Here is a 71,735-nt window from a genome sequence, read left to right as displayed (position 1 = left end):
CACAAATATACTATATCAAACTTTGCTGAAGAAACATTCGGTATGTTGTCTGAGAAAAGTTAGGATTGAAAAATACACAATATTAAATTTGCTTTTTATCTCTGGAGCTAATGAAGTTGGGCAACATCCACTGTGACTACAGCTCCCTCCTGTGGTCACATTGGGGAACTACATGTAAAGAAATGCAGTCAGTGTAATAATACATTTAAATCTGACCTCTGATAGTAAATTACAGAACTTGAAATTCCAATACAACAGTTTGGATCATACATTTTATAAGAGTGTCACATCAGAGAGCTTGAAAAGTCAGCCTTTCAGTTTGATATATTTTTGTCCATTTCTCTTCCTGATGAATCGCTCACCTGCAGCTTGATTGTTACCTTGTGACTTCTCTGACACTGTGCGCCCCTTCATACAGAAACAAACTAAAGACAAGGGTCAGTAAGAAGCAGCTGGGTCACATGACTCCACACGGTCTGACTCCATCATTCAGACTCAGGACTCTGATCGTGTTAACGCTCTGTGTGACCTCCAGGCTGCTGCTGCTCGGCTGTGTTGTATCAGGAAACACTGACGTTTCATTAGCCTCTCTGCTCAGCGTCCCCCCTAATGGACTGTCTGCCTCTGTCTGCCTCTGTCTGCTTCTGTCTGCATGCTGAGGGCTGTCACACTCTGCAGGGGGAATATTTATCAAACCTATCAGACTGTCTGGAGGATCCTCGCTGGTCCTATGAATCATGAGACCCCAAAGTGTGATAGCCATCGCTGCAAAGGGACAGCTAGTTTCAGTGATGGATGGAGACACATGGAAACAGGTCAGAAGTGTGTTTCAAAGCTACAAATCCCCCTCCTCCCTCTCCCTCCCTCTCCCTCTCTCTCTCTCTCTCTCTCTCTCTCTCTATCTCTAGAGACATGCCTCCTCCTTTTCACATCATAAATTCCCCCTCAATGGGCACCTACAACTTCCACATCTTGAGCTGCCTAAAGCTCTTAAAGACGGGAGGTATACATGTCTCCATCACCAGGTGCTGGAGGAGATGTAGCTGATACCGTTAGGAGTGATAGATTCTCTGTTCCTTTCTTTTCTGTTACCTTGGACAGGTTTCTATGTGGGAAATAAGGATTGGGTTCAGACATGTCACTGGTGTGTCCGATACTTTAAACGCACCGTTTCCTGAGGTGCGCCCCAAGAAGGTGCCTTGTCTCCTTTAAATGATGTCACAAGATTGAGGTGATGAGCTGCAGCTGTGATATCATGAGGACACCAACTGGGATAACTATGACGAGACTCAACCACCGATAGACTCGTGAACTTTGGAGAACCAGTCCAAAGATTTGAAATCTATACCAACCAAATAAGAGCAAGAAACATAAACTCATAAACGAAGACCAGCATGCAGGTGGACTGACCCAGTCTGTTATTTTCCATTAAAGTGAACCAGGCCCTTCTCTCCAACCTCTATCCCCTGTATCTGTAGTTCACTCTTTAGACTTAAACTCATACCTCTTCTCAGAGCAGTCTGTAACCAGTGGTGGACAAAGTACACGTCTTCATGACTGAAGTCAAAGTATAGATCCTCCTGGTCAAACATTACTCCAGTACAAGTGAAAGTTGTTCAGTCAGATTCTGACTTGAGTTAAAGTCTAGTTAGTTTTTAACTAACACACGCACACACACACACACACACACATGCACACACACACATGCACACACACACGCACGCACACACACACACACTCACACACGCACACACACACACTACATACAAGGACTCTACCTCAGCTGCTTTTTGCACATTAACCGGTTACTTAATCATTTACTTATTCTGAATACTGTCTGCACCTTAATATCATTTGCACTATTATCTATTCTCATTTTCATTGTACATTTTTAAACTGTCACTGCAATACCTGCACTGTGCACTTAGGCTGTTATTATAGATAGAACTGTATTTATTATATTTTATTGTATTTTTATATTAAAATTCTTAGATATTTAAAGAACTGGAAGAGATAGAAACAGCATCTCGTTTTTCCTGAATGTCTTGTATACTTGACAATAAAAACCTTGAATCTTGAATCTTGAAAAGTCCTGGAGTACTTGCTTTTAAAAATACTGAAGTATTCAAAGTACTTTTTAAAATATCTCTAATTGATTTTCACAAAGCATGAGGTCAGTCAAGAATCATGGGTGTACATTCTGCTCCATTCTGTTTATCTAGAAAACATGATTTCATATCTAAAAAGTCTACCATGAAATCTAAACTAAGTTACTACAAGCACAGACAAGTTTACAATGTTCCTCTGGAATCAAAGCAGTGTGTTAGCTCCAGACCTCCACATGCTTTCTCAGGTTAGATGCTGATGTTTTGTAAGCTGTGATGAAGTTTGTGTGGTAAACAGATCAGAGATTTACAACAATACAAACAATCATTCTTTATTTCAAAAACCTCAAACGTGGGTTTAAAATATGTCCGTGGTGCTCAGGTAGAGAATCATCATCCTCCTCAGTCATAGCTATAATCACCACGACTACATGAAGGGACTGATCTGAAGAACGTTTGATCTACACTCAATTGAGGTACGGCTACACCACTGAGACAAACCAAACACAAGGACACCAACAGTTTACGGTCTTTGGGAATCAACACAGGAAATTAAACTCACCAAAATAAAATACATTTCTAAGATAGTAAAACACTAAAATATTAAACGATTAAAAGAAAATAAGATGCTATACTTAAATAAATAAATAAATAAAAGTGACTAAAATTTGAACTAGATCATAAATAAATGAATAAAAGTGACTAAAATGTGAACTAGATAAAAAAAATTAAAAAAAAGTAAGGTGAAATGAAACTGATTTAAGAATAAAACTCAGTTAAAAGCGAGACTAAAAAGGTGGGTCTTAAGTTTGCTTTTAAAAATGTTGATGTTCTGTGCAGCCCTCAGATCTTCAGGTAGGGTGTTCCACAGACGTGGGCCATGATGAAAAAAGGCTGCCTCACCGTGGGTCTTTGTTCTAGCTGAATAAACACTTCCACATGAATCAGCTGATAAGAGCTACATATAACGACAGAAAACATGCTTTGGAACACTTTATCTGTTGTGTATTTTGATTTCTGAGTTGGACCCATGTTCCATCTGTTCATATGGAGGAGGCGGGTTTATGACTTACACTGCAGCCAGTCAGTAGATGGAGCCCCAAATATTGTGGCTTCACTATAAGGAGGCTGTCATGTCACGTCTGCAATTCTGTTATTGACATTGAGAGCTCAAAGGTTAAACACTTGAAGTTGATATCTTTTCTTTTAAAGATTCTGAGACCTGGACCGGACTCAAAACCTTCATGTCTTCCCTATTTTGTTTCTCTCTGTTCGTCCTCCAAGTGTCTCTGAAATATGATGACAACTTAACAAAGATCTCATGTGAGTTCTGCAGGTGTTGCATCTGGAATCTGAGGGAAAGAGTGAGATTTCTGCCCTGAACTCTTCCGTGTGTTGCGGTGTCATTATCCGAGTGTTTGTGTGTTGTGGTCTGCAGACGGGGGATGAGACATAAAGCAGGTGTGACGCAGTGGGAAAACGGGTATGAGGGCAGAGAGTTGCATTGCTATGGCAACAGGCAACTTTAAACCCACAGCTCATTACAGCTTATTCAGCTTGGAAAGCAGTTTGTCTCTCACCGGAGAGCAAAGACACAGACACAGTTTCTATTTCAGTGACTAAATGAAGTTATTTACAGAGAGAATATGAGCAGCAGATTTCAGACGTAAGGCAGAAATTAACATTTGAAAAACTGCTTCTCCTTTGTGACGGATGAAGATGGCATCATTACTGATTATCATTACTTCTCAGGGTGATGTGATTGAGTCTGTCTCTGTTTATTAATAGCAGAGGTTCTGTCGTGGTTTGATTAGTTTAGTTTTCTCCTTGTGTTTCATGCCTTGGTTCCTCCCCGTGTTTATTCTGTGTTAGTTATCCTTTGTCTCTCTTGTGTGTTTAGTGATCCATCTTTCTTGTTGTGTTTCTTAGTCTTGTGTTGTGTTTCCTGTTTCATTTTGAAGTTCTGAATCCTTGTGTCTCCAGTTTAGTTTTACTTCCTGTCCTGTTGTGTTTCCCTCCTTTAGTGATTCCCCTCATTGGTCTCACCTGTGTCCTGTGTTCACACCTGTGTTAATTACTCTGTGTATTAAGTGCCTCTGTTTCCCCTGTCCCTTTCGCTCGGAGGTCCTGCCGGCACCATGTTCCGCTCGGAGGTCCTGCAGACACTAGTTGCCCCAGGCCGGCACCAGCTCCAGGTTCTCCTGTCGGATCCCAGGCCGAAACCAGCTCCTGGTTTTTCCGTCGGCTCCCAGGACAACACCAGATCATAGTTCCCTTGTTTTGCACTACGGTTCCCTCCTTCCGGACCCCTCCTCCCACCCGGCTTTGTGTTCCCCTAATGACTTTTTTTTGTTTTGGGACGTCTTAGTGATCCATGTCTCTTGTTGTGTTTCTTAGTCTAGTCTTGTGTTTCCTGTTTTATTTTGTACTTCTGAATCCTTGTGTCTCCGGTTTAGTTTCCACAGCGTTTCCTTTTGGATTTAGTTTTTGGACATATAAGTGAGTTTTGTTTGTACCTTTTGTTGATTAAAACCTTTTTATTTTAAAATCCTCACTTGGGTCTTCTAATCTTTCCCTCAAGGTGACAGGTTCTGAGTTTTTGATCCTCTACCTTTCAGCCTCATATTTTCTAACCTCTAAAGAAGTGTAAGCTTTGGCTCGGCCTTCATATTAGAAATGAATCACCCTTTCTTTTGCTGCTGAAAGAAGACATGTTGCTGTGGAGTTCAGGCCGATGATTGACTCGATGCTTTCACTCTCTTGATACTGTTTACCACGGAGCATCAAGGTTCATCACAGATCTTAACGCCCTATTTCATCATTGCTTTCTTTGTAAATCACTGGCATATTAATAAGGCATTAGAAACGTCACCAAAACATCCTTCTTCCACCTCCGCAACATTGCACCCCTCAGATCCTCTCTCTCCTGTAGCAACAGCTTCCTTTACGGCCTTCCCTCCACAACCTCAAAAAACTCCAATACGTTCAGAACTCAGCTGCCTGGTTACTCACCCACTCCCCCTACCATCACAACCATCCTTCAGCACCTCCACTGGCTCCCCTTACAGCACTGAATCCACTTCAATAACCTCGCCCCCTCATACCCGACCCACCTCCTCAAACACCACTCCCCGTCTCGCCGCCTCAGATTATCAGATGTCAATCTCCTGTCCCTTATTAGCAAGCACAGCACGTTGGGGGACAGAGCCTTTGCCATCACTGCCCCGGCTCTCTGGAACTCTCTCCTTCCAAACATCTGCAACTCTGACTCCCTTCAATCATTTAAAAACCACCTCAAGACCTTCCTGTTGAAAAAAGCATACAACACATGACCTCTACCCCCGCCCATTTCTGTCTTTGTTCTGTTCAGTTTTATTAATTTGCTTAATTTTTATTTTTCTGTAAAGCAACTTTGAGTACCATGAAAAAGCGCTATACAAATCAGATCAATTATTATTGTTATTATTATTACTTATTCATAACATGCTCCGGTCTCATTCATGTAACTTAATTCAAGAAATGCTTGAAGCTGCAGCCTTCCCTCTGTTACACATTCACTAGACTTATTTTTTGCTCTCTGTCCCTACACGACGTCTTGAAATGAGGAAACAGGGATGTAAGGTATTTTGCTCCTGCAGCTCTGAGTCTGCTGCAGCAGTATTTTCCTCCTCCCCTCCCGTCTGAAATCCTCCCTCCACATCACAGGCACTGTCGTCTCCTGGCTCAAGTCATATCTCTCACACAAACAAAAACACATCAATATCAGTGACTGCGCCTCTGTGTTACGGCACCCCTCAGGGTTCGATGCTCGGTCCTCTCTTATTCATAAGACGTTTTTCAACCGGAGGAACTTTACCCTGGAACTACGTGTGTGTTGACCTGTGGACCCAAGGGTCTAAATTTAGGTCAGGGGTAGATAATCTCCCCTAAACTTCCTCCATCTGAACCCAAATAAAACTGAAATACTGTTAATTGGACCCTAAACCTTCACCACTGCAGTCTGACAGTCTACTGGCCCATTAAAACTAAATATCAAACCCACTGCAACAAATCTAGGAATCACCAAACTCATCCAATCCTGTTTCCTGCAGCTCAGAAATAAAGCCAAAATCAAACCAATGCTCTCTCTTTCCGACCTTGACTCTTGTTTGGATTATTGCAATTACATCTGCCTAAGTCAATTATCTCTACACTGCTTACACTTAACGCTAGGGTTGGTAGCCACGGAAAACTAGCATGAATTTGAATGTAGCATTTCCTCAGGACTCTGTCTAACCCCTCCCCCCCCTCCCCTCGGAGCTCCTCCAAAACGACGCCCCAGCTCACATGCACGAGCGCCGCTGATTCACGACTATATGATGGTGACTGATCCAAAACCGGTCCTCAGCACATCGTTTGTGTTTTGCACTACATCAACTCATGTCTCACTCAGCGGTAAGAAAACACCAAAACATTCTCATAGTGAAAGTTAAAAACACAAACAAACAGGAAATGTACACGCAAGAGGCGGGCAGAACGGCAGGACGGGATTTGATTGGTTTCATCATTTGGCTCCTGATGGCAGGGATTGGTTGGTGTTTTCCCAGGTTTACTCCGGCTGTAGATAGCAGCTTTTTTTCACTCTTTTTTAAGAGCACATTATGTATTGATTACCATCAGGACATAAAGATCATTTTAACCAGTATAACAAAAAGTGTATCTAAATCTGATTACCAACCCCAGTTTTAATTCAAAATACAGCCGCGAGATTACTAACTCGTACCAGCTGTCAGTCCCATATCACCCCTGTTCTTGCATCACTCCACTGGCTTCCCGTCAAATTCAGAATAATTTCAAGATCCTTCTAACCAGGGCTGTAACTACCATTGAGGACACCGTGGTCATGGGCTCGGTATTTTTTTCAAGTGACAAAAAGAAGGTGATATAACTGACTGCAAATATATTTTGTGTAGGACATCATTTGGGCCTTTAATCACCGTGCGGTAGATCATCCTGTTGTAACTCTACGATCTTTGCTCATCGCAGTGGTTTGTGGGTGGGCTGCCTCAAAAATCTGCTAGATTTGTACAGATTTCTGATGTACAGACTGCAACAACAGCCAAGGTAACGCAATAAAAGTTCCCGGTTACATTTAACGCTATTCCCAACGGGACAAGAAGAGGATGATAGGGGGATAAAAAATAAGAAAAGTGGCGAGTGAGAAGTCAAGTGCTGCCCACAGTTCCCCACCCAGGACAGGATTATCCTTGTACCATATACTGTACACACACACACCGATGTTAAACAAACAATACTGTCCTCATCCAGTTCAAACAATGTAATGACCATAGAGGTTTTCTGTGGCAATCATAATGGAACTTATAGAGCCTAAATTGAACAACATACCAACTGTAAGAGTAATAGGATCATTGCATAACCTACATTTTACTTTTACTCTTGTGCTGTTGTGTCACTATTTAGTATTTGAATGATTTAAATGTGTCTCAATGTTGATATGAAGGAGGTGTATTTTATTTAACTTCATGATCCTCCTTACAATTTAGCAGGAGAGACAAGTGAGGACAGACAGGGACAGACAGTGGATGAAGGAACGGAAAGAGAACAGCGTGGAGGCAGAAGTGTTGATAACACAGATCAACAGCAGAGACACACAGAAAAGGAGGCTGAGGGAAAGAGTGAAGCAGACTCACAGGGACGAGAGAGGAGGAGCAGCACTGAGGGAGACAAAGATGGAAGAGAGATGACAGAGGAGGGGAGAGTCTGTCTACATGAACTGGATCCTGCCAGGTACAAAATAAAAAGCTAAATGATGAAGAGAAGTGCAGCCTTCTGAACAACAAGTGGGTTAATCAAAGCCACAGTTACCCCCAAAGGAAGTTTCAGAGGCTGTTATGATACAGCAATAAATGGAATATGCATGGTTGAGGTATTCAGTGTCAGAAGATAGGGTATACTGTGCCATCTGTACCAAATTTTGACCTCGGTATTTGTCAAATTCTGGTTACGGCCCTGCTTCTAACCACATACAAAGCTCTGCATGGTCTCACTCCAGTTACATTTCCAAACTCCTCGTCCCTTATTCCACCCTTCGTCCACTCAGATCAGCTAATCTTGGCATTCTTTCCATCCCCCGCTCTAACTATAAAACAAAAGGTGATTGTGCTTTTTCCATCTATGCCCCCTCCCTATGGAATTCGCTCCCTTAAGACAAAATACACTCATAGACCAAGTCCTGTCTGTAAGATGGGACTGGATCTGATCCTGTCTTGATGTTGGGTCTTTGTTTATAAAAAACATAGAGAACGGTCGAGACCTGCTCTGTTTTGAAAGAGTACGAGGATGACATTTGTTGTGATTTGACGCTTTATAAATAAAGATTGATTGATTGATTCTCCCCCATGGTGTTTTATTGAGTGCTATCATTTCATTCTCCTCCCTGAGCTGAACTAAAGCTAAAATCTTCTGATTGGTAGGAAATAGGTGTCACAGCGGGGTTGAGGACAATGCCAAGGTTATGGACTACTGGTGAGGGTGTGACTGTGTGGTTATCGATGCTCAGTGAGAAGTTCACGGTGGAGAGGAGTAGGGATTTGAGGCCGATGTGAATGAGGATGTTTTGCTCACCCAGTGTTTTTATGTCAGTGAGGCAGTTTGTGAAGGTGGAAAGAAGGACAGGAGTGATGGTTTTTGTGGAGATGTAGACCCATCCACTCCAAATCACCCACACACACACACACACACACACACACACACACACACACACACACCACCCAAAACTCCTGCCTCACCATCGACCTCTCCACTCTGTTCCCTTCACCACATATTGTCAACCTTGGAGTTGTTTTCAATAACAACCCCTCCTTTGAAGGGACCAATCATATCACCAGAACTGCCATCTTCACTCATCTTCTCTGCTGCAGACTCTGATCTTTCATCACATCCAGAATTGACGACTTCAATTGCCATTTTAGCAGCTATTTGAATTTCATCTCAGTCTTGGGTTGAAAATGGTCCTGGGGTTGACAGGGATTTTGAGATGGATTCAGACACTGAAACCAGTGACGAAGTGGACAAAGAAAATCTACAGCCCAGTAGGGGTGACCCCAAATAGTCGAATATTCGACGATTCGTTCTAACGAGCCTTAGTCGACTGCCAATCTCATAGTCGAATATTTGCATATGAAACGTGGATCATTCCATTCAAACCATGGGGGTGCTCAATGTCTAATTTTACATTATTTTCCTGTTTCCCGTACAAATAGTGTCTCATATAGCCTATTTTGATATAAATATAGACTTATTTAATGTAATTCTGAGAACAGCTCTTGAAGTGTTAAATCTCCTTAAAGTGGTAATTAAATCTCCCCTGGTAATTAAAGGTGGACTCTCCCATTTAGCGGGACCTGTGGAGCAGGCGTACCTCAGCTGGCCTTTAAATCTTTCTACGTTCATGGTAGCTCAAAATGTCAGGAAATAAAACTTCAGTTGATCCGAAAAAATAGTGATGAAGATGAGGAGCAGCTTCATGAAGAGGGCTGTGAGATCAAGGATTACCGGACCACACAAAAACTGTACGGGGCCAAACGAACGAGGAGGGATACCCAAAGCTGTCCGAAGCCTCAAAAAACAATCCACAGCATCCCATCCACCTCCACATCATCAGAGAGGATATTCTCAAAGACAGGATTTACAGTCAACAGAGCAAGGAGCGCACTTCTGCCCGTACACACGATGGTTTTCCTCACGTACAGTTTGAAAAGACTCAAGCGGACAAAGACGCGATGAAAGACTGTTTTAAAAGGTTCTGTTAAGAGATTTAAAAACCCTTTAGCTGGTTCAGGTTTGATTTTGAACATTATACAAATGTTTAGTCTTAAGTTGGACAAACTACCCTCTGCAGTGCTGCTCTCCGCTGTGTGAACACTGTTTAAATATCTCCTGATTCCTTACTCTATAACGGCGCGTTGTTCCATGTTTAACGGATGGTGGCCTTATTTGAGTTTTCTCTCCTTCATCACCTCGTTGTTTTTGCAATACAGATTTAAAAAATCTAAGTTTTATACTTATAATATTCTGTTGTCCCTTTTACTTTAAGCTACGAGTCTCTTAATTGTAAATGGTTATGTGTAATATTGTCATGCGGTCACCATCATGCAGACTTTGGGTCAATAAGGAAAAACAACAAACATTCGACTATTCGTCCACTATGGGCAAAATCTGATGAATCAGATTCGACTAAGCAAATCCTTAGTCGGGCTCACCCCTACAGCCCACTGAATGCCCAGCTGACGATTATATGAACATTTAGCCCCAAACTACCAAACACAAAATGCCCCGTGACCGGTATCATTGGCTGAAAAAGGATTTCATTAGTCCCAATACTGATTTCTCTGGTCCAGATATCACCAATAATGTAATTTCTCTCCACACACCACTAGAGTACTTCAGGAAGTTTGTGTCTGATTATATGGAATAGATATACCAACACTCTATCCAGCAAGTGTGATGTCCGTCTTTACTGCTGCAAATGAACAAAGCTGAACACTGGGACACGAGGAGTTTGAATGCCCAGAAGGGATTTTGCAAATTTTGTTAATTCAGTATTATCTTCGTTTTTTAAATTATTAAATGACTTCATAAAAAAATATGATTGTTTTATGATTATTATCCATGGCATAAGTTGTTATGAGGCCCAACGTTGCAATATTACAACATGTCCCTAAAATCTTACTAAAACATCAAAATTTAAAAAACCCTTTAATTTCTGAGTCTCCCTTCAAAAACATATGAGCGGTGACATTTTTTTTTTCTCACGTATTTCTATATTTGGGTCTTACAGGGTTGAGTGACAAAACTAACTCTGCCCCTCAACTCACTCAGGCTGTCACAGGAAGGCACCACTTGTATTTTGACAGATTAGACACACAGCGGGGGAAATATAGATTTTGAATATCCCATAACCCAACATTTGACTCCTAACAAAAACACAGAAACATTTCATCAGAATTTGTATCACCCAAGATCAATTTGTAGTTTGCTGACATTTTGACGTCGCCGTGGAGGAGGTAATAAATCCTCATGATGGGTAAATGAAGAGTGGCTGTTCATGTTAAGGTGTTTTTCGACCGAAGGAACTTTACCCCAGAACTACGTGCTTTTCGACTGGAGGACCCAGGGTCTAAATTTAGTTAAGGGGTAGATAATCTCCCCACTGAAAAGCCCCTGCTTGGGGGGGGAACTCTTTTCAAAGGTCTTTCGGGGGGCAGGGCCTGCAATGCTGAAAGTGTCTGATTGGTAAATTAACCGCAGTGTTTTTAATCCGCCCGCCGTCCACAATAACATCACACACATCTGTGATTCACTTGATTTCTCTTTCTTTCATTAGTTTTTATCTGTTCTATCTTTTTTGTATGTGTGTGTACTTTTCAAAAGAAGAAGCTGTGATTCTCTTGATTTAGCAGCTTGTAACAGTAGTCTTCTCTCAGCCCACCGTGAACGCGTCCCTCCTGGTGTTATGGTTTTAAAAGTGACCCTGTAAACTGGAGACCTTCAGCTGAATGTGTCACTGTTTGTGGAGTTTACACAGCTGTTGAAACACAGAGGGAGTTCCTGGGAATGCAAACTAGTTTAGTTTTTATTAAGATTTCAAAATATCCTCATCAGATATTTAATGATCGTCTAAAGACATTTATGAGGGATGTATCTAGCTGAAAGTCTGCAGTTAACAGGGTCGCGGTTTACACCAAAACACTGGTCGATCTCTGCCACAGCTTATTGAGTTAAAAGGATTTTAAAGCCGTGTTGAAACGTCTTTACTACTCGCGCTTCTCTCCTCTCACGTGTTGATTCAGTGAATCCATCTGTGATGAAATATAGCACCATCTAAAACAGCGCCAGCTGAGTCTCTTCATGCTAACAGGCTAACAGTTGTGTTGCTCATAATGATACCTGCCTGTCCGTCTGCTTCTATGGTGTCATCTGTGATGAATGGCATTCGTCTTTGTTTTGCTGCCCTCTACTGGTCTGGTCGTGTAGTGCATTTACTTTTTTTTTCTTCGTACGTCACTGGCCTGATTTGCACAATCAGCCCGTGGATGAAACGCAGACTACAATGGGGGCACAGGAACCTTTTACTTACGGGAAAAGTAGTTCTGGGGGCTAAAAGATCCTGGGACTCTTGGTCGTAATGCACCTATGGCTTCTTTGGGCATTGCCTGCATGTGTGTCTTCCGCTTCTGTCTGCTTATTCACCAGCAGCAGGGACGTGGTAAGCATCACCCAAATAAATGAAATGTGTTGCTGGATTCAAATTTAATATGAGCATGTATTTCTCATAAAACAATCAAGTTTTCAGTATCAACATTTGATGCTTTGCACTCTTCTTAACTAAATCTAGACTTAGTGATTTGCAAACCATCAAAGTCAGTTTTATTTACATTTAACATAGGTTGTGAAAGAGAAAGACAGAAGCACAGACTGGAAGAGCTTAATGACTCCCTCTTCCTTTAGTATCTTGACCAACAATTAAAACTCAAAACAACATCTGCAGACTCTGAAGAAGGTTTAATAGAGTTTAAATGATCTTTGAATTTGCTGAAATAGACAGATTTTTCTAAATGGAATAATAAAAACAGCATCTCTACTAAAGTCCTGGGATGTGTACTGTGCCAAACCGTTAAACAGCCAGCAGAACACACACACACACACACACACACGCACACACACACACACAAACACACACACACACACACACACACACACACACACACACACACACACACACACACACACACACACACAGACACACACACACACACACACACACACATTCCTATAGTACCAAAAGTGGACCTTCATTGCACACTGACAAAGCAGGACTGGTCCCTATCTGCTTCAGAGGTTTAATTACAACAATGAAGCATGATTTAAAGCACGGCACACAGAGGACCTCCTCTGCTGGTGAGGTTTAACAACACCGAGGTCCACTGTGGGATAGGTAGTTAAGAGCATTCACACACAACCCTGTATCTACAAGAAGCAAGATTCTCTAACATTATAACAAAGTACATGAAAGCCGTTATAGAGAAAAACAGAACTTTGAAACACAAACAGAAGAAAAACAGAGATTTGTACATGAAGTCTGCAGTTAGCGCCTCTCTTTCCTCTGAGATAGATGCAGTGTAAAGTTTTCCACTCCCCACACTTCTCCAGCAGAGGTTCATTAACACTCAAGTGCTTTGATGACTGCAGGGTAATTTCACTGATGTGAGGAAACTCCATTTGATGAGTCATCTCGGCACTTTAACAGCCCGTCGCTGTTCAGAATTACATCCCACGTTCCTCCCAACACTCAGCTCAGAGCGGTTCCATTCAGAAAGTGAAGGCGTACACGACGCCCACAACTACAATGTTCCCGATGGTGGCAGTGATGGCGATCCAGAGCCAGATGGCATCCCTGGACATGGGCTGGGGCTCTTCTGGCTGGCTGTGAGCGGCCATGGAGGCGGCGTGGACGCTGGCAGACGAGTTGAACAAAGAGTGGTCGGTGCTGTAGTCATCGTGGTGAGATGAGTCCATGAAGGCACCAGTCATCATCGGAATCTGAGGCCACAAGAAACAGAAGACCAGGCAATTACCACCTCTGTTAACTTCTATATTTATACAGCTGAATAGATGCATGATACATGAGCAATAGAGTGGATAAAACATGAGCTGGTGTGATGTCACACTTTTCATTCTGAAGAGGTGCCCTGTGCCAAACAGTAGCGGAAGCCATGTTGGAAATGTTGACTCACCCAAACCCTTGACTAAACTAAAAACAGGCAAGAAGTGCAGCTGATGTGGACCATGAGCCTCCTGACAAACAGCCTGTGTGTCAACCCAGGGCTGGGGGATAATATGATAACAATAATTATCATGATATCATTTTTCTCAACATAAATATAAAAAATGTTTGATAAAAATTTGATATAAACAAACCTGTAATTACACCCCCGAACCACTGGAAAGGGGGCGCTAATGAGCCTTAAATGCTACTTGCCTCCCAACATTAGACAGCCAATCATGTCGCAGGGTGAGAGGTAGGCGGGGCTTAAAGACGAATGTAAACACGGCTGAAACGAGCGACAGCGACACTGAAGAAAACTCAAAACCTAGCAGCTCAAAGCAGAGTCGTTAGTCTGACACTGAGTCGACTCTGAGTTAACTATTAACTTCATACACTTCATTAAATAAACTTTCAGGATGTGGGTAAAGGAAGAGCACAGAGACAACTTCTGAACACATTTAATGTCCACCGAGACCGTAACACAACTGAACACCTAACCACTGTGATGCATTCACTGCACTGTGGGAAACAACATCACTCTGCCTGTAACCTTCAGTAATCTTAAAGGGGAGAGCACAACTCAAAACAATACTCTACTAAACTGATACACAGAACACAATTTGATAAATCTAGACAAAAATAATGAGCAAGAAACAACAAAAACTGGGGCAAGGCAAACTAAACCACTACTGACCTGAAAGCAAACTCTCAGGGAGACCCTGAAAAACTCCTTACAGAAACACAAAGACAGCTCAAGAGGCTTTGAGGGTTAACAGAAATGCTTGGGTGAAAAATAGGCCCATCGAAAACCAACTACTGTACTATAGACACGCTTTGATTGTTCGTACACACAGAGGGAACTTCTCACTACCTCTGGAGGTGAGACAATGGCCAAATCTCAATTTCCTCCCTAAGCCCTGAGCCCTTCTTGACTTAAAGGTGACATATCACGCTTTTTTCATCAACATATATTGGTCTAAGAGGTCCCCAAAACATGTCTTTAAAGTTTATGCTCAAAAAAACACTTTGAAATCAGATTTTGGCATGCCTGAAAAGTCCTCTTCTTCATTCCTCATCAGAACACTCTGTTTTCCCTCTGACCACGCCCCCTCAGGAAGTGGATGTGCCTCGGCTCTCCGGCACGTTGATCTAATGTTTACATGTTGGCTGAATATACACGGCTGCTCACAGACCCGCGCTACTTCAACCCTCTGAATCTGATCCAGAATCTGATCCTGACGGAGAGGCGCCTGTAGCAGGACCTTTCTGAAGGATTGGTCACAGATTTAGTGTTTCTTGTTGTTTTATTTATCAGTATGTCGACGTGTGTCTTGGTACACAGATACGAACATGTAGCTATGTGGCTATGCTAACTAGCGCTAGCACTTATCCATGATAAATAAAAATCATCCACTAGATCTTCAAATCTGCAGGCCTGGGGAGTAAAACCGACCTTTGTGTTTATTAAGACAGCCTACAACTAGCATGCCTCCCTCCTAAGCTCCTTGTTAGCACACATTTGTGCAGGTAATGAACAACGGAGGAGGGATTCAGTATTATTTTATACAGTCTATGGGCTGAACAAGCTCCAAGCTCTGACTCCGTGACAGACCGGATATTGTTGTTACGTAACAAAAACACTGAAGTCTGAAACTGCTCGTTTCAGCACACATTTACAGAAAGGTGGAGAAATCAGAACAGGGGCAGAACGGATTTTTTTCATTCTCGGGGGGTTTATAGACATGCCAGGGAAACATATTTTAGATAGAGAACCATTAAAAAGTCCATTTTGCATGATATGTCACCTTTAATTGAAGTCACCTGTAAAGTGATTGAGGGCAGGAGGCTGTAAGGGCTCAAACTGTAGAACTGGGAATGGGACAGCACTTTGAGACTTCTCATGTAAACTGCATGACGTCATGAAGCTCACCTTACCATGACGTCATGAAGCTCACCTTACCATGATGTCATGTAGCTCATCTTAGCGATATTAGGATTTTTTTTAGGACAGTAAGGCTCCACACAGATCTGAGAACACAACCTGAATTTATAACCTTCTCTCTGTTGTTTTCCTGCTGAGTCCTCCATCCATCACTGCCACAGCCTCCACATGTTCATGCTGCTGCAGACATTCACTCATGCAGCTACAACGACGTCTTTAGAAATGTTATTAATTTGGTGGAAAGCAGCGACAGTTTGTCATCGCCCCCCCCCAAAAAACATTTACAGAAGCAGAACATCCACTTCAACACAAACTAATCAATCAAAATAATTAAATAAAAGTATTATATTTGTCTTCTGTACTCTATAGTTAGAGAATATATTATAATTAGCATCTAAATTTGGTCATAAACTTCCTGGTTGCAGGGCGATGGTCAAATGGGTGTCTATGTGAGTCCTGAAACTGAATCCTTCTCTCATCCAGGACTTTCACCAGATCCGTGTCCGGTCGGTCTCTGATCCGCTTCGGTCCAGCTCCGTGCTCTCTCGTTCCAGGCAGGGTCCTCTAGCTGACATTGGGATTGTTTTTGGCCACAGGTGATTTTTTTAAGCATACATTCAATTGAAGGAGACCTCTGGCATAATGAGAGTGCTCTGCAAGGATTACAGATCCCATCTAGCCAGGGTATGCCTTTGAATCCCACAGGAGGAGCTTGAAAACCCTGCTGTGGAGAGGGATGTCTGGGTCAACTTACCAAGCCTGCTGCCAACATAACCTGACCACGGAAAAGTGAAAGAAAAAGGATGGATGGATGGATGACTGCAAACAAGTTAGTAAAGGATCAAAAAAAGGAGCTCATGTGCTGTGTGTATCCCTTCTCACAGAATCAGAAGCTGTAGAGGCAAAGAGGTTCACAACAAGCATCTATAGTCACAAAGCTTCATACTCTCCCTTACACAGGTGCCTCCTGTGTGCATGGTGTGTCAGGGGTGGATGTCCTGCAGACACACATACCCCTGTACGTCTCTCTGTGGTGTACCTGCCTCAGACTGCAAGGAGCCAGAGTAGTACTTTTGTATTTTTCAGTGAATTGCAGAATTAGTTTTAGTTTAGTTTTGTGTTCTGAATCCACATTCACATCACACACTCTCCACTTCTGTCAGCACATGGCTACGTTCATGCAGCAGTCTGTGCAAACTTCTACGAGAACAAAGAAGCACACAGATGATGGGACTTGTTCCAGGGTTGCAGACTCTGATTCAGCCTTTTACTACTTTGCATAGTTGCAAAAAGTATGTCAGGAGATTTTCATGCTCGTCTGCACCACAGAGAGACTTTCTCATGAGCCGTGACAGAATATCCATGGTGTCAGCAGAACTGGTGTGACAGAAACTTCTGTCACTGTCATTGATTTAGGACTCCACATACCTGCTCTTCCTGACATCAAAGGCTGCTTTTTCAGAGTCAAAAAGCTTACGTTCTTAAAACTTTAAGCTTCTTTAAACTGAAGAATTCTTGAACCTGAACCATCCGTCAGACTAAAGGATCACACATCTCCTCTTTGGAAATGTTTAGAGAAAGACACACATCCTTGATCATGTGACAAAGGACAAGTTTAACCATATGCTGTCTTGAATTCACAGTTCTGATATGAACTGGGGGAATTCACTAAGATTGGATTGTGACCACTAACTGCTCCGTCGTAAGCTCCAATTCACAAGCATACTGCTCTAATGATATTCCAGCATGAACACGCCTCTAAAGTTTCACAGCTGAGTGTAATTTCCCCTTGATGTGCCTCTGCAAGCAGCTGTCCTTGTGACAAAGTATAAATGCTGCTCCTGCATCAAGAATTTACCCGTTTGAACAATGGTAGAAAGAAAAAGCAAAGTTTCAGACCGAGAGCTGGAAGCCCTGACTGATGAGGTACTAACGTTCTTCTCTGAGCTGCTTTAAAGCAATTCTGTAACACTCGGCTTGATTTCTAGTCGGTGTTAAACGCTTAGGGGGTTCTTCTTGGAAATGTGATAAACATACATACCTTTTCATCAAACCAGACTGAAATAAAAAAATTTAAATATTGTTCAACTCTAGTTTTTAACCTTTAGGGGACACTCACTAGAGGCTACCGTGGAAACTTAAACCCACTCAGCTCTACACGGCACATGACAATTTAATTACGGCAAACAAAACCATTTGAATTAAACTTTTATAGATTCTAAATAAACTTTAAATCCAAACCTAAAGAAAATATGATTTCAACAAAATGACCACTCTTAACTGTGTTTTAAAGGTGACATATCACGCTTTTTTCATCAATATATATTGGTCTAAGAGGTCCCCTAAACATGTCTTTAAAGTTTATGCTCAAAAAAACACTTTGAAATCAGATTTTGGAATGCCTGAAAAGCCCTCTTCTTCAGTCCTGTTCAGAATGGTCTGTTTTCTCTCTGACCACGCCCCCTCAGGAAGTGGATATCCCCTCGGCTCTCCAGCACATTGATCTAATGTTTACATGTTGGCTGAATATACACGGCTGCTCAGAGATCACGTTACTTCAACCCTCCGAATCTGATCCAGAATCTGATCCTGATGGAGAGGCGCCTGCAGCAGGACCTTTCTGAACCATTGGTCACAGATTAAGTGTTTCTTGTTGTTTTATTTGTCAGTATGTCGACCTGTGTCTTGGTACACAGCTACAAACGTGTAGCTATGTGGCTATGCTAACTAGCGCTAGCACTTATCCATGATATATAAAAATCATCCACTAGATCTTCAAATCTGCAGACATGGGGAGTAAAACCGACCTTTGTGTTTATTAAGACAGCCTACAACTAGCATGCCTCCCTCCTAAGCTCCTTGTTAGCACACATGTGTGCAGGGAATGAAAAACAGAGGAGGGGTTGAGTTGTATTTTATACAGTCTATGGACTGAACAAGCTCCGAGCTCTGACTCCGTTACAGACCGGATATTGTTGTGATGTGACAAAAACACGGAAATCTGAAGCGGCTCGTTTCACGCACATTTACAGAAAGGTGGAGAAATCAGGGGCAGAATGGATATTTTTCATTTTCGGGGGTTTGTAGACATGCCAGGGACACATATTTCAGGTAGGGCACCATTAAAAAGTCCATTTTGCATGATATGTCACCTTTAAGTCGTTTTACAGTTCCATGAAAGCGTCCAAAATCCCCCGACCCGGCAATCCACCAACAAAAATCACCCCAGTTCTTCAATAAAAAAACAAAGAAGTTCCCCAAAAGATCAATCAATCAATCCTTAATTATATAGCGCCAAATCACAACAAACGTTATCTGAAAGATCTTCACAAACAGAGCAGGTCTAGACCGTACTCGATGGTAAGTTATTAACATAGACCCAACAACAAGACAGGGTAAGACTCGGTCTGATCTCATCTTAATCCACCATGAGCAGAGCACTTTGCAGCATTTAGCAAGTTACAGTGGCAAGGACAAACTTCCTTTAACAGACAGAAACCTCCAGCAGGACCAGACTCATGTTAGACAGCCATCTGCCTCGACCGAGTTGAGGTTGGAAAGAGGGATCTTTGAGGGGAGAAATGTGATGATCGCTTACTGGTATACCAGGAAAACAAAACGGCCTAGATCCCACCAAATCCAAAGATGACGAATAATCGCTTTCAAGACGCCCGTCTTTGCTCCAGCTCCGGTAGCGTGGCATGTGCACACATGAGGTATCCAATCCGCTTTTAATTCAGGCTTTTAGTTCAGGCATCCACAGTTTCATTTAACTTCATGAATACCACACCAGTATTTTCCCATTAAACAGTCTGTGTATGCAGTAGCTGCAGTCTGGCCTGGTGCTACCACCTCTTTTTACCGCAGTGTCCTCTGTACCTCCTCTTCCTCTACCTCACATCCTCCTTATGTCACTTTATTTAAAACACACACAAAACAATAACAATAAACGCCACATATTCACATACCTCTCAATTTCTTTTGAATTGACCGATATTAATGCCCTTTGTTTCCCACTTGGATTAAAGTATTTGACACTTAATTCTGTGGCCCTGTCACAATTCAACTATGACAGAAAGAGCCAGATCTTAGGAGATCATTTCAGTAAGTGCCAGCTCTGTTTGTAATTTTAAGTGCTCTGCTTCACAGTGATAACATCCAGAACAAGTCCTGGACCTGGAGGAAACACAGGAGAATGTCTTTCAATAATAGCATCTTCATTTATAGGCCTATCACTATTTGTTGAGCCTGTTTTTAAGCTAAACACTTTGATCCAATAATACCCCCATCTGTGTGCAGTATGTTTCATGTGTTTGTTCAGGCTTTGTTTTTCTAACAACATATTCAAATGTGGCACAATCTTTTAGACCAGAGGTGCCAGGATCCTCCGCAACTGTGGACATCCATGATGTAGAGGGGACCCCAACATCAACCCCTCCTGTACAGCGCCTGCAGTTTCATATGATGACATCGACCAGCTGTAATGCGCTGAACAGCAAAACCACCACAAACCACAACTCGAGAAAAGTGTGCCTACAAGAAACGACCAAATTCCACCAGATCCATGTCCGGTCCGTCTCCGATCCATCACGTCACCAGATCTGATAGGTTTTTATTCTAGGCAATGTGTTAGCTTCCACTGGATCCGCTCCATTGCGTTCCGGCTGCGTCTCTCATCTGGCAGGTCGGCGTCCTGACAAATCATGCCTCTTTAAAATAACTAAATCATCAAAATACCACTTAATCAGCAATGCCTTCACATCTTTAAAACTAGTGCAATATAAGAGTTCCTGGACATCTCTGTTTGAATCATGTTTTCATCTTTGCATCTTAAAAATGTAACCTGCCGTCGCTTTGTGCTCAGACTCAGCCAGATTGAATGAAAAAACCTGAACACATCCTTTCTTCTATTTCATTTAACACAGTTTGGTGCTAAATTAAATGTTTAGCATTTAAACGTTGACTCAACAAGGAGAGTAATGATTGGATTACTTCACTGTCATAGAGGGAGTATGATATTCCAGTGTTTGCATATCACCGTCTGTCTCCTGGTGGTCTGATATGGACTCACAGAGCATTTCAGAGAACAGATGTCACACAGGCTGAACATCTTGATGTTGCTATGGGCAACAAATAAGCCTTGTGTTGGATTACAGTCACGGGGGGTTTAGTGCTCTGTGTGGTTTATTTGTTCCTCTGTGTATGGCCTGCAGGCCAACACCAAGAGTGATCACTGTGTTCTGTATCAGAGTCAGAGTGTACAGCTGCTGTTTGTTCACTGACACCATGCAGAGCTCACCTGATGAGTTCATGTGCTCTGAAAAACTCTGAGCAGGCTTTGACTGTAATGATGTTTATTTGATTTCTGTTGTTGTGACTCTGAACTGCACGATCCGCTTCATCCAAGAAAGAGATACTTTCTGAAAAAATATATAAAGTTTAGTCCCTTAGGTTTCTTCACACCTCTGGAAACTTATCAAGGTGCCATCCATCCATTCATCCATTAATCTGTCCATCCATCCATCCATTCGTCCATCATCCATTGATTAATCCATCCATCCATCCATCCATCAATTCATCCATTGATTAATCCATCCATCCATCCATCCATCAATTCATCCATTAATCTGTCCATCTGTCTATCCATCCATCCATTCATCCATTAATCTGTCCATCTGTCTATCCATCCATCCATCATCCATTGATTAATCCATCCATCCATCCATCAATTCATCCATCCATCAATCCATTCATCTTTCAATCCATCCATCCATCCATCCATCCATCCATCCATCCATCCATCCATCCATCTATCATCTATCTATCTATCTATCTATCTATCTATCTATCTATCTATCTATCTATCTATCTATCTATCTATCTATCTATTCATAAATCCATCTATCCATCCATCAATCCATTCATCCATCTATCAATCCATTCATCCATCTATCAACCTATCCATCCATCAATAAATCAATTCATCCATCCATCCATCAATCAATCCATTCATCCATCAATCAATCGATCCATCCATCCATCCACAAATCAATTTTTCCATTCATCCCTTTATCCATCCAGCCATCCATACATCCATCTATCCATTCATCATCCATCATCCATCTGTCCATTCAGACATCAATTTATCCATCAATCTATCCATCCATTCCGTTTACCCAATCATCCATCCATCCATCTATTTACCCATTTACCCATCCATCCATCCATCCATCCATCTATCCATTCATCATCCATCTGTCCATTCAGACATCAATTTATCCATCAATCTATCCATCCATCATCTATCCATTCCGTTTACCCAATCATTCATTCATTCATCCATCCATCCATCCATCCATCCATCCATCCATCCATCCCTCCCTCCCTCCCTCCCTCCCTCCCTCCCTCCCTCCATCCATCCATCCATCCATCCATGTTCTTAACGTATCTGGGTCCAGGTTGTGGTGGCAGCAGGCAGACAGACATTCCTCTCCCAGCAACATTTTCAGCTCCTCCTCTGAGACGTTACCAGGCCAGACAGGATGCATATTCTCTCCAGTCAGCTCTTGGTCTGGCCCAGAAAACCTCCAACAGGAGGTCCCCAGTGGAATCCTGATCAGATGTCTGAACCAGCTCAACAGACTCCTTCTGATATGAAGTCGTAGCGGTTCCTCTGAGTTCCCTCTGGATGTCTGGGCTTCCCAGTCTGTCTCTGAGGCTGTGTTCAGACACCCTGCAGAGGAACCTCACTTTTTACCAGTCGTGTCTGATATGTGCGATCTCTTTATTTTGGTCACCACTGAGAGCTCATAACTACAGGTGAGGGGTGGATGAGGAGTGGGGTGTTGATAAATACAGATTTTGGATATACTGTATTTCATTCACATCAAATGTTGAGACTGAAAATGTTATTTTAATGCAATATAGATAGCAACACTTTTCCAAAAAGTTGGGACAGGGACAACACATCACTGAGAGAGTTATATAATGCTAAAAACACCTGGAGGAACATCTCTAAAGTAATGGGGTCAGTCTGCCACAGGTTAGTCACATGACCGGGTATAAAGAGGACACTCGACGGAGGGATGGGAAGAGGTTCAGCATTCTGTGAGAGTCTGTTTCTAAAGCTCTTTCTCTTTTGACCACTCAAAGCACTTTAACATTACATAAGTCATGTTCACCCATTCACACACTGAGGCTGCTACATAAAGAGCCCATCAGTATCCACTGATTCCGTTCACTCACTGATGTCACAGCCTCCGGGGGCAGTTTGGGGTTAAGTGGGGTTAAGGACGCATGCATGTGGACAGCAGGACTTGGGATCGAACCCCTGATCTTCTGAATGAGAAATGGCCGATTTTACCACTAAGCCACAGCCGCCCCTTCAAATTAATGACATTTCAGCAAATCCAGAATAATGTTCCTAAGTGTAACATGGAGCAAGGAATTACAGCATTTCATCAACTACAGTACGTAGTGTCTTCAAAAGATTCAGAGAGTCAGAGAATCTCTGTACAAATAGGACAAGGCCCATTGATTGGCCAAAGGGGGGATTTGTAGAAGTACAGATTCTCTTTTGGACACGACCAGAGAGGCAGACACACAGGAGGATCTTCACAGCTGTTGTGAACTCCTCATAATACTTCCTAACCATGGACTGCATAATAAATGGACTCAGTATCCATGACGTCACCCACCTGTTTCTGATGCGCTGTTTTGAAGCCAATCGTCGGCAGGAGCCATATTGGAAATGCTGAACTCTGCCTCACACTAAGTTATGTTAAGAGGCGGGCTTTGAGCCTCCTAGTCAACAGCTACAGTATTCCCACCTGTCAATCAAGTCAGCTGTGCTCTCTTAATGTAAAACTCGTAATCTCAATATATTCAAAACAGCAGCATTATGAAAATTCCCCCCATACAGTTTTTTTTTTTAGGGAAATGAGCTATCCAGACTACACTCGTTTTTGAACCAGGCTATAAACATGTTCATTTCTGCTGTAAAGATCGGCTTCTTTGAACTGCCTCAAGTGGACGCTTGAGGCACTGCAGTTTTTAACACTTATGCATTGGCTCCAATTCTCATGTCCGGAGGTTACTGTTTGTTGCTAACATGTTAGCCTTCTAAATCAAATACTGCAACTTACATTATAAGACAAATTATCATATCTTCTGTTTGTCATCGATGAATTGTAACATTTCAGTCACCAAACGGTGGTTTGTGCTGACCCATTATTCACACTGTTGTGCATGATATCCTCCATCGAAGACGACAGGATGGTGAACAGATCTCGTATCAACTCATTCTCCCTCATCAACTCTGACCACTTGTATAGCAAAGCTAACACTACAGCATGAGTCACATGGGTATAGAGAGAACTCTTGCCCTCTGAAATGACCGCTGATGTGGAAAACAAAGTTAACACCTGTGATTGCTGTATGCAGAAAAGCTAACCCTGAAAGAGCAGCCTCTTTGGTGAACATTAAAAACATCTCATGGATTTCCTCAGCCTTGAACCTGATACCAGCACGACCAAAGATACTCTAGTGCTAATACACCACTTCACAAAGTTTGCATTTACAATTCCAACTCCAAACCAAAAAGCCAAGACAGTGGCAACATGCCTGTGGGATTATTTAATTGTGTACTCTTGAATCCCTAATCAGGTTTTCATGTTCCCTTTAGTGAAATGTGCTTACGATGAACTGATGACGAGCTACATATGATGAAGCAGCTTCTGGAACTCATTCATCCTATCAGGTAGGAAGAATAAACACATTCCCTACACTGTTCAGCATTCACCTCACTGACGATCTGACTTTGTTGGACATTTAATTCAAAGTTTTCAGACTTTATTTGCTCTTTGTGTTTTATTAAGTGTTGTTATTTAATTCTGCTCCCTGAGATGAACTCATAATAGAATATTCTGCTCTGTAGCACATCCATTAACTTATCAACATGTCAAGAATACAATCATGATAAACTCCTCTCTGCATGCTTGCACAAGTTTGATGTGGAGTTTGTAGAAGCAGATATTAGTGCTGCATGATTGATCAAATTGAAATCACAATCACAATGTAAGACTGTACTATAATGCGACGGCACAAAAGGCTGATATATCATTAAAATACGGAAGCAGGACCACGCCTAAACCACACCCTCAATCACCCGATAAGCCTACTGAAACAAACTCTGTTCGTCTTCTCTCTTCAGCTTTTCTGATTTAGTTAGCTTGTTAAACTAGCACTCTAACATGACAGTGAAGCATGGTGAAAGGGAGTGACCGAAGGTTAATGTTAACCAATCTGAAACCAGCATTGAAAGAGTACCAAGCTGATGTTTGATTGGTTACAAAAGTGTTTAGATTGAACGGGACAGTGGTTGATTAGTAATCAGTGCTAAGAGGCACACAATGCTCTTGACTGAAGTCGTGACACTGCTCCTCTCATGGCCAAATTCAACCAGATCCATGACTGATCCGTCACAGCACCGGATCTGATTGGTTTCTATTCTAGTCAATGTGTTAACTTCCACTGGATCTGCTCCGTTGCGTGTCTCTGATCCGGCAGGTCGGAGCCCTCCGGATCAGATACACAAGGCTTCTATTTTTGCCGGATGCCGGAGCACGACGCATCAATCTCAACAGAGCAGATGGAGCTGGACAGGAAGTCAGGCACCAAAACAAAATGAAAACATCCGGTTAATTTTCAGAATAAAACACTCTGTGTTATCACCAGATCGTATTTCACTTAACTACAACAACAAACCGTCATGATGAGTGGAGCCAGGCCTGGAGTCAACAGGTCAGAGGTTTTCAGAGGACCAGAAAGACAACATGGATGAGGAGAGGATGAGGAGAATCCTTGATTAAAAATGCAACCGGTGAGTGTTGACAGATGAGAGAGCACGGAGCCCGACTGCAGCAGATCAGAGACGAGGACCTGGTGGAAGTCTGATGTTAGCAGGCATTACTAATCAACTATTGGTCATTGAATTGGTGGGCATTTCTTTTCCACAATGATTATTTGAGCTTTTACAAATGCTCTTGAATATAATTTGAGGTTGGACAGATTCAATTTCAGGACTGTATGCGACCAAATTGGTTCCGGTTTTGAGCTCTACAGGACTTCATTCATACCCAGCTCTGTATCCTACATGAAGCAAGTGATTCAGCAAGCCAGAGAGCCAAGAGAAACAGAATGTCAACAAAAGATGTCAGGCTCCTCTTCAGACAGGTGTCAGACAGCAAAGAGAGCAGGAGTGATGATACCTTTCTGAAAAGCTCAGATTTCAACCAGAGACGCTCTGAGCCGCTGCACATTAAAAGAGACACATACAGACTCCAGCCCTCAGAAGCCAGAGAAGAAAAGTGGGTAACCACTTTCACAGCTTTCACTGTACATTTTTAAAAAGGAAGCCGTGTTGTTGGTCCTTTTTTTTTTTATCAAACTCAATAATCTGTTAAAAACCAATGAAAGGATCGAGATAAGATGCAATAATTAAACCACACAACGTGTCTTTGAAGCTCGACAGTATCTTTATCATATAAGCAAACGCTTCATTGCTTTCTGTTTCATCCAAACACATTCAGTGATTAAAATGAAACAAAGCAAATGTAATGAGAAAGTGAGGGAGCATCAAAACCAAGACAAGACAGATCAGAAGTTGACTGAAATATCAGCTGTAATCATGATAACAACACAAAACTAAAGCCTTCCTCCTCAATCAGAATTAAAGATGAATCATTCATTACAGTAAGTCATTTCGTTCGGGATGTAGAGCTCATATTGTCTTCTGAAGAAGAAACAAACTGAAGCTCACACACTGTTAAAGGATGATCACATCTAACAGCCTCTCATTATTGCAGCCTCACATCTCACCCCTGTGCCCTGCTCACAGCGAGCTCACAGGAGCTATTCTTAACATCCTCACACACATTTTTGTTCCTGCTCAGGTATGATGGGGCGGCTGGAGAGAGGCCCAAAGGCATTAACATTGACAAGGCCACCGGCTGGCGGTCAGGGCTGCAGGAACGTGGACAGAGACTACAGGGATGGGCAAAATACTATTAGATAATCGCTTGCATCCATCCATTCAGCAATTATTCATAATCCTCCCAAAAAATCCCAACAAAAACAACAACAACAAAAACAACAACACACAGACTAGAAGTAATCTATGTTAAATAAAACTAGTATTTCAATATTTTCTTCTTTAGATAGTATCTGGGGTTAATGTTGTGTAATGTGTGATTTGATGTGTATCAATCCAGAAATTCAATCATACAATCACAGTGTTATTGATTTGAGTCTTTTTTCTGTTTTATGTTGGGTCCAGCTCTCTGACAGCAGGTTTGAATTGTAGGCAACTCACACAACACTTCACTGAGGGCATTGCAGGTGCAGACAGGTGCAACATAAACACTCAATGGCACACCTGTCCTGTTAGCACTCCGTTTGTGTGGCAGTCGTGTTAACCAGAGGGATATACTATGAAGCCGGATTTGCGCTTATCGAGGTAACTTCAGGAATAACTCTGGATTTTCAGTACTACGAAGGTGGTTCACTTCTTACCAGGGTAGATAACCATGGTTACTCATGCTGAACTCCTAACCTGCTCCGGAGCAGGTTATGCTCAGGGTCAGAGATCAGTTTGGAGAAAACTCCGCCCACTGACAAATCAGCTCGCTCGATCACTGAGCTCTGTGAGCTGATCGCGAGGAGAGGGGGGAGAACTGCGGTCAAGCCCGCAGTGGAGAAGAGCCGGGCAGGACACTTTATCTATCTGTATGATTTTATATATAAAATACTGATGACAGTTATTGATTATCTGTCCTGACATCATATATAGACAGAGTCTGAAGTCAGATTATTCAGATGAAGTTGTTTTACTGCATTAAATATAAAACTGTGCGTGCTTATCACTTTGAATCATGTTCTCATTTGTATTAGTCCTGTAACCACAGCGCTCAGTTTGATACCGTCAGGACTGTAGCTGAAATATTACGTCTAAAACTGTCACACACAACACAAGATTAAATCAGAGAGAGATCACTGTCAGGGAATAAACAGAGTTATTATAGTCAGATATATCTAATGATTAATAAACAGAGTTATTATAGTCAGATATATCTAATGATCAATAAACAGAGTTATTATAGTCAGATATATCTAATGATGAATAAACAGAGTTATTATAGTCAGATATATCTAATGATGAATAACAGAGTTATTATAGTCAGATATATCTAATGATCAATAAACATTATTATTATAGTCAGATATATCTAATGATTAATAAACAGAGTTATTATAGTCAGATATATCTAATGATTAATAAACAGAGTTATTATAGTCAGATATATCTAATGATCAATAAACAGAGTTATTATAGTCAGATATATCTAATGATCAATAAACAGAGTTATTATAGTCAGATATATCTAATGATTAATAAACAGTTATTATAGTCAGATATATCTAATGATTAATAAACAGAGTTATTATAGTCAGATATATTTGCACTAATGATGAATAAACAGAGTTATTATAGTCAGATATATCTAATGATCAATAAACAGAGTTATTATAGTCAGATCTATCTAATGATGAATAAACAGAGTTATTATAGTCAGATATATCTGCACTAATGATGAGAAATAAGACGTGATTTGTGCATTCAAACAGTTTTTGTCTTATCTCTCAGTTCTTCCTTCATGTTTCAAACTCAGCTGTGTTGAAGTTAATCTGGATTATGTGTTTAACTTCTTCATATTTTTCTAATATCAGTGCAGTGTTTGAAATTCATGCGGATGTGCTGACGGCAGACTGTCCGTGTCTGTGATTGGTCACATGTTGCCTTCTCCGCCCCGTTCATGTGAACGCGCTCAGGGTAATTCTGGATTGACTCAACATGTTGAGTGTGACAGATTAGTGCGATCTCCTTTGTCAGGTTCAGTGAAGCCGGATCAGGAGAAGGTATCTAGGATATGCTGAACTCGCTTCGTAGTATACCCGTCAGCACTGGGACAAGGTGCTGCTAGTAACTGTACTGGCAGGGTCTGTGTCACGCTTTATGTCAGTGTTTCTGTGATGCAGCAGCATGCTGTATATATCTTGACATTTCACAGCCATGCTCAGTTTCTGAATCTCACAATACTACACATGTATTTCCAGTGACTGTAGCTAATGTTTTCTTCTTCTTTTGCTATTTAATGCAGTTAGCGTTCTTCTGTTACTTAATGCGGTTAGCAAACTGCTTTAAAATGCTCTACATATATATTCTAACTCCCTGTATTCTAGAATCAGTCAGTCAGCCTTGTCCCGCCTGCAGTTGGTCCAAAACGTTGCAGCCAGGCTTCTGACTGGTTCTAGGAAGAGGGATCACATCAGCCCCGTCTTGGCTTCCCTCCACTGGCTTCCAATTCACTTCAGAATTGATTTTAAGGTTTTGCTTTTTGTTTTTGAAGCTCTGAATGGTCTGGCCCCATGAAGGACGACCGTGCTTTTAGTGTAAAGGCCCTGTGTCTTTGGAACAGCCTCCCCCTCCTCGATCAGAGCCGCCCCTCAGTCGATTCTTTTAAGACTCGCCTCAAAACACACTTTTATATTTTAGCATTTGAGTCCTCTCACCCTGATTAGGTCTCAATTCCCAACGCTGTGCTTTCCTTGTTGTTTGTTTGTCTCTTTTTCAACTAATTGTTTGGTTTGGGCTCACATTGTGTTTTTTATTTTGTTATTTATTGATCTAATCTTTTTTATGTATTGTACAGCACTTTGGTCAGCTTCAGCTGAGTTTTTAAATGTGCTCTATAAATAAATTTGACTTGACTGGACTATATCCACCGTCTGGCAGGAATACCGTATCACAACCAGGTATGAAAATGAAAAATTGTTCTTTAAAAATGAGAAAATATTCACATTGACTCTTTGTTTTTTAATAAATGAACAAAAATACTCAAGCATTCAAAAATCATGTCCCAACAGAGACTGAGGCAAGAGCAGGAGTTTCATAAAGCAGTGTTTGTGTCCGTCCACAAAAAACTATGTTTGTATCTTTACTCAGATTTACTTTAAGTAGAACTGTATCCCTGTTTCTACAGCAGAGGTCTGCTCCTCTCCCAAAACAAAAACAGACCCAGTGGTCAGTAGTGGTGGGCGTATCAAGTCTTTGGTATCGATATATCGATACTCACACGCTACTCATTGGAGGATCGTAAAATATATTTTTATTATATCTAATAAAAGTGCATGTGTCAATTATAATTATTTTAGGGTAACTTAAGGCTGATTTATACTTCTGCGTCTCCCCTACGCAGCAGGGACTGACGCAGACTTGAGCCCCACATACTTGTGCGTCAGTGTGTTTGTGTCGTGCAGCAATTCTCCGCCGAAACACTTGAGGGCAGTGTGGTCTCTCTGATAGCCGGTCGCCTGCTTCCTGCCCGGCTACGATCTCTGTTTACTTTTCCACAGTGATTCAGAGCGTGTTATGTTAATCTACAGCTGATACATGTTGCTGTTTATCATACAGACATGATTACATGAAGAATAGAGAGGAGGAGATGAAATACACGGCCGATGTGCGGCCGATGTCCGGGATCCCGGAAGTGTTGTAAATGCGGGAAATACAAAGCCGCCGAGCGGACCAATCACAGAGCTTGAGGTCCGCCTCGGCTCTACGGGGAGTTACATTTTGGAGGAGGTGCACGTCAGCTACGTGCGTAGGCCTCGGCGTAGGTACGGGAGCTACGCGGACCCCCGGCGCCGTTGATTCAACGCAGAAGTATAAATCAGCCTTTACTCCACAGTTTTGTACCGAGCTTTCCACTCAGAGAATTTAAATAGAGGATGTTCATCATTTATTATTTATGTGTTTTTCTAAATTTATTTCATTGTTTAAAAAGGTGACCAAAGGATTTGCATATCAAAGTTGTTAAATGAACAGTATTTGTCATGGGAGTTGTCTTTCAAGCGTTGCATTTTATTCTATTTTTTTAGAAATCACTGAAAGTATCGGTATCGAATAAACATGCCAAACAGTAATCGGTGTCGTATCGAATAATAAAAGTGTGGTATCGCCCAGCACTAGTGATCAGAAACATTATCAACACCTCAAACAGCAGCACCATGTTGAAACCTGTTTCTTTGAGGCCCGTGAGGAGCAGAGACAGGACAGCAGCAGCGACTGTCAGTATAGACTGTATACTTAATGGACTCCAGATGACTGGAGTTGCTTTCTATAAGCTAGGATAGGTCTTGACAGGTTGTGTACTCCCTGCTCACTTGAGCACTTCACCTTAGCGAGATCAAGCGACAGGTGATCAACAGATATCATCAGACTCAGCTGAAACTCAGCTGAAGGTCTTCTCCTCACCATGACCTGCCATCTTCACCACAAAAAGCTTCAACAATCCTGACTCCCAAATAAATCAATGCCTGACAAACACTGAACAAGCTGACTGGACACAGATATCTGCAAATTCATGCAAACATATCAATAAAAATCATCCTGCTGAGTGAACAACCTTGAGCTCAGATGTGTTGTTAGTTCAATAAACTTCAAAGTGAGACAGATTATTATTCTGATATTTACAGAAACAAAATCCAACACCACAAACAAACAGGGTGCAGAAGTTAGGATCAGAGACTGGGTTAGCTGAGGTGACAGCTAGCAGCTCCCACCTGTCACTCAAGGAGGCCACGCCCATAATTAGACATTACTTTAAGTCTAACATCGGACTTCCAACAGATCCGTGTCCGCTCCGTCTCTGATCCACTCCATGCTCTCTCGTCCGTCAACACCCACCGGTTGTGTTTTCAGAAAGCATCACAGAGCTGGACCTCCGGATAGCTGGAGTCATGTGACCGAGGTTTTCCCACAGTAATCACTGAATCAAGGATTCTCCTCCTCCTCTCCTCATCCATGTTGTCTTTCTGGTCCTCTGAAAACCTCTGACCTGTTGACTCCAGGCCTGGCTCCGCTCATCATGACAGTTTGTTGTTGTAGTTAAGTGAAATACGATCTGGTGATAACACAGAGTGTTTTATTCTGAAAATTAACCGGATGTTTTCATTTAGTTTTGGTGCCTGACTTCCTGTCTCGCTCCATCTGCTCTGTTGAGATTGATGCGTCGTGCTCCGGCATCCAGCAAAAATAGAAGTATCTGATCCAGAGGGCTCTGATCTGCTGGATCAGAGACACAGCCAGAACGCAACGGAGCAGATCCAGTGGAAGTTAACACATTGACTAGAATAGACACCTATCAGATCTGGTTATATGACGGATCAGAGACGGACCGGACATGGGTCTGGTGGAATTTGGCCGTTAATTTGAACAGGTGAGTAATGATAACATTCAGCCGAGAACAGTTGTCATAAATAAAAAAAAGAGCTAACGAGACAAAAACTGTTTGGTGGAGACTTGAGGAACTGCAGTTGTTAGGATCTCTGAGTTGGCACTCTAGGTTTCCCCTTGGCTGCTGCTGGCTTGTTAATAATTCCTTTGTGAATTAAAAAAACTGAAGACACTTTAACATAAAACCACAATGTTTTCTTTTACCACAGATTCAATTATTACAGGTTCACCTGACTGCCAGGAAAACATTTGGTGTTTGTCTTGGAGACAATTGTTACATGAAAGGAGGGGCTGTAAGTAGGACTGCAGCAAACTTTAATTCATTGAAAATCTTTCACCTGGTTTAATGATTTAGTTAATAAAAATGATGGTGTGATATTAAAAGTGTAAAAAGTAGTTGGTGGAAATGTCTAACTGACAGCGAGTAAAACAATCCTCAGAAACACCAGACACATATAAGTTCTACCTATATTCACTGACAGGCTAAGATTCTTATTCAAAGTGTCCCACAAAGTTGACAAACACTGCTGAAAAATAAATTTGATGAATCTGAACTCATTAAGGTCCAACCTGCATGTCATCTCAGAAGGTTTCATGAGAGAGGAGGTGTTACAGAGCTCCATCAGCCCCACAGTGATGAAAAGTTTGCAGGAACAGAAACTGCTTCATTAACTGTGCATCTCTTTAACCTCGCAGCCTTTTAATGAAGACGGCCCCTGGGTTCAAATCTAAGTCCTCTGTTTCAGCTGATGTTGTGCTTACATGATGCATATTCTTACATTAATTTGCGTGTAATTATTTAACAGCACAGCAAACACAGAGCATGCACTGCATGTGAATCACAGGAGGGCAGCAGCAGCAGGGACGGGTGACGTGGGGAGCTTGATTGTTTAATGCTATTGACAAGGATTTTTGACAACTGTTAATGTAGTTCAGACAGTTATCTAATTCATGCTCTGCATCCTTCAGGTCAGGGGTTCCCAAACTTATCAGCCGGGGACCCCAAAACATAGGTGCCAAAGACTTGTGACCCCCACTGTCCTTTCGAGTGATTAAATGTTGCTTCAAACTACATGAAGTAATATGAAAACGATTGTATCGCTAGGGATGGGCATTTCAAGCCAAAATACCGTTCAATAATTATTGGCATCTATTCAATGATTATGTGAATTGAATTGCTATTGTTTTATGTTTTTACAACAATGTCTCAAATATGTCATTCTGACATTCCGACCCCCACTTTGGGAACCCCTGCTCTAAGTGATGCTCCAAGAATGGCTTTAAAATGTCATCACCCCTGACTGTGTTCACTCTCCAAGAATAAGTGACCCAGATCAGATTCTTTCTTCGTTTGTGACTGAGGTCTAATTTTATGTTACAACAGTCTGAACAGCACCTGAAAGGCACAAAGGAAGAGGATCTTTTCAAGTCAGAATTGGGTCACCTTTATATGTAGTCCTAAATCAGTGTAACCTCAGTGTGAACAGCCAGGTCAGAATCATAGACTGTATAAATAATGGACGCAGTATCCGTGATATCACCCATGGGTTTCTAAAGTGCTGTTTTGAAGCCAATCGTCGGCGGGAGCCATAATAGAAATGCTGAACACAACCTAACTTCTGAAGAGCGATTGTGACGTAAAGAGGCGGGCTTTGAGCCTCCTAGCCAACAGTTACAGTGTTCCCTACAGCAGTCACGTCAGATGTGCCTCTCATAATGGAAAACTTGTGATCTTAATATCTTTGAAATTGCCGCGTCAGTGTGTCGATCGAGAAACGAGCTATCCAGATTACACTCGTTTTTTGTACCCGGCTGTAAACATGTTTATTTCTGCTGTAAAGATCGTCTTTTTTGAACTGGTGTGTATGTGGTTTCCTGTACTTCTGGAGCCAGCCTCAAGTGGACACTCGAGGAACTGCAGTGTTTAACACTTCGGCATTGGCTTCAATTCTCGCGGCCCGAGTTTTCTGCTTAGTCAGAATGCTTTTAACTTTGGTGTCACCCAGACTGACTGCCTATTGTTGGGTTCATTTCATCTGTTCTATGGACAGTTTGATATTCTCTTTTCGAGAGATATCCAAAGATGCTACTGATAAACAGAACTCATGGTAGAGTTAAATCATTGTCACACCAAATTTAGTTGACTTCTGAACATTTACATTAAAGCTGGGGTTGGCAGTCTCGGAAAACTAGCATGAATGTGAATGTAGCATTTCCTCATGACTCAGTCTAACCCCTCCCCTCCTCCCTCAGAGCTCCTCCAAAACGACGCCCCCCCCCCCGCTCACATGCACGAGCGCCGCTGACTTGCGACCATATGATGGTGACTGATTCAAAACCAGTCCTCACCAAAACATTCTCATAGTGAAAGTTAAAAACACAAACAAATATGGCTGCTGTTAGTACTCACAACTGTCATGCTAGCATTATCCAGTTGTACTGGTGACACGATATCAGGAGTTAAGTTATAACACATGTAATATTGTAACAGCTCTCCTGTTTGTTGAACGTGTTCAGTGTAGATGTTCTTAATTCCTACAGTGTTGACGGTCAGTGAAGGCATCAGGAGAAGTGTAGAGTGTGTGAGCGAGAGAGAGGAGAGACAAGAGGAGAAGTTCTTCATTCATTCAAACATTGATTGTTGTTTTGTTAGTTGGCGTGATCACGGCCGACAGTGACCGGTTCTTAAAACTAAACATGTTCACGAATCGGCTCGTCATCACTACAGCGTCCGGACGGATGCTACGATTCATATACATTTTCTGTAGGACTTACTAAATGTCATTAATTCTTTTGCTTGTCAGAGCCCCCATGGTGAGAGCTTTTTAGACTCTGATCCGGACTCCAGTCCTGAGCAAAGCACCTCATCGGGTCAGAGGGGACAGGCCCGAGGTCGAGCAAGAGGGGCAGTAAATAGAGTCAGGGGAAGCAGAGGCAGGAGACGGGGACGAGGAGTGCACGCCGGGGAAATGTACGCACAGGAGGCGGGCAGAACGGCAGGACAGGATTTGAATGGTTTAAAATTTTGGCACCCAAAAAAAGGCTGATTGGTTGGTGTTTTCCCAGGTTTACTCTGGCTGTAGATAGCAGCTTTTCTTCGCTCTTTAAGAACACATCATGTAATGATTGCCATCAGGACATAAAGATCATTTTAACCAGTATAACAAAAAGTGTATCTAAATCTGATTACCAACCCCAGCTTTAAGTGTCATGTAAGAGGCAGCATCTATGACCTGCAAACAACCATGTTTCACTAAGTCCTCAGCAGTCATACAAATGACTAAAAAAAACTGTGCCTTCCTTTAATATTCAAACCTTATGATGAAGATTGGATCAAAATGTAATTTCTCTATTTCATATTGGGCTCACATTATGACAGATTCTTGAATTAATTTGAGTCAAAATAAAAGCAAACCTGCAGCTATAATGAAAACAGATCCCAGCAGGTGGTCAGTCAGAAGAGACAAGCTATTAACCATAAATGCTGTACTCTTGTTAATGCATAATAATTAAAAAATGTTGTGTTATTTCTACTTAGATTAAAGTACTGCAGCACAGATATTCTTCTATATCATGACCAAGCTTAAAATCTCCTTCACATACAGGGTAACTGTTGCAGCATTTTATAGACAGACGTCACATTTTAATTATCACTTTACTGAGTCAATCAAAGACCTCCTGATCCACTCAGAATGAAGTTTGAGAGCAAACTTGTCTGACAGTTAACTGATCTTTGGTGTAAACATGATAAATTAAATTATTCTCGTCTGTTTTTCTCATGCTTCTGTTATGCTTCCACGTTTCCAGCGTTAGGATCTCATTCTGATCATTTCGGATGAACAGCAGGAATAAGGTGAGGTTTGTTTTTTTTACCTGCGCTGCCATGAAAGAGAGATCCATGGTGGCGGGGGTTTCCTGGACAGTTACCCTGCGTCTGATGCTCCTGAAGCCGCGTCGACAGTCGTCCTACACCCGCTGAGGAGGATAGGAGCTCCGGCTGGAGGTTACGCGATGCACCTTCCTCAACATGCGGAACAACATGTGAGCTTCAGCATGTAGACCGTGTGTGACAGACAGTGTGCGTGTGTGTTTGTGTGTGTGTGTTAGTGAGATGTGAGAGACTGGAGCGTTTAGCCGAGTGCTGGCAGAGAAGGAGGGGAGGGGAGGGGAGAAGGAGTGGGGGCGTGACAGCCTTCAAAGAGCCGAGAGAGAGAAAGAGAGGATCATATTAATAACAGTATATTTTTTGGTAATAACAGGTTTGAAGTTTGACATTCTTTGTTACTATTTAACTACTGCTTGTAATCCTGTGCAGAAATTCAAACTTAATGAATGAAGAGATGAAGAGCCAGTTTACTGAAGAGTAGGGGAGACTGGGGTCAGATGGAACATTAATCTCCACAGGTGCAGTACTTCTGTTGGCCCTTCACCAAAGGAGTGTAGGGATGTAAAGATACACTCAGCAACATGAAAGGTTTGAGTAACTCTGTTTTTGTTAAGGCTTTATAGAAAAGATGTTTCCTGGAACTGCTATTGATGATGATTTTACTTTTGCCTTCTTACTGCGTCACAGCAAGGTTACCCAGGTCTTTTATTTGAGAACAAATGTCTTTTGTTTGGAAGGCACTTCCTCTAGATAGTAAAGTTCATGAAGTACATGGAAAATAGCAAACAGAAATATCAACAGTAAAAAACATTGGATGTAGGATGATGTGTTTGATAGGGCATGGGGACCAGTGCTGAGACATTTAAGGGGTCTAGGGGAGAATGTCGGTGTTAAGAATAACCCTGTAACACTACTGGATGTGTGTTCTACCTGTTTTACTCTGTCATTTAATGACTTGAATTTTCTGTATATTTCTTTTTACCCTCTAACTTGAGTCTTGATTTTATATCTTTTTATTTTGCTGCCCATTATTATTATGTACAAAATCTGCTAAATAATATTAATTATTTCTATGATTGTATGTTCTTTTAGGCCGCTGTTATGTTATTGTGCGAAAATGGAAAAATACAATTGCTTCTATTTGTCAATGTGGACTGTATACAATTATATTGTGCAATGAAAATATTCTTTAAAAAAAATGTTGGATGTAGACAAAGACAACGTAACAACAACAGAAGGGCTTACATCTAACTGGAGCCTCTCTTAATGACCTTTAGCACATGTATGGAGTGAGAGCCACCTCTAAGGCAAAGGTCATAATTCAGGACCTCCAGCATCCTTTACATGAGGAGTTCAGATGCTGCCTTCAGGGAGAAGATTCAGTGTCTTCAGAGTGGTATACTACAAAGCAAATTCAACCTACCCGGGGTATAGTTGTGCTCATAAGTTTACAAACCCTGGCAGAATTTGTGATTTTTATGCCATTTCTCAGAGAATATTAATGATAAGAGAAAAACTTTTTTTCCACTCATGGTTAGTGGTTGAGGGAAGCCATTTATTGTCAAACAACTGTGTTTACTCATTTTATATCATAATGACAACAGAAACTACCCAAATGACCCTGATCAAAAGATTACATACCCTGGTGATTTTGGCCTGATAACATGCACACAAGTTGACACAAACAGGTTTGAATGGCTATTAAAGGTAACCATCCTCAACTGTGATCTGTTTGCTTGTAATCAGTGTGTGTGTGTGTATAAAAGGTCAGTGAGTTTCTGGGCTCCTGACAGACCCTTGCATGTTTCGACCAGTGATGCACTGACTTTCTGTATTCTGAGTCATGGGGTTATGTTTCATTATGTTGAAACCAAACCATGGTCAGGTAGATCAACAAAAATTTCAGCCACAACTGTCAGGAAAATTGCTCAGGATGCAAAGAAAAACCCACAAATAACTTCAGCTGAAATACAGGACTCTCTGAAAAAAAGTGGTGTGGCTGTTTCAAGATGCACAGTAAGGAGGCACTTGAAGAAAAATGGGCTGCATGGTCGAGTCGCCAGAAGAAAGCCATTACTGCCCAAATGACAACACAGTTGTTTGATAATAAATTGCTTCACCCAACCACTAACCATGAGTGAAAGAAAAGTTTTCCTGTTATCATTCATATTCTCTAAAAAATTACCAAGAAATCATGAATTCTGCCAGGGTATGTATACTTATGAGCACAACTGCATAGCTTCCAGATGTGGCTACACTCAACCTAACAAAGGCAGTGACGCTAAACGGTCACACGATGCTAGTTATGAACTCTGTAACTCAATCCAGATTTGTCTCATCAAGCCACAAGTGAGTTCACATAAAAGGGGAGGGATTTGCAGCTTGTGATCAATCACAAACATGGAAAAAGTCACACTGGGTGCAGAGTGGCATATTTCACCAAAGAGGAGCAGACGATTATATTACAGAAATATGAAGATTTTGAACACGTCATAACGGCATAAAGCAACACAGTTTCAGCCGCAAAATGCAGGAAGGAGTTTTGTCAGAAAACATAGACTGTAAATAAAATGGACAGCGTTGCTCCGCCTCTTCCCGTTGTACGGTTCTGAAGCCAAAAAATCCCGCTCCTGGGCGCAGCCATTGTGCAGCCAGAGCCTGTGAAGCCACTTTAATAAGCTCCGCCCTACAGCGTAGTGTCACAAGACGCTGTGTGTCCATTGAAGTTTCCCTCTACGGCGGCTGTGAATCAAAGGAAACCCGGAAGTAAAACCCCGTTTTTTAAACTCTAATAACTAACGAAAAAGAAACTTTTCAGGAAAAAGAGGCCTTGGACACAAAACAGTCAAATACTAACTACATATCACCACAGCATACGGATGTGAGAAACATTCATACAACGTGTATTTATTTTTTTAAGTTGGACTGCAGCCCCATTCAAATGAATGCGGGGAGACTGATTTTTTTACCTATACTGCAGCCAGCCACCAGGGGGCAGACACACTGCTGAAAGCCTCACCACCAGGGTCACATCCGGCTCCCTTGTCAGAAAATTGCAGACTACATGAATGCGCAAGTTAATGTTTATGCAAGATCCCATTCAAATTAAACTTACGACTTCACGCCAAATAAATATGTTCTGCTCATTCAATGTTTTCACTGGTATGATATTTTAACCCCATTATTAAAGATCCCCGAGCACTACAAAAATGGGCGTGTCATCTTCCTATCAAATTAATTGGTCAGTAGTCAGGCCTTTTATAAGATCTCTTATCCTGAGCATAACCAGCTGCACAGCAGGTTAGGTGTTCAGCATGAGTAACCATGGTGATCTACCCAGGTAAGAACTGAGCCACCTTCGTAGAACGGAAAACACAGAGTTAACCCTGAAGTTACCTCGATAACCGCAAATCCAGCTTCATAGTAAACCCCTGACGTGCAGCACGAACAGATACAGACTGTCTTTTATGCCATCGGCTTTTTCAACAATCTGTAACCACTGGGATCTATGAGGACAGTGTGTGGATCTTGTGCGGTGTTGTGTGTGGTGTATTGTTTGTATTGTATTTATGTGGACTCCTGTCTGCAAAGTGATTTGCCCGTTGGGGACATTAAAGTTATGCTCTACTCTATCTCTTTGATACCTGCAGAGTAGGTGTGGAGACACTTGATGCACACTTGCCACCCCTCGCACATATCGGAACAAGACATCTTGATTGGTCGTTATCGAATCTCCTGCGGGCCATCCACATATTTTCTGTGTGGGACGACACTGGTGGTGGATCCTCACATACTGACGTCCCATGAGAGCAGTCACAGACGGATAGCGCCCTCCACTGGTTAAAGAATGTACTGATATTCCTTTTTTATCTCACTGATGTGATTCAGCTCATTATGTGTTCTTACTTTGAACTGTCTCACAAACTACCGTTACATTCCTGACTAAAGGTTAAGTTCAATGATGAGGTTTTGGTTAGTAACTCAGGTGCCTTTTAGACCTGGCTGCTTTTTCAACAGAACTTGGGTCTTAATGACTTAAAGGTACAAAAAGGTTCAGGACTGTTCGGGTAAAACTGGACTGATCTACTGCTTGGTTGGTTTATTAACGTTAAAGTTATGTTATCCTCATTTTAAATTAAACAGTTATAAGACTAAATACTAAAATGAAATGACTCGATTTCATTTTGGCGGAGACTTACAGACTAAGAGAAGTTCCTGATGTGTACTCTGCAGTAATCCTGGGTCTGATTCTGGTGATAGAGTGGAGACATCACCACTGGAGACAAAACCATAAACAAAAGAAGGTAATGAAGTCAGTAAAGGATTGTTAATCGTCACATATATGAACATAAGAGAGCAGTCATTTAGACTGCGTTCTTGTGGCTCTGTAATTGGATTCTCTTTAATGATCCATATCTGTCATGCATATTGAAGCAGCACAGTGCTGGGATCATATGTGCCGTGTCGTAATGAGGGCATGTATTCACACACAGAGGTAATCCATTCTGCCCTGAGAGCCCAGCAGCAGCTGCTGTTCAATGTAAAGGAGTCATGGTGATTAATGATTGTTTGATGAACGGCTAAATCTTTAATGTACAGCACTCTATTTTCAGAGTCCCACTGATACATTATGAACTCACGTCTACTGGAGGGGGGACTAAAGCTGAGGGGTAATGTAGGCCAATGAAGTAAAGGTACAGTGCTGAAGTTTGAAGTTCTGTCTACTCTGCTACAACTCCAAAAGTAAACATAAACTTCTACTCCTGGTCCTCAATCTCCGTACTCAAGAGCAAATCAGGACAGATGTGGCAGTCTGTCAGGATGCCACATCTGTAGGACTTACTAAATGTCATTAACTCTTTTGCTTACAGTCCTGAGCAAAGCACCTCATCAGGTCAAAGGGGACAAGCCCGAGGACGAGCGAGAGGGGCAGTAAATAGAGTCAGGGGAAGCAGAGGCAGGAGACGGGGACTCGGAGGAGTGCACACCGGGAAAATGTACGCGCAGGAGGAGGGCAGAACGGCTGGACGGGATTTGATTGGTTTAAAATTTGGGGAGCCAAAAAACGGTAATTGGTTGGTGTTTTCCCAGGTTTACTCCGGCTGTAGATAGCAGTTTTTTTTCACTCTTTTTTAAGAACACATCATGAATTGATTGCCATCGGGACATAAAGATCATTTTAACCAGTATAACAAAAAGTGTATCTAAATCTGATTACCAACCCCAGCTTTAAGAGTCTCATTCATGGTGACACATTTCACGATCAGCAACATGAGATTACATGTGTGTGTGACATGTTGCTTTCACTGTTACCTCAGAAGGATTAAGGGTATTGGTGGATGGCGGCAGCAAAATGAACGTAACCCCATCAACTACAGAAAGAAAGAACAAGTCTCTTCATGTCTCATTAAAAGTCAAGCAGCCTAAGGAATGAGTAATAGACATACACTGCCCATCCAAAAAACTGCACACACACTAATATTTCCTTGGACCGCCTTTAGCTTTGAGTACGGCACGCATTCGCCATGGCATCGTTAGATAAGCTTCTGCAATGTCACAACATTTCCATCTGGAGTTTAATTTACTTTCCTCCAAGATCTTGTATTGATGATGGGAGAGTCGCTGCACAAAGTCTTCTCCAACACATTCCAAAGAGTCTCAATGGGGCTGAGGTCTGGACTCTGGTGGCCAATCCATGTGTGAACATGAAGTCTCATGATCCCTGAAACATTCATTCACAATGTGAGCCCGATGAATCCTCGCATCGTCATCTTGGAAATTGCCTGTGCCATCAGGGAAGAAAAACTCCACTGATGGAAAGACCTGGTTCAGTACTCAGATAGTCTTCTGACCTCATTCTTGGGGTTCGTAACGTTGCTGAACTTAGACCTGACCAACTACAGCAACCCCAGATCATAACACGCCCCCCACAGGTTTGTACCGTAGGCACTAGGCATGATGGGTGCATAACTTCATCCACCTCTCTTCTTACCCAGATGTCCCATCACTCTTGGGGCTTGATGAGAGAAATCTCGATTGAGTTGCCAAGTTCATATCCAGCGTCGTGTGACCGTTTGGTGTGATTGCTTTAGTTAGGTTAAGTGTAGCCAGATCTGGAGAATATTACACTGAACTTGCTGCGTAGTATATCCCTCTGGTGAAGTACCTGCTCTCTGGTTGAGTATCAAAGTGTCTGGAGTCTGTAAGTCGTTCAATGTACTTAAAAAAGGTCCTGTGTTAAGACATTAGAGATATTTTTAGAGACAAATGTTGTGTTACTTAAATACATTATATTATGCATTTCATTGAGCTGAGCTCCAGACCTGCAGCCTCCTGACGACAGGGCGGCCGTCTCTGAGGAGGAAACTGTGATAACTTATCTGAGCTCTATAAGTCCTGCAGACAGCACTGTCACATTTGATGGATCCTTTCTCTCTGCTGTGTCTTCAAGCTACATCATGTCCCAGATAACTGTACTGCCCCTCACTATTTCATTCACCCCTATTAGATTAGCTCTCATAGTGCTGAGTAACAGCTAACAGGCCTGTGTGGACGACTGTCACCGGCGCTTCTTTGATCTTATCCACTGGTTTATGGAAAGAAGACAAAGGGACAAAAGGCACAGAGCTGACAATACACCTGACCATGTGTGTTCTTAATAATCTTAATAATCCAGCCTCAAAACTTCAGGAATGCACCAGTGCCAGTGTTGTTTTTAAAGAACAGAACTTGTGTCCAGTGTTCAGATCTTAAAGACTCACAACATGACTCTGCTGCTGTGCCTCTGGATTCTACTCAATGTTTGTTCAAGACACAATAACACCAAATCTATCTTACAGAGAGGCAAACAAAACTTCTTAAACGACAAACAAATGAAGTAAAGCTGGCGGTAGATCAGCAGCTCCTGTGTCCTGTGAAGGTAAATGACTGCTTCAGTCGACTGTGAAGAGACAGCTGTTAACATAAAGGTCCGTCTCTGGAGGGATCCTTGTCAGACACTGAGTGACAAAATAAGAATTTTTAGGCTGCACTTTGTATACAAAGTAATATTGTTTAAAGTCTTATTATTGCTATGGGATTGAACTAAATCTCAACATGGAGTTTAAAAGAAAGAAATTGCATTCGAACTCAATTGATCATCCAGTTTTGGACTGATAAACCTCCAGTCTGTTCTATTCAAAAGGTTTGACTAGGATTTGAATAACTTTATCCTAAAAATCAGCATCATGCTGACCTCAGCAGAGGGCTGGATTCAGGCTGGAGTTCAGGAACCAGATGTGAGAACACTGTCCAGTGTGGGGATCAGAAAATGATCATTCAGACCAAATCATTTTTTTTCCTACCAGGCTGTCAACATGTATTAGTCAGGGCTTCTGGAACTACCCTCAAGTGGCCACTCAAGGAACTACAGCCTTGAACACTTAAACATCGGCTTCATTTCTCAACATCAGAGGCGATGGCAGAGATCTCACTCGGGACAGGTATTGGGCTCTGAGAGTGAATCATCAACTTGTGGTCCCCAGTTGATGACCTGAGTAGGCCTTTAAAGGTGTTCAATGTTCAGACAAATCCAATTGATCCAATCCAGTTGTCTTTGAAACATCAGGATGAACGTGTGCTGGATTAGCTCATCATGGATAGAAAAGTAATTTACAAATCTAGAAGGACTTTTTGGGGCCCCATCACTCATTTAGACTCTCTGAAAAATGTTAAAGTAGGGCGTAGGTTCACAGTTGACACAAATCTTTGGAAAAATGAGGAATATATTTAAGGCAACAGTCTTATATCGATGTGACATTAAATCAATCAATCAATCAATCAATCAATCAATCAATCAATCAATCAATCAATCAATTAAGCTTTATTTATATAGCACCTTTCATACAAACCAAATGCAATTCACAGTGCTTTACAGCGATTGAAAACAAGAAAGAAGCAGAAATAAAATAATAGCAAGAGAAATAAAAAAATAGAAAGGATTTTAAACTAGACAGTAATGCACAACAACAATGAAATATGTGTAATTGAAATAAGTTAAAGCATGAGATTAATATTAAGAATATCAATATTTAAAATGAAAATAAACAGTTACCATTTATAAAATTATAAAATAGTATATTTTAAAATCAATATAATAGTAAAAAGTAAGTAATACAATTGTTAAACCCTACATAAAAGCCAGACTGAATAAATACGTTTCTACTTTACGTTTAAAAGCTCCTCTCAGATCCTCCGGCAGGCTGTTCCATCGTTTAGGAGCGTCGTGGCTGAAATCAGCGTGACAGAAAGTTTGTGTTCTCCTCTGAGGAACAGCTAAAAGAGAGGAGGCGGAGGATCTGAGAGGCCTTCCTGGTTCATACACTAAAATCATCTCTGATAAGTAGTCTGGTGCGAGGTCATGCAGCGCCTTATGTAAAGATTTTAAATGAGGCATAATGTGAGCTTGCCTTCTGGTCTTCATTAAAACTCTTGCTGCTGCATTTTGTATTAGTTGCAGTTTGTTAATTGTGTTCTTTGGAAGGCCAGAAAGGAGAGCATTACAGTAGTCTAGCCTGCTGGTAAATCAAGTCTCATTTTGACTGCTGGATGACATGAGAATGTTTCATGATGATTATCTAATGAATGTTCTTTCAGGGATGAATTCACCAGTAAAGGGAAATAAAACACAACGTCCTTCAAACTTTGTCCAAGTGTTTGTGTCTCCATCAGGACGCACACGCCTCCACAGCCTGATTTACAAACCTCATCATCTCTGAGGATGGAGGTAGCTCCATCTAAATTCCCACTGTCCCCTCTGAGACCTTCCTCTGATAGGATCCATTATCTCCTGTTGTTTCAGAACTGCACTTCCTGTCGGGATAAGCAGTCTAATTGTAAAATTTGCATAAAGCAGAATAAATGGAGGACCTGAGCAGAAAACCTCTCTGTGAATTTGCATCCAAATTGGATCAGCCTGGCAGACCTAAACTGTTGTTTGTCCTCATTTTTCATGTCCCCTCCTCCTCCTGGCTGTCACCGAGTCTCTCCGCTGCTTATTGTTGTGTTAAAGTTTACCATTAAAGAACGTGCGGCGTGTTGGAGGGAGTCATAAATCAGCGCAGAGTGTTTGGAAGCAGACAGCAGACTCAGGGAAAGAGCGACACATAAAACATTTCACTTTGTTGTATTTCAGCCTCCGATGATATCATGCTCCACCTCTGCTACATCACTACATCACTGATAAAGAGTAAATCAGGGGAGGGGGGATTCACTGAGACTGGGTTGCAGCGGCTAAAAGCACCAAGAATGTGGCTTCATCTGGCCCCACTGTCTGCTCTGCCTCAAGGTCTAACTCACAAAACATTTACCCCTGATGATATTCAAGAAGAACACCCACAGAGTGTTGAGGTTTGTTCTTGTTTTGCGTCTGATGGATGAGCCGTCAGCTTCTCCACTCTCTGCTGACTCCTCTTTCCTGTTTTCGTTTGTAATGAGGCTCATATGTAAAGATTGAGGCCAAAGTTGTCCTTAATGAATGCATAATGACTTATTTAAAGCTGCTGTTGGTGGTTGTGATATAAACATCAGTTTGGAGAGTTTTCGATTGTCAACACTACCCCTCCCCACCAGATTTCCTCTCACTCACCTCCCCATCCCCTTTCTGCTCCCATAAGCCCCGCCCCCACAAAAGATAGTCTTGCACGTTTTTGTGTTTCAACCAAGCGGCAACCTCCGGTTGTGAAATATGAGTCCAATGCGGAAGTGTTACAAACTGCAGTTCATCGAGGATCCGCTTGAGACTGGCTCCGGAAGTACCAGAAACCACATACACACCAATTCAAAGAAGACGATCTTTACAGCAGAAATAAACATGTTTACAGCCTGGTTCAAAAGATGAGTGTAGTCTGAATAGCTAATTTCTCGATCGGCACACACTGTACGGGGGGTGAATTTTTTTCTAACGTGGTACTTTCAAAGATATTAAGATTACGAGTTTTCCAATGAGAGGCACAGCTGACGTGATTGACAGGTGGGAAAACTGTAGCTGTTGGCGAGGAGGCTCAAAGCCCGCCTCTTTATGTCACACTAGCTTGACAGAAGTTATGTTGAGTACAACATTTCCAACGTCACGGATACTGCGTCCATTATTTTATACAGTCTATGGTTTTAACATTGTTTCAACAAACCTTGTTTACTTCTCGTGTGCATTCTATGAGGAAGAAGTGCCGGCTTTACAACCAATCAGGACAGTGTAGCAGGGACTGCCCCTCAACCAATCAGGACGAAGGGTCAGAGAGTAGCTCTGATTGATAAAAAAAGGCATTTGAAAAAGACAGAGATTTCGCAATGATCTCAAATTCCTTCAATTACTGATGAATACCGATTGGTATTATGACCTTTTTTCAAAACCCAGCATAAAAAAAAGTATAGTTTTTTACCCCATTCATACCAACTGCACATTTAAATGTAATTAACACTGGAGTGCTGTTCTGCTACTTTTTCCTGCAGTGCAGTTTGTGGTGTATTAACCCTTTGCACACACTTTGTGTAGTTGTTTCACCTACTAACCCCGTGCCATTGAGAATCTAAACAGATATGATCTAATAAGAAAAGCTTCCTCAGTGTGCACTTTTTTAAACGAGGTGAACTGTCTTAACTGCTTCAGTTTGTGATTCTACGTCTGCTTGAATCAGTCTGTGTTATGTTACTGGGAAGGCCTACAGTACAGCCCTTTTCAAAACTGTGTATGTACTGATCAGACTGCATGATAAATCGACTTAAGCCTGATTCAAGCTTCTGCGTCGAATCGACGGCGTAGCCTACGCTGGAGGTCTGCGTAACTCCCGTCCCTACGCAGAGGCCTACGCACGTAGCTGATGTGCACCTCCTGCAAAATGTAACTACACGTGGAATCAACATGGACCCCAAGCCCTGTGATTGGTCTGCCTGGCAGCATTGTATTTCCCTCATTTACAGCACTTCTGGGATTTCCGCTGATCGGCCGCACATCAGCCATGTATTTCATCTCCTCCTCTCTATTCTTCATGTAATCATGTCTGTATGATAAACAGCAACGTGTATCAGCTGTAGATTAACAGAACACGCTCTGAATCACTGTGGAAAAGTAAACAGAGATCGTAGGAGGAAGTATAAATCAGGCTTAAATGTAGCGGACCCTTAAACGTCTGAAAAAGCTCCAACACAGCAGGTGGGGATGCATTGTGGGAAACAGAATGTGAGGGAGACTGGTCCACTGTATACTGAGACATGTTCCTGAATCAATTTTCATTGTTATGCTGATGACACTCAGCTCTATTTATCAGTGAAGCCAGAAGAAACCAATCAGTTATCTAAATTAGTAGCTTGTCTAAAAGACATAAAGACCTGGATGACCAGAAATTTCTTACTGCTAAACTCAGGAAAAACTGAAGTGATTGTTATTGGCCCCAAACACCTCAGAGAGACTTTTTCTAATAATATAAGTACCTTAGACGGCATTAGTCTGGCATCCAGCACCTCGGCCAGGAATCTAGGAGTCCTACTTGATCAAGATTTATCCTTCAACTCCCAAATTCAGCAAATCTCAAGGTCAGCATATTTTCACTTGCGCAATATTTCTAAAATTAGACACTTCCTATCTCAGAGCGACGCAGAAAAACATGTCCATGCATTTGTTACCTCCAGGTTAGATTACTGTAACTCCCTCTTATCAGGCTGCCCCAATAAGTCTCTAAAGATTCTTCAGCTAGTTCAAAACGCTGCAGCTCGAGTATTGACTAAAACTAGGAGGAGGGAGCACATTTCTCCAGTGTTAGCTTCTCTACACTGGCTCCCAATAAAATGTAGAATAGAATTTAAAATCCTTCTTTTAACCTACAAAGCCCTTAAAAATCAGGCACCCTCGTATCTTAAAGAACTCATAGTGCCCTATAACCCCTCTAGAACTCTACGCTCCCAACATGCAGGCTTGCTAGTTGTACCTAAAATCTCTAAAAGTAGTGTGGGAGGTAGAACCTTCAGTTATCAGGCCCCTCTCCTTTGGAATCATCTACCAGTCAGGGTCCGGGAGGCAGACACTCTCTCCACTTTTAAGAGTAGACTTAAAACTTTCCTTTTTGATAAAGCTTATAGTTAGAGCTGGATCAGGCTTGGACCAGCTTTTGTCATGCTGCTATAGGCCTAGACTGCCGGGGGAACTGGCACACTGACACACTGGGATCCTAGCTCACCCTCTTCCCCCCAACCCCTTCATCACTTACTTTAACTCTCCCTGTCCCATTAAAGTTACTAACCATAGACCTTTCTGGAGTCCCTGAGCTCCATTGTCTCGTAGATTCCTCTGAGCTGCTGTAGACGTCCTCCTGCTGCGGACGATCTGGACTCCAGCTGATACGGACGTGCTGGACTCCAGTGGCAACAGCTTCTACTACTCGTCTCATCACTATCACCTCTCTCTCTTACTCCCCTCTATCCCTCTTTCCAGACCCAACTCGGTCGAGGCATGATGGCTGTCTAACATGGGTCTGGTTCTGCCTGAGGTTTCTGCCTGTTAAAAGGAAGTTTTCCTCACCACTGTAACTAGCTAAACACTGCGATGTGCAATGCTCATGATGGATTAAGGTGGGGTCAGACTGAGTCTTACCCTGTCTTGGTGTTGGGTCTCTGTTCATAATTTGACATAGAGTGGTCTAGACCTCCTATGTTTGTAAAAGCGTCTTGAGATAACGTTTGTTGTGAATTAGCGCTATACAAATAAAGATTGATTGATTGATGATTGAATCAGTACGACATGCGGGTAGTTTTAGCATACTGCAGATTTTGCTCTTGTTCACATAGTACATACTGGATTTTGACCAAATCTGTGCATACTGGTTTTATAGTAGGAGGTTTCGAAAACAGCCCTAGAGAGAGGCTCTTTAGCCTCTTTGCTAACAACTACATTGTGCCCACATAACAATCAAGTCTGACCTACCCTTATTTGGGCTAAATTTGTTTAATATCTTCAAAAATAAAGAGGAAAATTCCTCCCATACAGTGTGAGTCGATAGAAAAATTAGCTATTCAGACCAAAAGTGTTTTTTGAACCAGTCTGTAAACATGATACATGACATATGTTAGAGGGGAACTCAGGAGACAGAAAAGAGAGATAACTAAAATGTATTTAGAGAGGAGATTTAAATGTATAGACGGACAACCTGCCCTGCCCGAGACTCTGTACCCTCATGAGAAAACTCTGACCCCTTCTTCATTCAGTCTGGATTTAAGGAACAACAAAGGAGACAGCGTCTGAGGACCTCAGGGCGTGGTGACAGCTAATGAGATAAATCTTTTAATCACTTTAAAACTCAGACAGCCAGAGAAGGACTGAGAGGAGAGGTGTAGTCTCTGCTAGCTTTGGTGCAAACTCACAGAAACAGTAACAACACAAGTAAGAGGACCAAGAGAAGACTGATGATAGGAGGGCTAGTACAAATCAAAGTTTATCACGAAAAGGCAACAACAACGAAGCAGCCTCAGGGTTGAAGATTAAATCCAAAAGAAAGCAGGTATTGATGAAACTGAAACACAGGGAGGGGAAGGGTGAAGACACAGGGAACAAAGACGAAGTGGGGCTGAAACAGGAGAAGATTGAACACATGTGGAAGGTGAGTCTAATCAGGCACAGGTGAGACACACTACAGGTGGAAATCATTAAAGCTGGGAACACTGTTACAGAGGCAGGAATCACACAAAAGGTACAGAGAGGGAGGATGAATGATGAGAGTAAAACATGAAACAATTACTGAAATAAATCACATCACCTAACACCAGGGATGATACACGACACTCTGATTGTGTAAGCTCAAATCTTTGCGGTTAAAGGAGAGAGAACTTTTGTTACAGATAGAAAAGGGAGTTGCAATAATCTAGCAGTGAACAAAACATGAATGAAAGATTGTTTGATTTTTAATTTTTAATTTCTCCATGTAAGACTGAACCAACTCTACAGGACAGGTTTCTTGTTGTGATCAGGGTCAGAGATCTATGGATGATGCTTAGCTGGTCTGAAACAGCCTTTACAGCTGTGTGTTGGCTGCATGAAGGGCTGCTGTGATGATAATTACAACAATAATTACACAAAGGTTTCCCTATTATTCAAACATATTAATATATGGGAGTGGTGGTCAACACAACAGTCCACCTACTGGACACCTACTGTGTTGATTCCATAAAGGACTTCTGGCAAAGGTTAAGAGCAGAGGTCTAGCTAAAGGACGAGGACTGTGTGACTTTACTCGGTTAGAATCAAACTATGAAGGTTAAAAGATTGTGGTTGTCTCTATCCGTTCAATACTGATAGGTTTGTTTTTCAGGAAAGATGTGGCACTTCTCTTGGCATCTACATTGAATCACAGATGTTCTAACGTTTTCTAATGTTCTCATGTGATGCAGGATGGATTCACCAGGTGTGTAGCCACAGTAACCAAAGACTGTAAATAAAAATGGACAGCGTTGCTCCGCCTCTTCCCATTGTACGGTTCTGAAGCCAAAAAACCCCGCTCCTGGGCGCAGCCATTGTGCAGCCAGAGTCTGCGAAGCCACAGAATTTCAGTGGTTGCCACGGTAATTTCTGTGTCGGCACGGTAATGAGCTCCGCCCTACAGCGTAGCGTCACAAGATCCTAAAGTATAACCCCGTTTTTTAACCTCTAATAACTAACGAAAAAGAAACTGTTCTGCCCCAGCTATCTCAGCTTGGCAGTTAGATAACAGTTTCCCAAGAAAAACTCTGATTCAGGATTTTCCATTTGTAGCTTTACTCAGTAGAACTGTAAAACTGGACACACAAGAAAATATACATTAGTTTCACGCAAGAGAAACCATACAAATGTTACATCTCTCTCATGTGGTAACAACGATATAACGACACGAAGCGCTAGCTTGATGCTAACATACATAGGAAATTGCATTGACATGCTAGTGGTTAGCATATATAGATTTCACTGTCTGCGGTTTTAAAACAGACTTTTAACCTTTATCACAAATACTCTGAAACAATGAAACTGAACTAAAAGCACTGCATATGAAAATACTTACAGGCAAATGTTTTCCAAACGCGATAGAAGAAGGATTACGTCCGTACCAAAGACTGTAAACAAAACGGTCCGTACCCATGGCAACATAACTACGGCAAGACCAAGGATTCAAAATAACTCAAAGCTTTGCTATTACAGCTTTTAGACACTAGATGTCGTAGTTTGGTCACAAACATAACAAGGCAATACACTTTTTTCAGGAAAAAAGAGGCCTTGAACACAAAACAGTCAAATAATAACTACATATCACCACAGCATATAGATGTGAGAAACATTTGTACCACGTGTATTTAGTTTTTAAAGTTTGACTGCAGCCCCATTCAAATGAATGAGGGAGACAGAGTTTTTGACCTATACTGCAGCCAGCCACTAGGGGGCAGACACTTTGGTGGAAGCTTCACTTCCAGCCGAGCGAGATGCACCCCTGACAATAACCCACAGCCTTTAAGTCATTTGTTTATTCAGACAAAATCACATACATGTATTTTGTTACTTTTTTTGTCAAGGGCACTGTGCACAATACTGCACATACACCACAACTGAACAAGAGTCCTGAGACATAATCCACATCGAAACCATGGACAAGAGGGAGACAAATAGAAACTCAGGGGTGATAAAAGTGATGCTAAATATCTTGTGTTTAGGAGAAATATGCTGATGAGTAGTTTAGCGGTAGGTTTCGACACTTGCAAGGAACTCTCCGGATCACAATTTCAAGGGGCTGAGCATCCCTAAAAGTCTGATCCTGAAACAGCCCCTGCTTACAACGAGAGCAATGTTTATATAATTATGGGTTTCACATGTGGGGCGGATCATCAGGCTATATAAGTGCAGTGGATGTGGCAAACTTTGTGGGTTTGTTAGCAGGTTGGAGTCAGAGTGAGTAAGCAAGTTAAGATAAAGATAATTTGAGTGTTATGTCGCGTTCACACCAGACGTGAACGATTGCGCTATTTGAGCGAATGACTTGCTCTATTCGTGCGTCCCAATCGAGTGTCCAGATGCAAATTTTCGTGAGAAGGGCGGGGCATCATCCTTTCCTCCATCCTTCCAGTCTGTAGTTACAAACATGGCTGAGTTCGACAACCTCGAGAGAGTTGCTGCTTTATATCTTTTATGGAAAGCCCAAAACCGTCGGAGATCCACACGCATCCGTGTCTGGGTCCATCGGATCCTCCAGAGGCGCACACAGCTGGGTGAATTCCATCACCTTCTCCAGGAGCTGCGTCTGGATGAGGGCCGTTTTCAGCGCTATTTTGGGCTAACCCGGGCCCAGTTGGACGACCTGTTGGCAAGTCGCAGTGCCAAGTTAACCCTCCAGGATACCAATTACAGGCGCTTTATACCAGCTGCAGAGCGCCTGTCCATCTGTCTCTGGTGAGTACCTTAAAGAATATTCATGGTGTGGTCGCCAAAAAAAGAAAGAACCAGGTTTACTACAGTCATATGAACACACACTCAGGCCTCAATGCAAGGAATAAATGTAAATACAAAAACCTACATCTCATTTGCAAGCCACCATCATCCATATTTCATCACTCAACTGTTCTATCCACCACAATAAAGTGAACAGCACCACCCAAATTCAGTCAAATATACAGCTGGCTGGTAGATTTCCCTCACTGGTCACAGTTGATTACATGAAAACACTCAGTTTGCAGTCAAACACATGTAATATAGTTGTTTTAATATGTTTTTGAAGTTTCAGCTTTCATGTTGACTGCCATCTAGAATATTTTCAGGACATGTCAGTTCTTTTAAATGTTTTTTTTATTGTAGGTTCCTTGCCACTGGTGACTCATCCAGGACCATTGCTTCCAGCTTCCGGGTCGGCGTCTCCACTGTCTGCAAGATTGTCCCAGCTGTTTTCATCGCAATCTGCGACTGCCTTGTGGAGGAGTTTATGGCTGTGCCCTCCACAGAGGAGTGGAGGTCCATTGCAGAGGGCTTTGAGGAGCGGTTTAAGTTCCCTCTCTGCTGTGGAGCTCTGGATGGGAAGCACATCGTTCTGAAAGCACCCCCTAACTCAGGATCCCGGTTCTTCAACTACTTTTCTTTGGTTCTTCTTGCTGTTGTAGGTGCTAAGTATCGTTTCCGGGTGATTGATGTTGGGGGTTACAGGAGAAGGAGTGATGGTGGGATCCTGGCCAACTCAGCCTTTGGTCAGGCACTCCGAGCTGGCACCCTCCATCTGCCTGCTGACTGGCCATTACCAGCAGCAGACCACCAAGGACCCCAGCCTCACGTGTTCATGGCTGACGAGGCCTTTCCCCTCCGGAGAAACCTCATGAGGCCATTCCCTGGGTGTATCCTCCCACAAGAGAGACAGGTATTCAACTACCGTCTGTCCTGAGCTCGGCTGGTGGTGGAGAATGCCTTTGGGATTCTGTCATGTCAGTGGAGGATGTACGGGCGTGCCATTGAGGTCCATCCTGATGTTGCGAGGAAATGTGTAAAGGTGACCTGTGTTCTCCACAACTTCATGAGGAGGTCAGCAGAGGCACCTGCAGCAAGAGGGATGGATGGTGAGGCGGATCCACTGCCAGGTCTAGGCAGGATCGCAGCCAACAACTCCGCCAGAGAAGTGAGGGAAACCTTCATGGGATACTTCTCGGCGGAGGGAGCGGTCCCGTGGCAACCCACCATATAGTGCACAAAGCAGCACCCCACAATGGCTCTTTTAAGAGCCACCCACATATTCCCATTGAGCAAAGGTCCTGCATTATATTTCATATCAGCGGCCAAATAAGTACATAGCTGTGGAGTGTTTTTATTGTTGCAAATTCTGTTAATGTTTAGATTCTGCATGCTGGTTTCAGGAAGTTGAATTTTAATCTTATATTTTATTTATACTTTAACACTACAGATAAATATTGATGATTGGAGGCCTATTACTAAAAGAGTAATGAACACAGATGTAGAAATATGTAATTTAGAAATATGACAATTACCTGAGGAGTAATCCAGTGCTGTCTTATCTTATCATTAACAGGGATGGAAGAAATAACAGCAGAGCTGATAAATCTCCGCTTGAAGAATGAAGGTCTCTTCACTGAGAAGAGACACACGGCCAAGAAGGCCTTGACGTGAGTTGTCAGTTTTGTTGCATCATGTTATCATGCTGACCGACAGAAACACCTGAGCACAATCTTTCATGCTCTGCAGAGATATAGTTTTCTTGTATGTTGTAGTACATTCTTTTATTTTCAGTCATAAATGGGAGTGAGCTCTTTTGTTTTTAATGAATAAAATCAATTGTAGCAGCTTGAATTGATCCTGAGCTCTGAGGTCAGATTCGTACTTTGGAGCGATCTGATTCTGTCCTCTGCAAATGGTCGATAACTCTTACATTGGATTTAATTTATTACACGTGTGTTCACAGTCGATCAACAGTGTGAGCTGTAGATTAAAGTTCATCAGACTAATAGCACTAACACAGGCTGAGGTCAATAAACAGAAGTAACCAATGAACACTGCCCAATGAACACTGCCCTCGTTCAACTCTCACAGACTGATGATGAATTAGAGACTTGAATTGATTAACTGGTGGAGTGACCTCATGTGATGAGGATTGAATTGATCAGGATTTCTCTGAGGGTTATTTATGTCAAACCTGCAACCTGTAAAAAACAAGAACTTCTGTTGGCTAATATCGACTTTAACGAGCAGAGATTTTTTCCTCTGCAGCACATGATGAATTAAATATCAAAGCTCCACATGGATGTCTGAGATAAAGACAGGAAGGGAAATATGTATCAGGGTTATTAAAACAGCTTTTAGAGAGACAAATTGAATAAATGTTAGGTGATTGAGTGAAAACAATGGATTTATTTTCCAGATAGATTCTAGAAAGGAATCCAAGGTATGAGGGAGACCCAGGAGAACCCTTTAACACAGGGATGTCAAACTCATTTCAGTTCAGGGGCCACGTACAGCCGGAGTTTATCTCAAGTGGGCCGGACCAGTGAAATCATAACATAATAACCTTTGTTTTAGTGCAAAAACCTGATTCATGAAAAATTGGATCATGAAGTGCTCTAAAAAGTCTATGAATTTCCACCGGAGTATGCAAACTAGAAATATTCTTTTTCCTCAGTTTGAGAAAAAAAACGTCCCATGATTGTAAGCGACTCCCAGAGGACAAATCTGAAATAACAGTTACTTTTATTGAAAAACTGCAAAATTTTCACTTTGCAAAGACTTCCCAGGGGCCAGGTTGGAACCTCTGGAGGGCCGGTTTTGGCCCGCGGGCCGTAAGTTTGACACCCCTGCTTTAACAAAACTACAGGGCTGCTAGAGATGCCTAATGGGATGTTCAAACCAAACGCGAATAAAATCAATCGCGCAAATGAATTACATGTAAAGTCAATGTGGAGACGTAAATAGTGGTGTGGTGGTGCAAATTGGGTGCCGCAAGAGTTGAAATATCTGAACTCCAGCTAATTCATCGCACCGCCATAGTCAACCAGCATCCAGATCACCTGATGACGCGCGGTGGGACGTACGGACCAGCAGAGATTCATTCATCTGGAATATATAGGACACTTTGATACTACTGCTGTACGGCTTCCCCAAACTCTGTGACTCTACTTGCTTTTTATGGGATCAGGAATAAACAGGAGCTCACTGTGAGGACAGAGAGGGAGGAGGATAATCTGGTGAGTTGTGAAAAACTTGGCGTGGGAATGACAGAGAGGTTTTATGGTGCTTAGTAAGAGGAGCTCCTCTGTGATCTCTGCATTGTGTAGTTTAACTAACACTGAAGGTGAGCTAATGAGTCAGCACAGGGACCTGGAGCCCAGGAGTAAATATAAGCTTCCCACACCTGCTCCAGATCAGGGGCAATCAGGCACACACACCTGACCCTGCACTGTGCTGATTAGAGAGTGGCCAAACTCAGTGCTCCTCACAGCTATGTATTGTAACATGTTTGGAGATTTACTGTTGGACTGTTCATCATCAGGAATCTAAATAATAAAATAATTATAGAGAACTTATCAGATCAAAGTTCAAGGGACTTTAAGGCAAGGAAAATAAATGAGTCATCAAATTAGTGAGTACTTTGATATGAATCCGACACTTAAAGATTTTAAAAATCTTAACAGAAGTAAAAGAAATGTGAGAGGCCCCCCAGCCTGATGGTAAAAATAATCAGGATGATGTTAAGTGAGAGGATGGTTAAACTGAACATTTCCACTGATCATACAGTCTTTAAATTGGCCTGTTGTTCTGTTTATATACTGTGTTGTCTTGTCTAGCTTGACCCTCAGTGGAGATTTAACGTTCCCTTCATGTCGGTCCTCCTCATCTTGGTTGACGTCTCTTTCATCCAGCTCTTTTACTGAGCTCTACTCCTCCTCTCTTCTTTTCTCCGTTGGTGACTTGTTACCCATCAACCACAAATATTCAATTTCTTGCACTCCAAATACATTTAGCCTTTTTTTTTTTTTTACACCTGTGGCTTTTTTGCTTTGTTCTGATTCAAATGAAAAAAACACTGTATTAAGTTAATAGTTGACGCAGAGTCGACAAAGTGTCAGACTAACGACTCTGCTTTGAGCTGCTGGGTTTTGAGTTTTCTTACGTGCTGCTGTCTCTCGTTTCAGCTGTGTTTACATTCTGCTCCAAACGTCTTTAAGCCCCGCCTACATCTCAACCCATGACGTGATCATTAGCGCCCCCTCTATTTCATTATTCCCTTTATTTATTTAGACGGAGTCCCGAGGAAATGCTACATTCAAATTCATGCTAGTGTTCCGTGACTACCAACCCTAGCTTTAACTTGTGATGTTCTTGATAGCATGACTGATCCTGCCTGTTATTTATCAAAGAGCTGTCATTAACTATAGACTGTGGTTAGATTTGAATGGATAACTGTCACACTTTTGTTTTCTGCTTAGATTTCTGAGTGCCCACAGTGTCAGAAGAAAAGAGGATTGCTAAAAGAAAAGAAAGAGTACATTCTCATAGAGGTAAAGGACACAGAGTGACATACTGTCAGCTCTCACACACCTCTACAGTCACTTTATGCTCATGTTTTTAATATTGCTTTCTCGGTCACAGAGCCTCTTGAGCTGGTGGTGATGGACCTGGTGGGTAAACTTACTCTAACAGAAGGTGGTAGTCAGTACATATGTGTCATGGTTGATTATTTCACCAAATGTGCAGAGGCCTACCCACTCAAGAGTAAGACAGCAGATGAGGTCACAAATCATATTATCCAGTTCTTTTACAAATTTGGTGTTTGGTGTGTTACTTCTGTCATGCTGACTTTCCTATCTCACCAACTATAACTTCAAGCTCCACTTCAGACTGTGTGACTGGCTGGGGATTTAGAGGAGCCTCTGTGCTCCTCATCATGGCCTTGTGGAGAGACTAAATGGAACAATACAGAGGTAGGTTTTCATTTACATGTAAAATAATAATCAGTCACAGCACCCCTCCATGGGTTGTCACATTAACGTGGTGACGAACGTATCACCTGATGATAAGTAACAACAGGAACAAGTGTACCCTGTCCGGAGGGCCACCAGAGCCCCATCCTGGAGCCAGGCCCAGCCCAAATGGGTGACATGGGTCCATTCTCCCGTGGGCTCACCACCCGCAGGGGGAGTCACAGGGGTCCTGTGCAGTAGGGATTGGTCAGCAGCCAGAGGCGGGGGGGCTTGGCGGTCCGATCCCTGGTTACTGAAACTGGCTTTTGGGACATGGAACATCACCTCTTTGGTGGGGAAGGAACCTGAGTTGGTGCAGGAGGTTGAGAGATACTGGCTAGATACAGGCTAGTCAGGCTCACCTCTACGCACGGCTTGGGTTCTGGAACCAACCATCTCGAGAGGGGTTGGACTCTCTTCTTTGCTGGAGTTGCGCCAGGTGAGAGGGAGGGCAGGTGTGGACTTCCACATAGCTCCTCAACTCTCTGCTTGTGTGTTGGAGTTTTGCCTGGTGGATGCTTTTATGTTCAGTTGAACCTTAGCCAGCATGAGGTGGCCTGAGGTGGTTTGCTGTGTGCCATAATAGACACTGGACGCTGGTTGTAAGTAATGGTATTTGGTAACAGATTTTAATACAACAAGGAGCTGGTGTGGTCTTAAAATGTATCTTTACACTAGATCATGTACATAAAAGAGGGACGTTGTCTATTCATGGATCCATTTGGGGCAACAATGGACAAACTCCTTCACTGCAGGGATGTCACAAGGTAATTGAGAAGAAACTATTAGGTGTGCTTTACATAGACTCATGTTCCTGCCCTCTGGATGACACTGAGGGAGACCATCATAGAGGATGATTTTTCTTGCTTAAAACCACTGTTTTGTTAAATACTACTCTCCTTGTAAGCTCTTTTAAATCTAAGGCCAAATGAATGAAGATGAAACTGCAGTAATCTGTCTTTTTTGTATGTGCAAGAGCACTACTACGAAGACACAATGTTGCTATCGGGAAGTGGACCTGCTCCACTATTCCTCACCCTAAACAGCAGGACACAACATCATGTGGCGTCTTTGTGTATGAGGTAACTGTCTTTTTTTCCTGGGATAACTCTCGTAAAAGAGGTTTTTAATCTAAATGGGAGTTCCTGGTCAAAGAAAGGTTTAATAAGAAATACAAGAAATGTTGTGAAACAAAGTGAAGTGGACATTTATCACAGCCTGCTCTACTGATCCATAAACAGCTGGAGAACACTGTGAAGGCTTAACCAGCGTGACATCAGGAAGCACTCATATGGCTGCTAATATCAAGATCAAATAAACAACATCGTTTAGCATTCACACACACAGACATGTCACAGATCTCCATGCATGTCATTAACTGTGAAATTATGTGTTTGATGGCTTGATGCCCTTAGAGCTGTGATTGTTACCACCTGAGGAGTAATCCAGTGCTGTCTTATCTTATCATTAACAGGGACAGAGAAAATAACAGCGGAGCTGATAAATCTCCGCACAACTAATGAAGGTCTCTTCACTGAGAAGAGACACATGACCAAGAAGGCCTGGACGTGAGTTGTCAGTTTTGTTGCATCATGTTATCATGCTGACCAACAGAAACACCTGAGCACAATCTTGCATGCTCTGTAGAGAAATAGTTTTCTTTGTATGTTGTGGTAGGCTACACTTTTTATTTTCAGTCATAAATCCCCTGTGACTGACATTAAACTCATATTTTGGCTGACAGTACAGATGAAACATACTGACCTAATATTCATGCCCTACAGTGAAATCATCCGGCTTCTTGGCCTGGAGGGAAGGCTGTCTACCAGTCAGGTGTTGGGACAACCTGAAGAGGAAATATAAGGTAAGACAGTTCAATGTTCATGCATTCAGTGTACTTCAGATGTTGGTGAAGCTTTGTGTGTCTCAATGCAACACGGTGTAGAACTTTCAGCGTGTCTTCATCTCACTGACTAGTCCTTTTTCTTGTCTTACAGGAGCTGAGGAATCCGTCCACAGGTACTGGGACCGATAGGGGGGAGGCCATGGCTGCAACTTGGCCATGGTTTTCCCTCATGCATGAGACTATTGGGGCGCGGCCCAGCTCTGAGCCGCCCGTCCTGATAGACTCATGTGGGGGAAAGCCATGAGTCTGATGCTGCCGTGGCCTCCCCAGCTGGCTCATCATCTGCTGCTGGGTCTGTAGCTTGTCGCCGGTCTCGTGAAGAGGAGAAAGGGGAACAGTCCAGCACAGGCTGTGGATCCAGCACACAGGCAGATGATGGGCCATCAACCTCCTCCTGCCTTCCTCCTCGAAAGAAAAGGGCAACAGGTGGGATCTACTAAAGTTTTTAAAAGAGGAGAGCCAACGGGAAGAGGAACGTTTCCAAGCCACACAAGATAATTCAAAGACAATTATCACACTTTTGCAGGATTTAGTTAAAAAATAACATTAAGTAAATTTTATTTGTCTATTTATTTCATTATCATATTTTAGTGATTTAATCCTTTTTTACAATAAACATTTGGAACACTTTCATGTTTGAGCAATTCTGTGTTTTTTAACCTTTGCAATGCATTAGTGCACATGGGCTTCAACTAGACATAATGGGACTGAAGCCACATATGTTCATGACTTTATCCATGTTCTAGATCAACCTGGACCTTTGTGAAAGACATTGAAAGAAGTCTCTTTGCACCAAACCATCCACGGACAAACGGCTTGGTGGAAAAACTTAATGGAACCATTCAAGAGTTAAAACACTTCCACAGGATCCGCTCTGTTGTGTGGCTGCGACTCTGATCCGGAAGGCTCCGACCTGCCGCTCTAAATGACATTTTTTTGTCATAGTTAAGTTAAAAATGCCCTAACGATAATACAGAGTGTTTTACTCTGGAAAAAATATTATTATTTTGTTTTGGTGCGTGACTTCCTTTCCCGCTCCATCCAAGACCAGAAAGAGGGCCCGCATTACACCAATTTTAAAGTCTCTGCACTGGCTTCCAGTATCTTTTAGAATAGATTCTCTCTCTCCGTCTCAGTGTGTGGACACCCAGCATTCATTAGAAGATGGCAGCACCTGTCCGTGCTGTTTAGTGGGAGTTATTTGATACGCCAAAGCCCATTAATCTGCCGACTGAAGACACAGGCTGAATGCCAAAGTTGGTATAAAGAGAGGGATGTTTCTATTGTTCAGGACGGAGGATTATCTTCAAACCACACGAGGGACGCAGGAATATGAAGCCAGCAGGGGAAACACACAACATTTATTGTTTGTTTGTTTTGTAACCAGTCAAAGTCAGAATGCTAATCAACGAGGTAACACCATCAGCCTGGATGATGATGGTACACATTATGATTATACCATTTTAAATGATGCATGAGAGCTGCAAGGGCTGATGTTTTCATTCATTCGATATGAACTCTGAAACTCAGATTGGAGTCTTTGTGCCAGCGTCAAAGTTTCCTGTGCCTGTTTTATTTTGATGTACACTGAGGTCACATGTTTGAGCAATGTCTTCCCCAAAGTCAATAATTTTATCCCGCAGAGTGTGTCATTGGAAACGTTTGACCAATGAGAGCACAAAGCAAAAGTCAGGAGTGTAAACGGAGAAACAAAAGATGAATGATGAAGCTGGGGCTGGTGGAAAAACTAGACAGACGAAGAGTTTGTGGAGCTCTGGCGACACCATCCCCGTCTTCCTGATTCAAAGGAAGACCATGATATACTGATAATCCTCGCCAACATTCCTCTTTGTCCCACAAACTTCTTCAACACGGTGAGCAACTGCTGTTAGCATTTCTGGGTCTCGTCTAGTCCCTCCTTCCAACGTCATCATTATCAGTCATGATAATTGTTCGGGTAGCACTGTGTAGCTAGTGTCTGTGGGTCAAGTCCCGGCATGTATAGATATCTTCTGAAGGGATGTAAGGATATATCATAAGACGGTAAAAAAAATGGATGCAAATAAGGGTGGATTAAATAAATTCAACAAAATTTGTATTGCGGTATTATTTTTAAACACTAGAAGGCGATATCTGCATTCCACTCCACCTCATGCTTTGGGGCTGTTTTTCTGCAAAGGGGACAGGACGATTGATCCGTGTTAAGGGAAGAATGAACGGGGCCATGTATCGTGAGATTTTAAGCCAAAACCTCCTTCCATCAGTGTGAGCATTGAAGATGGGAGGTGGTTAGGTCTTCCTGCATGACAATGATCCCAAACACACCGCTCAGGCAACGAAGGAGTGGCTCCGTAAAAAGCATTTCAAGGTCCTGGAGTGGCCTAGCCAGTCTCCAGACCTCAACCCCATAGAAAATTTGTGGAGGGAGTTGAAAGTCCGTGTTGCCCAGCGACAGCCCCAAAACATCACTGCTCTAGAGGAGATCTGCATGGAGGAATGGGCCAAAATACCAGCTACAGTGTGTGCAGACCTGGGGTCTCATTTATAAAAGAGTGCGTAGAATCCCTACTAAAAGAGTACGTACTCCGAAAACCCGGAAATGGCGTGCGCCAAAAATAGTTCTGATTTATAAAACCGTTCGCACGCAAACTTTAGGCAATGTTCCGTTTATAAATCACAAACCACCTGGAAATGTGCGCACGTGAATCATGATCAAAGTCCGCCCTTAACACACCCACATTCAACCATAGATGGTCAATGCAAAGTGCCTCATGAATATCCGTGCATATAAATAAGCCGACTGATTAAATGGTTTTATACTCAAAAATGGCAGACAAAAGAACCAAAAAGAGAAACTTCTCAGAGTCGGAGATCGAGACGCTGGTTGGTGAGGTGGAGTCCAGGAAAAACGTTTTGTTCGGGAGTCATGGCACTGGGGTGACAAATAAAAAAAAGTGCAGCGAGTGGCAACAGGTTGCTGCAGCAGTTAATACGGTGAGTGGGACGGAGAGGACGGTGCCAGAGCTAAAAAAGAAGTGGTCCGATTTAAAGGTAGAGGCTAAAAGGAGGATCGCTACCCACCGCCAGAGCGTGACTGCAACAGGAGGGGGTACGGGCACCCCCGAGCTCACACCGCTGGAGGACAGAATGGCCTCAATCCTCGGGGTTGCCAGTGTCTGTGGCATAGTGTCGGAGAGGGAGGGAGACACAGACATGGCACAGGCTACGGATGAACCAGGTAAGTCACTTTATTTGTATAAATGAACAATGACATTTTATAGAATACAGTGGGCTCATGCATCTTTCATCTTCCAGAATTGGAGGTTCCCGGTGGGGAGGCTCCCGGCGGGGAGGCTGCCGGCGTGGAGGCCCGAGGTGCGAGGCCTGTGCGCACAGACCATGCCGGCACAAGTGAGCCCCGCGCACATGGCGCGTCTGGCCGCGTGCTCACCGACGCTGTTCTGCAGTCACAGAGAGACACAATTAGTGCTATTCATACAGTCTCTGAGGAGCTTCGCCAAATGAGAGCTGTAATGAGCAACATCGTCACTGTTTTGAGTGAAATATCAACAACATTAAAAGATCTTGTTAAAAAGTTAAACTTACTGTCTTTTTCATATACGCTGCATTACATCCTCTCGTGCCCTTACCCCTTGTTGAAACCCCTCTTGTCGAGGAGGGGGTTGGGGTTCAGGTTCCTCACTTCGTGGGGGAGGGGGTCCAGGGGGGAGAGGGACACCAAACCTCTGCGCCATGTTGTGAAGAACCCCACACGCCCTCACAATCCTGCAAACTTTTGTAGGGTGGTATAATAGCTTGCCACCAGAGGCATCGAGACACCTCCACCTGCATTTTAGAAGGCCGATTGCACGCTCCACAACTGAGCGCGCATGAGCGTGAATGTTATTAAAGCGCGTTTCCTCTTCGCTCTGTGGGTTCTGGAAGGGGGTGAGGAGCCAGCGCCTCAGGGGATAGCCACTATCACCTGCAAGACAATTTAAGAGCAATTAAACACATAACATAAATAGTTGTAATCAATTAGATAGTTTTACTTACCAAGAAGCCAGCCATCAGGCACAGTGCCTGCCTGTAGTCTCCTGCCTACATTGCTGTGCGTCAGGATGAATGAATCATGTGTTGAGCCAGGCCATCTTGCCACTATATTTTCAAACACCATGTTCGGGTCACATATTACTTGCACGTTGACTGAATGAACATGCTTTCTGTTTATATACACATATTCGTTTTCATATGGAGCCCGTATAGCAATATGTGTGCAGTCAATTGCGCCGATTACATTTGGGAAACCGGACATTTCTGCAAATTGCCTTTTAATGTTGGCCTGTTCTTCCACAGTGTAGGGAAATCTAATATAACGACTACTTAAATTAATGATGCCAGTCAAGACGGCAGGCATCATCGCGCTGAGGGATGGCTGTGATATCCCCGACCTAGAAATATAATATAGTATTATTTGCAATAGATGTTTCAGAGCAGTAAACAATACTTAAAGTGAATAATATCAAACACATACCTGTCAGCCATTTCCCGCTGATATGACCCGGTTGCCAAAAAACCCAGAGTGGTTAACACCTGTATGGGAACGGGGATGGCACGGTTTCGTCGGGTTTCCCTCTCCAACCCAGGGCCCAATTCAGTACACAGATCCAGGAGCACAGCTCTTGGAAATCTGAATCGGCTTATGAGCCAGTCATCATCTTGGGCCAAGAAATCGGAGTGGTCTCTAAACACGCGTTCTCTGCGAATTCTGCCGTTGGCGACGTCCTCGAGTAATGCCAGTGCATCCATCGTGCAGATTTACGCATGCATGAGTTTCAATGCAGCTTTTATATGCCACCACAAATCAGACTGATTGCTCCACACCTTGCCAGAATGATTGCAACAATTACTTTTGGTCAATTGCTCCCAACTGTGAGATCTCATTCTGAATTTGGTTGTGTGTGTGACATCAGACTTGTGGTCACTGCATCGATTTCATACGAAAACCATGTGCGAAATAATATTTTATTTGCAGATATATGTAGGCCACTGTGTTACAGGAAAGCCCACCTGCAAACTATATAACATACTACCCGTGCCTCAGCTGTGCGCTCGGAGCTGCAGCGCTAATAAAATATTTGATTAGAGGACTGGGTTTGCTTATGTTTTACATCGGAAAGAGCTTTAATAGTTATGGCTAACTTTCAGTACAAAAACTAAAACGTATATTGATTTCTATGTTTCCTTTGTTGATTTTGCATGATATTTTAAGGTTTAGTACCAAATTAAGAACAAAATCTATGGGTAAAACGATTCAATATATAATCTGACTTCAGTTCTCCCTCTCACCAACTGCGTCGCCAATTTCCCCCTGCCTCTAAAATGTACGTACGCCTGGGTCAGAGTTTGCTTACCGGTAGTCACATTTTCACGTCAAGTTTGGTTTTTATAAATCACAAACTTGGCGTGAAAACTGGCGTACGCCAGTTTCAGGCCCCGTTTTGTGCGTAAGCAACCTTTATAAATGAGACCCCTGGTGCGGACTTACAGGAAACGTTTGACCTCTGTCATTGCCAACAAAGGTTATGTTACAAAGTATTGAGTTGAACTTTTGTTATTGACCAAATACTTATTTTCCACCATAATTTACAAATAAATTCTTTAAAAATCCTACAATGTGATTTCCTGGATTTTTTTTCTCATTTTGTCTCTCATATTTGAAGTGTACCTCTGATGAAAATTACAGACCTTTCTCATCTTTCTAAGTCGGAGAACTTGCGAAATCAGTGGCTGACTAAATACTTTTTTGCCCCACTGTATGTGTTTAAACTGTACTCTAAGTCAACATGGAGATAGCTGTCAGCTGTGGTGAAGTGCAGTCAGCCAGATTAACTCGTGATACGACATTTAGACATCTATCACTGTTCCAATTCAAGTCTTATGACGTATCTTCTTTTTCACCTCTGATTATTATAATGTATCCAAGACAATGAGTAGTCATAATTGTGACGCTAAAAGGGTCCCAACACTTGGAATTCGCAAGGAATTTGTTACGGCTCGAGCAATGAGGACCAGGACCAAAATGCAGAGTGCAGGAAAAATAATTTATTAAACAAAAAACAAAGTTCAACAAAAGGTGCCTTGCGGGAAAAAACAACTGAGACAGAGTACCAAACTAGGAGCAAACACAAAACACCCAAAAGGGGAAAAAGGTTCTATCAAAAACTTACAAACAAAAAACCAGGAACAAATCCTCTGGGAAAACTTGAGAAAACTATACAGGAAGCGTGGCTGGATTCTCCTCAGGAGCGAGACTACAAACAGGACGTGAAGCATGCGGCTGAAGGAATAATCTGGCACTGGAGGAGTGTTTGGTGGCGGCTTAAGAAGCCAGTGCTGATGAGCAGATCAGGGACAGGTGTGCCTGATGAGCCTCACTGCTGAGGAGACCGGCCCCGCCCCTACCCCTGCAACCTGCAGGCAGAGAGAGAGAGGGTTAGGGCAAATGACACAATAACAGGATCATAACAGAATTCTCCATATCACAATTTGAAGGGGCTGAGCAGCTATTACAGTCAGATCTTGAAACCGCACCTGCTTAGAATTAGAGCAATAATTGAGTTATTATGAGTTACACATGTGGGGCAGATCACCATCAGGCTATGTAAGTGCAGTGGACATGGCAAACTTTGTGGGTTAGTAGGTTGGAGATGGAGAGAGAATTGAGAATTGAGAGTGGAGACAGAGATAGAGATAGATAAAGCTAGTTTGAGTGTTAGTGAGTGTGATAGACAGTGTTAGTACATAGTGCATGACTCAGTGAGTGATTGTCTTTGTGATTGAAAGTTTGAGAGGAGTTGAAGATTGTTTGTGTTTTTGAGAGTAGTTGTAATTGTGTAGGTTTTGTTGTCTTTAGTGTTGTTATTTGTGTATTTGTCCTGGTCTTTTGTCTTTGTACTTCTGTCTTTGTGTAAGGTAGGTAAGTGAAGGGGTGAAGGAGTAGGGTTAGATACCACAGTTAAAGAGAGGTAAGGACAAAGGGAAAGGTAGGTAGAAATGGATAAGAAGTTAGCACAAGGTGTTTGACGTTCTGCGCAACGGTCAGTACCCTGAAGGATTATCCAGCAAACAGCGCTATGTTATTAAGAGAAGAGCTGAAAACTTCAGGATTAAGGGTGAGAAATGCTAAACCATGACAGTCATCTGACAGTGCTGATCTGAATACATTTAACACATTGATAGAAAAAAAACAGATGGAGAGCTCCACTACGTCTGTAGGTGCAGACAAAACCAAAGTGAGTACCTTGCAAAAGTTGTGCTTACTGCAGAGGATCAAACTCTTTCTTTGAGGAGTTCCACATGAGTGACATTGATGGACACTGTGGGGTGGAAACAGGGCCGTAACCAGGATTTGACAAATACCAAGGTCAAAATTTCGTGGTCCGAGGGCAGCGTTGACATAAAAAGCCAGAGGAAAGGCAGGAGATGGGGGCAGCCAGTCACCATCCACGAAGACTTACTGAGTTTACATGAATTTGATGGGTTATTCCAGGCCTGAACACCATCAGATATTTATATTAATATGGTGTGTGTGTGTGTGTGTGTGTTGTGTCTAATCCATCTAGACTAGATCAGATTTAAAAGATTGCATATGTAAGACATTTAGATGAACAGGGCATGAAGCATGTCCCTGTCTGTCCTCACTTGTCTCTCCTGCTTAATTGTAAGGAGGATCATGAAGTTAAATAAAATACACCTCCTTCATATCAACATTGAGACACATTTAAATCATTCAAATACTAAATAGTGACACAACAGCACAAGAGTAAAAGTAAAATGTAGGTTATGCAATGATCCTATTACTCTTACAGTTGGTATGTTGTTCAATTTAGGCTATATAAGTTCCATTATGATTGCCACAGAAAACCTCTATGGTCATTACATTGATGAGGAGAGTATTGTTTGTTTAACATCAGTGTGTGTGTACAGTATATGGTACGAGGATAATCCTGTCCTGGGTGGGGAACTGTGGGTAGCACTTGACTTCTCACTCACCACTTTTCTTATTTATTTATCCCCCTATCATCCTCTTCCTGTCCCATTTTTTCCCCAAAGGGGAGCAAGGCTTGAGTATATTTCTTCATCTCTGTGAACAAAATAATCACCAGACGACTCAGTCAGTTGAGTATTTCACCATATGTGCAGAGGCCTACCCACTCAAGAGTAAAACAGCAGATGAGGTCACAAATTGTATAATTGATTTCTTTTACAAATTTGGTGCACCCAAAAGACTGCTAACAGACCAGGACTCTGAGTTTCGCAACAAGGTACATTCATGAATAATTCTGAGTCTTTGGTGTGTTACTTCTGTGATGCTGACTTTCCTATTTTATCCAACCATAATTACAAGATCAACTTCAGGTTGTGTGAAAGGCTGGGGATTAAGAGGAGCCTCTGTGCTCCTTATCACCCTCAGACGAATGGCCTTGTGGAGAGACTGAATGGGACAATACAGAGGTAGGTTTTCATTTACATTCAAATAATAGTCACAGTAAACATCATACAGAGGTGACTTTATCTGATCAATAATTAAAGGTCTCTCTCTAGAAAAGCCCAAATACTTTCCTGCCTTTTCATGCTTGCTCTGAATTGTTAACTTAAAGGTCCCTGAACAAGATGGTTGCTGACCATCCCAAGATCTGGGACAAGTATCTGCAGGCAACAATGTTCAGTTTAAGAACTAAAAAGCAGCTGACAACCCAATACAGCCCCTACTTCTTGATGTTTGGTAGGGAAGCAAGGTATCCCTCTGAGGTTCCAGTATAATACGAGGTAAGTTTCTCTCATGTTCACGTCCTTAATTGTAATGAATTGGAATCGCTTCAGCTTTTTCTCCAGTTTGTCTGACACTGTTGATGTGTTTTATGACAGGTAACAGAGGAAACCATCTGTAACCTGGTGCACAACGAGGACATAGCACAGGGCCTCAAAGACACAAAAAATACGAGAGGAGGTCACACAGAACATTAGAAAATGCCAGGAGAAGGCTAAGAGGAAGCGTCTCAAGGATGGCCAGGAGGACAACTTCAAGGTTGGGGACCTAGTCCTCCGAAAAAACATAAAGGGATGCAGAGCGCAAAGGTGGAAAGCTTGGACAGGAGATGATGGGACCCTTTGAAATTGGGAAAATAGAAGACAAAAGTGCTGACCTGGTGTCGCAAAAAGGCAAGATATCCCTAAAAATTAACATTGATCAATTAAAACATTATGTCCAGCCAGAGGAGAGGATTCCTCACAAGTTGAAAAACTACATTCCTCTCCTCTGGCAGGACCATCACAAGACACGCCACCAAAGGAAGACCAGACGCAGCCTTCAACAGACATCCAGCTTTGTGAGTAATGTAAATTCTATGTATTTACTACAGCATGCATTTCACAAATGACTTATGTGGATCATTTTACAGTGATCAGAGACATTTGGGCAGGTGGCAGGATAGAAACCGTCTGGTCAAGGGTCGGGCCCTACAAGGTTTACTCAGAGAACCTGAAGGGCCTGGCCCCAAGTCAGGCGCTGGACAGTCAGGTGCTTCTGTTTTTTTCAGTGAACTTGTGGTCTGAGATTTCTGATTAGGTTGTAATCGCTGGTCACTCACAAGTCAGTGTTGCATTCGCAGGTCGTAGATGCTTATTTAAATATTGTGGGAAGGAGGACGGGTGCCAAAATAGTAGATGCCCTGGTAATGACCGCGATCTGGCAAAAATCTGGAGAAGCACAAGGGTGAGTATCCATTATTTTGGATTTGTGTGTAAAATGTACTATTTTTAAAAAAATAAGTGATTGTGTTAAAGGTAGTAACATGATATGAATCTGTTTTTGCTTTTATGTTCAGTTGAACCTGAGCAGCATGAGGTGGCCGCTGGTGCTGTGTGCCATAATAGACACTGGACGCTGGTTGTAAGTAATCATATTTGGTAACAGATTTTAATACAACAAGGATCTTGTGTGATCTTAAAATGTATTTTTACACTTCTGTAGATCATGTACATAAAAGAGGGACGTTGTCTATTCATGGATCCATTTGGGGCAACAATGGCACAACTCCTTCACTGCAGGGATGTAACAAGGTAACAGAATAAACTGTTAGGTGTGCTTTACATAGACTTATGTTCCTGCCCTCTGGACAGTACTGGGGGAGATGATCATAGAAAATGATTTGTCTTGCTTACAATCTTTATTTGTACGCTCTTTTAAATCTATGGCCAAATGAAGGAATATGGAACTGCAGTAATCTGTCTTTGTTGTACGTGCAGAGCTCTACTACGAAGGCACAATGCTGCCATTGGGAGGTGGACCTGCTCCACTGTCCCTCACCCCAAACAGCAGGACACAGCGTCATGTGGCGTCTTCGTGTGCAAGGTAACTGCAGTTTCTTTCTGTGACGACTTGCATTTCCAGTCATCCTAAAAAAAAAAAAAAAAAGTCATCCTAATGATTCCTATTGCAACCTCTGTAGCTAGCAGAACAGAGACTTGGACAACAGAGCGTGGACTACCCAGTTGGTGGAAAGGGGGCTGAACAATTAAGACTGGACATGGCCACAACCTTGATGAGAGACGCAGGTAATTTGCACCCATCAAATACACAACATTTACTTCACTGGCAGTATAATAAGTGCTATGGTGTTTTACAGATTACCTATCTGAACTGTGTCGTGCCTGTGGGGAGGAGAGCTCAGGGGCTGAGGTGGACCAGTGGGTAAGGTTATTCAACCTTTGTCCGACTATGGGCTGAAGAATGGGAACCACCATGGATATGACACCTTACAGTGACAGTTAACTCTCACCAGCACAACTTCTTAAAATGAGTATTTTACGTCACCTGCATGTTCTCACTTTGTGAAGACACTTGTGCAGCTGAATGAGCACTGACGGGTCCACAAATGGTAAAAGTGTTGGGATTTCACATTTCATTTCTCATTTTGAATTGCTTTATTGTTCCTGAGCTGTGATTAACCAAATGTTTGACACTAATGTGAGCTTCTTTGATATTTCACCTCTCCTTACAGATTGAGTGCACCAGCTGCCCAAAGTGGTACCATACACTTTGCACAAGCAACCCATCAGTTGAAGGGGACTATTTCTGTAAAGCTTGCTTATCGTAATTAATAAAACATGAAAACCCAACGTGAATGTTTTGTGTCTTAAATCTTTCTTACAATCTTAACATTGTTTCATGGGCACTTTTATCTTTGCCACTTAAAGGATCAACTTTTGGACCTAAACATGTGTTGTCTGACATTTCCATTACAGTAAACACAAAAGTAATTAAGTTGCATTTGAAGGTGATTGATGCGCATGATGTCACAAGTAAACATTTTAATTACACAAGTGAAGGACAAAGCCATTTCCATCATTGTCTCCAACCTACTAACCCACAAAGTTTGCCATGTCCACTGCACTTATATAGCCTGATGATGATCTGCCCCACATGTGTAACTCCTAATAACTCAATTATTGCTCTAATTCTAAGCAGGTGCGGTTTTAAGATCTGACTGTAATAGGTGCTCAGCCCCTTCAATTTGTGATATGGAGAATTCTTTGCAAGTGTTGGGACCCTTTTAGCATCGACTATTTAATGTCTTGGATACATTATAATAATCAGAGGTGAAAAAGAAGATACGTCATAAGTCTTGAACTGGAACAGTGATAGATGTCTAAATGTCGTATCACAACTTAATCTGGCTGACTGCACTTCACCACAGCTGACAGCTATCGCCATGTTGACTTAGAGTACAGTTTAAACATATACCTGACCATACACAGACTTTATTCTGTACTTGTAAACTTATGTAGATACGAACACAGGATGATGATCACAGGAAACACTTACAAACCGTAAACTTTTCACCATTTATTCAAGTACGAAGTGTTTGAGCGGGCTTCGACACAGCTACCTATATTTTCATTTTTCTAACAGTGACATTTACTCCACATTACGAATACTATATTCGCTAATAAAGGCGTCAACACATACGTCTTATTGCAGCGACAACTGATTTTCCATGTTTTATTTTTTATTTCGTGTGAGTTTTGACCTATTATATAACATTTTCCTGTAGGACGAGTAAATGATCTTCACGTACTTCTGTTGACATTTAGATTGATGTTCCTCCAAATGGCGTGTCGTATTATTTCAACCATGTGAACATAAACGACACCGTAGAGT

At 42.3% G+C, this 71,735-nt stretch overlaps 2 protein-coding genes and 1 long non-coding RNA gene across 4 annotated transcripts; 1 reads left to right on the top strand and 2 right to left on the bottom strand.

Annotated features, from left to right (window-relative positions):
* Window positions 1–12,404: 12,404 nt before the first annotated feature.
* Window positions 12,405–36,397, bottom strand: LOC117824247 (uncharacterized protein C14orf132-like). The gene is made up of 2 exons (XM_034699692.1): window positions 36,102–36,397; window positions 12,405–13,706 (listed from the first exon to the last, which is right to left on the bottom strand). Exons 1-2 carry the CDS (start codon window positions 36,126–36,128, stop codon window positions 13,476–13,478), a joined length of 258 nt encoding a protein of 85 aa, XP_034555583.1. The 5' UTR covers window positions 36,129–36,397; the 3' UTR covers window positions 12,405–13,475.
* Window positions 36,398–54,168: 17,771 nt separating this feature from the next.
* Window positions 54,169–60,125, top strand: LOC117823646. Of its 2 annotated transcripts, XR_004633446.1 has the most exons (6): window positions 54,169–54,255; window positions 57,070–57,141; window positions 57,233–58,685; window positions 59,078–59,171; window positions 59,388–59,467; window positions 59,601–60,125. It is a non-coding gene; the product is annotated as an uncharacterized LOC117823646 (long non-coding RNA). The 2 variants fall into 2 exon arrangements; XR_004633445.1 differs by lacking the exon at window positions 54,169–54,255 and having other exon boundaries at window positions 56,906–57,141.
* A 2,608-nt stretch (window positions 60,126–62,733) lies between these two features.
* LOC117823644 (putative nuclease HARBI1) lies at window positions 62,734–64,662 on the bottom strand. Its single transcript, XM_034698872.1, has 4 exons — window positions 64,044–64,662; window positions 63,566–63,960; window positions 63,116–63,494; window positions 62,734–62,970 (listed from the first exon to the last, which is right to left on the bottom strand). Exons 1-3 carry the CDS (start codon window positions 64,316–64,318, stop codon window positions 63,124–63,126), a joined length of 1,041 nt encoding a protein of 346 aa, XP_034554763.1. The 5' UTR covers window positions 64,319–64,662; the 3' UTR covers window positions 62,734–62,970; window positions 63,116–63,123.
* Window positions 64,663–71,735: the final 7,073 nt, after the last annotated feature.

The sequence above is a fragment of the Notolabrus celidotus genome, chromosome 13, assembly GCF_009762535.1.
Source record: "Notolabrus celidotus isolate fNotCel1 chromosome 13, fNotCel1.pri, whole genome shotgun sequence".
Lineage (NCBI taxonomy): Eukaryota > Metazoa > Chordata > Actinopteri > Labriformes > Labridae > Notolabrus > Notolabrus celidotus.
The sequence above is the reverse complement of the archived record's forward strand: the minus strand, read 5'-3'. Positions and strand labels throughout refer to the sequence as shown.

Bases quoted from the DNA above. Each gene is read 5' to 3' on its own strand.
- LOC117823644 (XM_034698872.1), bottom strand. From the start codon at position 64,318: ATGGATGCACTGGCATTACTCGAGGACGTCGCCAACGGCAGAATTCGC. The intron at 63,961-64,043 runs GTATGTGTTTGA...TTATATTTCTAG, and splicing joins CAGCGGGAAATGGCTGACAG to GTCGGGGATATCACAGCCAT. The intron at 63,495-63,565 runs GTAAGTAAAACT...ATTGTCTTGCAG, and splicing joins GCCTGATGGCTGGCTTCTTG to GTGATAGTGGCTATCCCCTG.
- LOC117824247 (XM_034699692.1), bottom strand. From the start codon at position 36,128: ATGGATCTCTCTTTCATGGCAGCGCAG. The intron at 13,707-36,101 runs GTAAAAAAAACA...TTGTGGCCTCAG, and splicing joins TCTCTTTCATGGCAGCGCAG to ATTCCGATGATGACTGGTGC.